Source organism: Haemaphysalis longicornis, unplaced genomic scaffold (assembly GCF_048455015.1).
Source record: "Haemaphysalis longicornis isolate Haplotype H1 unplaced genomic scaffold, Haemaphysalis longicornis Haplotype H1 scaffold_5, whole genome shotgun sequence".
Taxonomy (NCBI): Eukaryota; Metazoa; Arthropoda; class Arachnida; order Ixodida; family Ixodidae; genus Haemaphysalis; species Haemaphysalis longicornis.
In genome coordinates this window covers 19,423,866-19,495,125 of record NW_027526385.1, presented here as the reverse complement: position 1 = coordinate 19,495,125, position 71,260 = coordinate 19,423,866, and the positions used below count along the sequence as shown (strand labels likewise).

The following is a 71,260-nucleotide window of genomic DNA, read 5'->3' as shown; positions in this document are numbered from 1 at the left end:
TGTATGTATGCAGGTATGTGTATGCACGTATGTACGTATTTAAGAGGCAGCATTTCAATTGGTTCAAAAACACCCTCAACAAGAGGGCGGGAGAAGTTGGTCTGATAACGTCCGAAAATATTTCCCCACTCCCCAACAATAACACAGTAGTGAGTTGAGTTCCTCGCAAGCACCGACTCCTCTTCCCAGCTAATGGTGGTAGAGAGGGCAAATTCAGCGGGTCACCTCCACGGCATCCTGAAGTACGGGCGCCTCTCACCGGGCGGGCGCCCTAACATCGCGCTTGCTGTCTTGAATTAGGTTTATTCAATCAATCAATCAATCAATCAATCAACCAATGCTCAGCAGCACTTGCACATTGCGAGGTTACATGCACTTTTTTAAAACATACCCTACACATGGAAGTGTTCACATGTCAAGCATTCGCCTTTGTTTTTAGAGTTAAGGACATTTCGGTAACGCTGGATGATTTCTGTGAAATGAGGCGTGAAAGAGACGCCGCTTGTTCTTCGGTTGTACGCGGCAGTCAGGTACCCAGAAGAAAGTAACCGCATCCGTGACTTTCTAAAACCACCCAGCCTTCACGGCGCTTAATATCTAGGCTGTAAAACTTTGCAGAACCACCGACCACTAATACACGAGTTTGGAGCCAAGCCGTGGTAAACGGCACCCGCCTATATACACGTGGTACCTAAGGGGTTCCATTGCCCTAAATAAGAGTTATGGCGACCCCTGCTAAATCCTTTTCAAAATTAATAAACTCACCTGAAACAACGGGCACAGCGGCCACCCACGTAGCTGACTCGGAGGCTCGGACCAACTGCGCCAGCACAAAAAAGACTGCCAACACTTTTGGAGACATCTTTCTTGGTGGGTTAATGGTGCTCATGTTGGTGATGTCCTCGATGTGTTTGACACGTGCCGTTCCACGGTCAATGCTTCGTTTTCACTTACACGCGCAAGGGATTGACCGAAAATTTAAAATTAGTGAATAGCGAGCATACGCTGCTGCTAGCATTTCGTGGATAACTATGATGTTATTTATTTTAGAACGAAAGAGACCAGGACTATTGTTAACTGTTGCGATGAAATATACGCAGCATATAACGTACGCAGTTAAAATCGGATTATGTTTTCATATAATATAATCTAATTGGCCGGCAATCAGGCGTTGATGATGATGTTCACTGCGTAGCATTCAGATAAGACTTCGTATCTTGGTCCTGCGTATTAGGGTAACGGCTTTTTAGAGCGTTAGTGTGGAGTACAAAAAGTTTCGAAAAATTTGTCCTTAGTTTGTACGTTGTCCTTCAAAACTGTGCATATCAGAACATGGGGCATTGAAGCCCGCAGTATTCAGATAATTATTCATATCGCATGCCCAAGCTCAGAATCAATTACAGCGGAAATATGGCAAGTGGCCCGCCCTTGTACAAACAGAACGTGCAAAACCGTTTAAATTCGTTAGCCACGCTTTTATGTGTTTTTGTACTGGAGAACGCATACAATAGAAATATTGTAGTCAATAGAATTCGGTTATCATAAATGAACTCTACAACAAAACAAATTGTTATGAAGCTTCTGCTCCTCCCGCATCTGTTTCTTTGCGGTCATACACTGCAATTTGTACAAAGCCACGTAAAAGGCCACGTAAAAGGCCCCATACACAAAGAAACCAAGACACCAATGTCTGGGTAGATAGAAAACTAAAATATGTCATAATGACGAGTCCCTAAATTTGAGTTTGCCATACATCCTTCTGCCATAAAGGAACAGCATAAGGCTCCTGCCAGTATGTCTAGAAAATGTTGTGTAGCGGAGAACAATATGAGTTTCGCTTAATACCAAATATCGGTACTGTTCAAGGACGTGTCAAGAAATCCGACATTAAGCTGCATGTATTATAGGTAACAACCAACCTTGCGACAGACACGGCCTCGGTGTATGCATCGCAGGTCAATTCTTCGCTAGGATTTTTAAGTCCCAGGGTCTCGTCTTCTGATATTTGGGTACCGTTGTATTCGCATTTCCCTTCGACGAAAGCAAATAAAAATAACACAACACTTAGCATAATTCCTGCGCACTGCGACCTATTGGTTCGATGAAAACATTCCTTGAGGTGGTTGGTCTGCCACACTCCCCCCCCCCCCCCCCTTCCGACCCCTGGAACCGAGACCAGAATAGAAGTGTAGCGACACCATCGTCATCGTAATCACCAGCGCCACAACCATCATCAGTGGGGCTCGCACTGCAGCGTCCGCTTTGCCAGGCGGCTCGCGGCAGTTCGAACACGACCGTGTGCCTGGGCGGTCGCATTCCATCGCCGCGCTCCCAGTTCCGGTCGGCCTTACGCACCCTGAGTAAATGTCGGCCTTACGCACCCACCACCGCCAAGCGAAACCCCCTACGAGGACCTTCGCGCTTCCGTGCTCGCGCGCAACGGCCTCACGGGTGACGTGTTTCGGCCTGAAACAGAAGAGATTTACGCACGCTCTGCGCACGCTCCGCAGCCGAACATTGCACCCTCTGCGCCCTCGCCCTCCTCCACGGCCACTATTGTGGCCCCCCTAGACGTCATCTCCAGCGCGACAGCCGCACCTTAATTGACAACACTTGCAGACGACGACATCGCGGACGCCTACTAGCCACAACCCGTCTCCGCCGCTTCTACCGCCTCATGCGAGGGCTTTGATGAACGAGTTTGCGGTGTGACCCCCAAATGCTTTCCTACCTCATCACTAGAGACCGGATTTTTAGGCACTAAAAAAGCACGTTTTAGGCGCCAAAAATAGGCGGCAAAAACAACGTTTTAGGCACTAAAAAGAATAAAATAGGCGCAATAAATTTTTAGATAAATGCTAATAATTTCAAGTGAAGACATGAGCGAACTGTAAACACGACAGGAAATCCAAAAATGTCATTGCTATGAGGTCACAATGGCAGTAACAGTTCAATTCAATTCAATTCAATTCAATTCAATTCTTTATTTTTCTCTCATAACAAGTTCTATACATTGACCTTAGACGTGGAATTGCCCCGTAATACCTCTGGGCTAATGGCGATCAATTGGCTTAATTTCACAAGCGCATTGCTTACATACATGTTCAGATGCGAACGTCACTCAAGCGTCGCATATTGTGAAACAGGCAGGAGAAACAATACTTGAAGTATGGTAATACTGATTTATAAAAGCGCAAAGTTATGTCTGCCTGACGCAATTAAATTACAATAAAGCAAGAAAATAATAAATGCAAGATAGACAAGCTTTGTTAAGACATTAACATGTTGTTACGTGAGAACTTACGTACAAACTTTAGCAATTTTTTACAGGTACCTTAATTATACAGGCAAGACCTTTCAACACTGCCAAATACACATACGCTCATTCGAAATATAAATATTAAGAATTGTGTTTGGACAGAACGCGGAACCTAGCTTAAGAATCACTATCAAAATTATGGAAACAATAGGTAACTACCAGCATCTCCAGATTTCCGGGTTCAAAATTATGCCTCTTGTCGCTGAGAATGAGTTTGTACGCGGAGAACGAACGCTCGACGTCGGCAGATGTGATTGGTGCGTACTTATACTTGGGAAGATTCGATGGGTTAATTGACACTGGGATCCTACAGTGCTCACCAGCAAGGACTTCTGAAGCTTCTTTAAGGACAGAAAACCCGTTGTTTTTGTACAAGACCGATTGCAGCTTTTCACGTGCCTTTTCGGCGACGGGTCCTTCGAGAATGGTGGCGATTCTTTCCTGTGCGTGGAGAATTAGCGCAACGTTCGTAACAAGAGTTTCTCCCGCACTTTCAAGTTTTTTGATAGAATCCGCTAAGAACGTGAAGTTGGCCCAAAGGTACGCGAGGTCTCCTGGAAGGCTATTCACGGAGAAGACAGCTTGAGCCGTTGTGACTGCAACACTCTCGTCAATTGGAAGGCCGTTGATCACGGCCTTGATGTCCGAAAAGTAGCAGTTGTAGTACTCAACAGCTTCTAGCCACGTTCCCCATCGTGTGACGACGGGTTCTGGCGGAAGGGGCGCATCAGGCAGCATCTCCTTGAAGACGGGCACGCGAGAGGGTGCCTTCAGGAACACGGCGTCAGTGAAGTGCTTCCTCAGTTCCTTGCAAACACGATGAAGCGCATGCGCTAGGCAGGTGACATGGAGCATCTGCGGGTAGAAGGCCTTCAGGAGATGAGCGGCCTTGTGCATGTAGGCTGCAGCGTCTGTGTAGAGCAACAGAACCTTGGTGGCTTCGACTCCTGTAGGGTAAAAAACCTTTAGGGATTCGTTTTCAAAGAATGCTACAGACTCCCCATTTGTTCTCTCCAAAGGTTTCGAGCACACGAGGAAAGTCCTTGTCTTCTGGTGCGCCGCAAGCTTCCCAGCAAGAAAGTGATCGACAAAGCGCCCTTTGACGTCTGTTGTTTCGTCTACGGAAATCCAAATGCAGGAGTCGCCAAGCTCTTCTCTGATTCTTGCTAATGTCTGTTCATACAAAGCCCGGAGGTAGTTCTTCCTCAAAGTAGACTCAGACGGAACGTTGTGGTTGCAGTATTTCTGTGGAAATTGTTTCAGCACGGGATTTTCAATTTTGGTCCAAGGGATGTTTGCGGCCACCAGGGCCTCGCAGAAATCAACGTTGAAAGCGTTCGTCCTGTCGTCCCTGAAGGCTGTTGTCAAAAAAAAAAAAAAACTGTTTGGATGTTGAGGGCTTGTCCCGCTTAAGGTTTGCCAGGTGACCTGCCGTCTTCTCATGCTGAGCCAGGTGGTACTTCTTCTCGCAAGGAATCTGCGCAAATGCGTTAGGATTTCTTAAATACAAAGCGTATATTCAACATCACAGCGCAGATAAACATGCTAGCATACTAAGCGTCTTGACATGCTAACAGAAGACAAATAAATACGATAAGCATCAATAAACATTCTAACTTCCGTAGAGAAGCGCTTGAACACCCCTGCTGCGTCCTATTTGATGGTATAACTGCACTTGAGCGCCGCGCTGCTACGCGTGCCATACCACCAAAACGTACTTGAAAAACAAGAAGGTGAGATTCCATTGACGTTCTGTTCAACTGACTCGGCGCGCGCCATCAATACGCTAAATTTCACGGTGGCACGGCGGGGGAGTAAGATACCAGCTTCAATTGCGTGTTAACCTAGCGTGGCGTACTTCGGTAATTCTAGCTAGCGTCTGCATGTAATTAACCGAGTACCAACGAGGTGGACTTCGATTTAACGGATGTCCAGTGCATATCTTAAAAACACGCTCCGTTCATCAGCGCTAGTTTTGAAACATCATCCTTCAGTACCAACCGATCAATTGCTCGTTTGATTAAGACATTTCTGAATTTTCACTTAACGCAGCACACAGGGACGGTACATAAAAATGTGAATCTCCTTCTCAAGGTATCTAAAATATTTCATTTCAATCATCTGAATGGTATTGAAAGTTTAGAACTTTTATTATAAACAACGCTGGCAATTAAAATAACCAACGTTTCAAAAAATGCAGGCACTGAAAGGAACGCTGTCTGCCGTATTCAAAATACACAGGTGCCTCCTTTCTTTTCTCAGAAGAAGGAGCAGTATAAACAAAAAGTGCCCACGTCGCATGCCCCTGCGCGAGGGACACGAGTAAATGCAGAGCATTGGGGGTGGTCACGTGGCGTAGGTTGTGGTAGTTGGCGGTGGTAGTTGTAGTTGTTGTTGTCGTACGGGTGCGTCGACGGCGCTTGAAGGCCAAGTACGACGAAATGCACGAGGCGTTGGAGCACGGGGAGTTTGCGAGCTTGGACGAGTTCCTGCGCGCCTTCGACGTGCGGTCCGGGGAGGAGTACTCGGAGATTCTGCGGGCTGGCGCGTCGCGTCCGTGCGTGCTTCACGCGAGGACCCCCGCCGAGAAGCGCGTGAACGCGTTCAACCCGTGGATCGAAAGGGTTCTCGACTCCAAGATGGACCTGCAGATCATCTGCGACCAGTACGCGTGCGCGGCGTACGTCGTGGACTACGTCAACAAGGCCGACCGCGGCATCTCGTTCTCGTAACGCGGGGTCCGCCGCTCACCGCTGACGTTTCGAAGCCGTGTCTCGCTCTCGATTCGATGGATCCGCAGCTCGACGTTGACGACTGGCGGCGGCCTCTCGTTCTCGACGCTCGGGATCGGCCACTCGACGCTGACGCTTCGCCGCTGCCTTAGCGCGCGCAGTAGAGGGACAGGAGGTAGCACCTGCTGCTGCAACGCCTCTTTCAGCGCCGGAGCACGCGCATGCGCGCCCGCACCTGTTGTTGAGAGCGGACAACGCCGAGGGACGACGGGTGACAGTGCGAGTTAAAGAAATGCTCTGCATTTAAAAGTAATAACAGTGAATCGCGGCCGTGACGCCCGGGCGCCAACCAAGGCGGCGCAATGAACAACTTTGCATTGTTTCGAGTTCGACCACGGCCCCTGGATCAAGCGCAGTTGATCGAGGGGCCGTGGTTTCGAATAACACATGAAACACTCACGCCACGTAAAAACTCGTCGGCTCACCTTTTTTCCGCACGGTTGGCAGAACACGGTCTCTCCGTCTATTCTGTAGCATGGTGAGTTAACTGTCCACTGTCGGATCAACGCATTTCTGGGCGTCTTCCGTTTCGGCATGGCTGAAAAGGGCAGCGGAGAAAGCCAGACCGTGCGCGTTGAAAGACCGGACCAAAAGGGAAGGGCGCCTCCTATTGGTCGGGTCCAATCGCCTAGAGCCAATTTCTGCCCTGGTGGTGAACCAGGTCTTTCCTCAAAGTCACGCAATAATATTTCGCCTTTCAACTAGTAAATTACAAACAAGATAAGGGCGTGTACGTCACAGTGTTTTTACATGCAACGCATCTCTTTCTCGGGGCTATGTCACTCCTGCGTCTGTCCGGCGGCGGCGTCCGTCTCTCCTCCACTCTCCTCCTCTCCTCTCTCCGATAGCGAACGCTCTCGCCTAACAGCGGCGGCGGCGGCGGCGGCGGCGTCGGCACAGGTGCGTCTCTCCTCCACTCGCCTCCTCTCCTCTCTCCGATAGCGAACGCGGTCTCAGTAGACAGTCGCCCGTGCCCCGTTTGCACTCTCTCGCAGTACTCGACGATTGCTTGATGCGACAGTTCCGTTAGAGAATCAACCCAACGGAAACACCAATGGAACCACCCAGATGCGTTGCATCACACCAGGGTTCCCGCCAGGGGAGGTGGGCGTAATTTTTCCCCATCACTTTCTTTGCACCTGACGGTATTATAGTTCCTCTGGGGAGTAGAGTTGTGTGTCCACCGCCAAGTCCTGCGGGAAAGCCACCCGTAAAGCATGCAGAAGCCGCCGCTCCGGTTGCACCGGCGCAAAGGGAGGGGGGGACGGGAGTGTTAAAAAGAGGACCAGGTTCAAACCCACAGAATTCAGAACAGTAAATATTTCCAGGTAGAATGAATAAAGGTATCAAATTGCACTTCAAAGCGAAACTTGACGCTACATAGTGCTGATTTAGGCACCAATTTGAGAAAAAAAAGGCATTGATAGGCATTTATCGGAGTTTAGGCACCAACACCCAAAATAGGCATTTATATGCACTATAAAACCACCATAAAAGCCATCCTTGACCTCCAAGTCGTGCTCATATATCGAAATGGGGCGATAGGAACGCATGAAAAAAAATAGGCATTTGCCTAAAATCCGGTCTCTACTCATCACCCGCTACGCCACCATCGCGCGTCATATGCCCGGCCAAGTTGACAGACTGCCCTGCTCCAGTCGCAACATGACTCACGCGATGCGCACATCGTTGCACCCTACGCCAACCCCGATTAGCTCACGCCTTCCGTCCTGCTGCAGTCGACAGTGCGCCCGAATTCGCGAGGACGTAAAAATGCCAGATGTGACGACTACATCCCATCCCTCCGGCTATCAGCGCAATGCCTTGAAATCTATAGACAAGAGCACGTCGACAGCACACCCAAGGTGACGGTGCTGGCCCCAAACACCGTTACTACGCTATCGCTGGCGACAGGGATGACCAGGCCACGGCCACACAACATCCTGACCAGACAGTCTGACGCGCCAGCGGCACACGTCCACCTTGGAAACTGTTTGATTTCGCAACCCACGGCGTGCGTTTCGGCCATTCGGCACCACCTACGTTGCCACCGACGTCCTAAGCAGCACTCGAAAAAGCTACTTTCGTCGCTGGGGATCCTTGGGTGCACACCCCCAAGCCGTCAATGGCGTCGTGCCCAACGTCTTTTGTAAGTTCCCGGTCGACAGCGATTGCGTATTCGAGCAAGTACTGGTCGTTGCTCCGGTATGCGGGTGTCTTGCTGTAGTCGCGCTAAGCAGAGACGTCATACCACAAACACACTACGAACCTACGCAACTATGCTGCAGCCGAAACCGTGTTCGAAAATTCCACGTCAATGTCATCAGCCGGTGTGCTCACGCCGCAAGAGGCTGCTCGTAGAGCGCCCATTCTCGAAGCATGGCGGCCATCTCGTCTACGACGTGACCATGGCTCTAGCCTCTTTCGATTGGGGCCTTTCAAACCATCCGCAATTTCGTAGCTTCTGCCACTCACTCACAGCCAAGACCACCCGATGTCTTCTACTCACCGAACGCTTTCAAGGAACTGACCACGACCACCTAAGGACATATACTGCGGACATACCATGCTAAACACTCGTGCTGTACAAAGTTGTACATATTTTTTTTATTCAGCGCAACATACGTCCACCATTCGTCATCTTGACGCGCGGCGCGCTTGGTGGGGGGGGGGGGGGTGGCCTGTAGCGACACCATCGTCATCGTAATCATCAGCGCCACAATCATCAGTGGGGCTGGCACTGCAGCCTTAGCTTTGGTACGCGCCTCGCAGCTCTTCGAACACGGCCTTGTGCCTGGGCGGTTGCATGCCATTCGCGCTCTCCTAGTTCCCGCCGGTCTTGCGTGCTCTAAATAAGTGAACCCACGGCCCCCTACTACAACAGCGCCTTCTCTCCATATTGTAAAATAACTGTTTTAAGCAATAGCGAGCACGTTACGAGAAAGCAGTCCCGTTCATGGTCCATCTATACACCTGTTACAAACTACGGGTAGAAAGTTGGAGTGAACGTGAACAGCGACTGTGAGCGTTCACACATGGCACGTTTTCAAGTCATTTTAACTAGAAAAAAATCTCAGGGACATGTTCCATATGTTAATATGTGGGAATGGACCTGGCTAGATGACTATCCGGCCATTCTATTAAGTTTATGTTCCTTGCAACTGCAAAACGACTTCAAATGGGGCTCCATAATAGTATAGAAGAACGTATTGAAAGATACCTATCAGGTCCATGACTTCGTCTGGCGCAAACGCAATCTGGACGTACAGCACTTCCCCAAATCAAGGGGCCTTAACCAGGACAGGGTCATCTGGTCTCAATATCAGACGTGTGGCGCCAGCCCATTTCAATTTTGCCTCTTTCAAAAAACATCCTCCCGTACCTCCATCAAAGTAGACGGGAAGCCTGAAGTCAAACTCATGAATTAATCTCATCAGCCGTTCCCGTTCCAATGTGGCATATACAGACGCAGTGTGCTACGATGACAACCGGACAATGGTGGCTGTGGCAGCTTACAAAAATGCCCTTATAAACTGCGCGTCACTCCGGACGTCCTCCGCGAGGGATGCAAAAGAAATGACCATCGCCGTACCTATAACCCAACAATCTGCAAAGACTCTGATCAATACTCTCCATCGGCCTGCCGGAGTTTGCCGTCAGGACGCGTGACTTCCACGATGCTCCAGGAGCCTGGGAGACAATAGAGAAAACACCACCACTGTATTGACCAATGCCCACAATTACCTTTGACGGAGAACAATTTCGTCCATCAAAAGCCTCAAGTTCTCGCCCACTGAGCTACTCAGTTTCCCGCTGCCCCCACACCGCTCTTTACCTATAAAGAAATTATCCATAATTACATGACGAGAAGTCACACACTCCCAAGTCGTTACACCTGACTTAGCAAAAAAGAAGAAATTACGCCGAGACAAATTCAACAGGCATTGTCGTACGCCCCGGAAGAATGTATTAATGTTGCGGACGCAGTACGCAGCCGAACGAGAGAGAGAGAGAGAGAGAGAGAGAGAGAGAGAGAGAGAGAGAGAGAGAGCTTTTTAATGTGGGCTGGAGAGGTCAGCTTTGCTAGCGGCAGTGCTTGGTACGCCAGATGGGGGTGATTACAATGCAGTGAAGTGAATGTGAGAGATTGGGAAGGCAGCAATTAGAGAGAAAATCAAAAGTAAATGAAAAATGGCGCTCAATGAAATGCAAGGAAAAAGGTCTAAATAAAGTTAAGTAAAAAAATAGAGCGAGTAGCGCCCAGGAAGCGCAGAGCTCCTAACAAAAAGGAGTCAAAGCGTACATGACGACGCAGACGCGTACAGATGTAGCCATGCGCACAATGAAAAATTACAAAGTTTTGTCCAGTCAAGAATCTCTCAAGAAACGCCGAAGAATTTTTGTCCCTAAGGATGATGACCCAGGGTCCAATACAATATCTGTAGTCAATTGGGCACGCTCCACGATTTTTTTGTGGACTGCAAGGAAAACCTCGACCTACCACCCCTCCCCTCCACATACCCTTTCCCCTAACAAGTGGGAGGTACTGTTTATCAGCGGTCTCTTGGAGCGCCAAACACTCCATATAACCCGGTCTACGACGGTGCGGTCGAGAGAGAGAAAATAAACGTTTGTTTAAATCAACAGAGGGGAGTGTACTGAAGCTTCAAGGAGGCGTCCTCAGTCCAGGATGCCTTGAGTTCGGGCAGCATCGACCGTCCTTTGAGCCAGCCGAAGCTGGTCGTCCAGGCCGATGCTCGCCAAGGCGCTCTCAGGTTTCGCGTTCCGCTTAGAATTCTCGTGGAGTAGGGTAACGTGGTTCTATAAGCATTGTAGTCGGGCGCCTCGATTTACGCGCGTCTCTGCCGTACGGCAGCGCTGGCATCGAGGCACCCGACTTTGAGCAGTGGAACTCAGTAAATTTAAATTGACTTGAGTAAATCTCTAGCGTGTTATCTCGGAAGGAACGCGACTGGAGACGAACAGCGTGAGATGTGAGTGGGATAGAGAAGGGATGCATTCACTTGCCAGAGGCACCCGTCGACTATCGTCTTGCATCAGCATTTGCAACGAAAGGAGCCGATACGCGGCCAATATTTTTTACAGCGAAGCTGTTTGGACTTCTGGGTGCTCGAGCTGTGGCGCGATGCTCAGAAAGAGGAGTGACACGGCTTGATAGGACGAGGCTTTAAGGAATCTGCTAGAAATCGGGCGCGAGCCGGCGCAGCCACGAGAGTACGCGACAGCTCGTGACGAGCGTAATGAAATGATGATGACCAGCGTCGTCTGCTACAATGGTGATGAAGAAAAAGTGCTCCAATGCTTAAGCAGCAGTTATTGGCTCGTTTAGATCTAAAACCATAAGCGTGCTGATCAGGTCCTTGGGGGCCCCGGTGATGTCGTCCCACTCGGGGCTGCAGAACTGGTACTTGCCTTCCATGATGTTGCGACGCATCAACATCTGCTTCCTGTGCCAGAAGCACGGGAAGCCCACCAGCAGTGTATACACTATGACACCACATGACCACATGTCTACTTGCTTGTCGTAACTTTAGGAGCTTTCGTACATCGATGCCTTCAGCAGCTCAGGTGCCAAGTTACCGGGTGTCCCACAGAATTCGGTTAAAGTCTCGCGTTTCAGCATATCATCTCTGAAATCGAGCGAGTGCAGACCAAGTTTTTGTCGTAATATAACAATTCATAGAAAAATTGTGGTTGATTCCTCTGACATGGGAACCGGTAAATCACGTAAGTGAAATGTCCAGCGCAATCTGCAGCTCAGCATGATTTGCGTGTCGGCTGCTGTCTTGTGGGTGTGCTTGGTGAGTGAGGTCCTGCTTGCGGGTTGCTTCGGCACAGGTGTACTGGCGTCATTTCCGTGACGGATATGACGTCAGTGAAGTCGTTGAGTATCCCGGCATTAAACACTTTATTACCATATAAAACAGGAAAACGAACAACCCTATGTATAACGTACTCTTCTGTTCTAAAGGTTGCTTCCCCGCAAGCGGACCCTGCTTGCAGGGGTGCACCCTTTACAGGCTGCTTGCTTCGTTGTACAGGCGTCATTTCCGTGACGAATATGACGTCACCCAAATGTTTGTTTATCCCGGAATGAAACACTTTTATGTTATATAGATTCTATGGCCACCACATTTTGATATGAGATAGCCCTTATGCAGTGGCCCAGAAAAAATGTCCTCTCAGCAATGCGTTCGTGCTCCACGGTTAAGCCGATTTCAAGGGGACAGGGGTAAGCTTGGTCTTTCTAAGCTGGCTTTCCGACCTTGAGGTTGCGCAGTGAATCATGGCGATATACGGTGGGAGTGTGGTTGCAGCCCCACAGCCGCCGCCTCTTTCCAGCGCCAACCAGGGTTGTCGCTCTTTGCCGAGTCAGCATACTCCGTGCCAAGCCCGGTGTCTGCCTCCGTGATTGCGGAATGCCGCGCGCTCTTCTGCGGCTACCTGCGCGCGCACTATAGACTGCGCTGGCATGGGCGTGGGTGTGCTATAATGAAACTTCATTTTCCCTGCCCACTAATCGTGTGTCCTTATTCTCTGACGTAGAGATGGCGCCACTGTCCTTATATTTGAGCATAGCAAACTCCCTATATAGCTACCCCCCCATAGTAAATCACACCTCTACACCAGCTTCGCTGGACTTCAAGAGTGTGCTGCGCTCTTATTTTGTTATGATTTTTTCCCATACGCTAAAACCTTTTCATGTAGGTTTGGTCTGTGGCCGAAGACGATTTACTAGATCAGGCCCATACTCTGCTTAGCTGTAAAAACAACCGCGCAGACGCACCTAGTCATAGCCACGCACACAATATTCGCGTTCAGAACGTGCTCTTTCAGGGGGCTGCTGACTGCCAACCAAAGCGGCATTGCAAACACAGAATGCGCCCTTCATTCGCTATCGGCAAAGTCTCAAACACAATCACTTAGTGTTGCTGTTTGGATGCTTCGGTTGTAGTTTCCTCGTGCTAATCATTTCGTGCTCCAGTTATACACCTTATAAGCTTGCGGCGAGTTCTCCTTCACGTTTTGTGCCAACTTGCGAAAATTGATTTTAAAACTTGGTACATCGCTGCACTTATTTGTTGAGTTATCAAAGCGGTATATTTCGTCGCGCAACGTCGTGGGAAAGGCGCGTAGGTGCTTCAGAGTCTACTTCTGTTTTCTCACTGATTGAATGTTGCACTCTATAGGCTTTCTAAGTTAGACCCCTTACTATGACAAGTGAAGGAGCAAAAGAGGCACACACGTCCACGATTGCGAACTTCACTAGGGTAGGATAAAACCAATCTTGTGCTAAGATAAAAAATTACTGACATGGTATTTGCATGATGCGTTTTTTTCCGTCTTGTGAACACCAAGCCGACACAGCAAGAATTCGAGGATTTAATTTAGTAAACACTAAGCCGACACAGCAAAAACTCCCTGATTTAATTTATTCTTTAGGCAGCTTGCCGATTTTTCCCTTCCAGAAAAATAGCCCCCATGATGATTGAGGGGCGCCGGTAATATCACTCGAAACAGGAAGTTGGCATCGTGTGAACCACTCACCACTCCTGTTGGAGGGCTAACAGGTTTACCCATCAACAGGTCCGTAGTCTGGTACACCGAGACCCAGAAGTTCAGACAACACCCTCACCTATCCTTAAATAAAATAAACCACTAAATATTACAGTACTACAACAAAGACACACCAAAATCCACACACTTCCCTTATCGTTATCAATAGCAAAAAAACTACGCTCAGGTGAATTGAAATACTCAAAATACATCGTATAAAAGTGCGCTCATCTCTCCCGACAAGGTACTCAGCTGATTTTAAACTCTGCAGTCAATTATGCGCACTCATAAATACACATGTATCATTGTCGGCTGCAAGAAAAATTATTGCCTACCATTTTTCCAGCTCCCCTTAAATTAGCAGTGGGAGATAATGTCGGCGAGCTGTCGCCAATGAGACGAAACCCTCCAGGTATCGGTATCCCGAGTCACGATGAAGAGATGGACTCTAGAATTTCGAGAATAAAGACTCACTCCCGCATTTTAACGCCTAATTGTGTTTTCCTTTTCAGGGATTACAAACTCGCACCAAAGTTTCGGGTGATGTTTTGAGGTGGCATGAAGCAACAAACCTCCAGCATGCTACCACACACGTGTATAAATAATAATACGCATATTGATATATATTTGCATGTGTATGTGTGTGTTGGTGCGTAGATGCGTAAGTGCTTGTTATAACGGCAGGTTAAGGCTTTAGCATGTGGTACCGAACTACGCTTTCCTGCTCCTTCAAGCAAGGAGCCATACTCTTCAACTCCGACTCCTCCCTAATTCTCGTAAGGGAACCAAGAAGCAGACACCCAGGTTGTTTTCGATTATTGTTGCAGAGTAGCTGTGCATGCCTACAAGCAACTCCGTCACATACGATACGGAAAAATGTGCTGAAGTTACCAACCACTACTTATGCGTCAAAGTTAACTTCTTACGAAAAAAAACAGCACAAATTTCGCCGTACAGAAATAACTTGTGTTTAAAGGAAAACATCAATTGGGACATGTAGGTTCGAACAAACTTCTTCAGTTAGGTGCCTACGCTCTCGTAAGGTGTGTACGCGGCAGCATAGTAACATTTGTCACGCGGGTCTTATAAGGTGGGATGCAGTGCCCTAGTTTCTGTTTGCTTTATATCTTCAAACACGATAAAGCTTTCGAGCACTAATTCCGTCTCCATTATCAAAGTATGTCAAGAAGAGTGCCTGCTGAAGCTCAGAAAAAGAAGCTATCTCCTTTGAGATTTGTCTCGGTTACAGAACCGGAGACAGCTACGCTGGAGTGTAACGCAAGAAACCGCGTACTCTTCCAAACCGCTCTCAATGCCAGCGATATGAGTTCTCCTCCTCGGGTGGGGAAAACGCACTAGCAGAACCATTTTGCGTTCAGCGTGGCTAGTACGTGAAGATGCGGTTCGAGGAAGGCATGGTGAAAATAGTGGTGGCCGCAATCCTTGCGTGCCAGCTGCAACTTTCTTGTGCCTACGTGGGCCAGGCTAAAGTTCCCGTTCACGATGGTAAGAGATGTTTTCTGTACGCAATTTACCAGGTTTTATACCCGTAAGTATATCGGTCTTAAAATGCTGTCTGTTTCACCATTGTTCGTGCTTTTTCGCCACCGCATTTACCTGGCACTCGAGGAACAGTTAATAGCGGTTCACCAAAACACTAGAGCGTGCTTGTAGAGGAACCTCCCCGACGTTTTCGCGGCCTATGCCTACAAAAGTTATTGTCGTTTGCTTTGGCGCGCTGAAGCTTCCATGTATTTGTTCGTGTTAGGACACTTACAGCGTGTCTTTAACTTCTATTTTGAGTAAAACTAGGTAAAATCGTCATCGCAACCACTCTCTATCTTGAAAAGCTACTTGTCTGATAATGCGAAGCTCAGGAGAAAATGCGGGACAGGCACTTTCGCCGTCTGCAATGAGATCACGAGACATCGTGGAGAGGATTCGATAGACCGGCGATACTCATAGCTGTCTAGTGGCGTGCAACTCCCTCTTGGCTTTTACTGCTTAGTGAGTGCTCCTTCAGGGGATGTACACACATAGCTCTTCCTGGAAGATACTTCCCCTTTTCCCTGGTATTGCAAGCCTTATTGTTTTAAAAGTATAGATGTTCCTTTCATAATCAAACATCCCTGACGGATACACGGTGCGTTAAATCGGGACAGCTTAATGTAACTCGCTCATTCTATACGTCACACGCAACGACAGTCTAACTTCGCTTTTCGACTGACCATTTCGTGGGCATTTCGGAACGCTATTCCACACCACTATAGTTTATAAATTTACGTATTTTCCTGAGATATGTGCGAAAAATTTAAAATCCAGGGCCGATGCACGGTGGGCTGTGCTCAGCGCGGTGCTCCAATTTTACAAAAAATTGTAGCATTCACAAAAGCAAGCAATGGCAGCTAGGGGGAAAACAAGGTCACTATGCCGCTATTATAGCGGCTGAGCTTTTGAACTAATTTTTTCGGCACTCGCACCACCACCATTTATTCAGTAAGCATAAACTCTCTCTCGTTCTCTATCTTGCTTCCTGTCTTTCTCTCTCTCGCTCTCTCTCTCGCTCTGCACCTTTCGATTGAGGGGCTATTTTTGTTGCTCAAGCTTTGTTTTAAGTATTTAGGGTTATCACTGCGTGTGTTCTATGGCTTTGTGTGCAAGAACCCCCCCTCCCCCATCAAAGTTGTAGATTGTGTACATCGCTCCTATAGCACAACTCTTGGGACATGTGGAGCAAGCAACACATTTTAGGGCTCAGCTCTTTGGCGTCCAAAACCTAGGTTCGGCTGCAGTGGCGGCGTCCGTCGACCTCCGCGTAACCACGTCAGCGAATGCAGCAGCGAAGGTAGAAACAAAGCGGATAGTTGCGTTTCGCGAAAGTATGAGGAAGAGGATGGCACGCGCGGCTATGGCGTCATCTCTCTCACTGCCTCCCCGTCCCACTTTTGCCATGCATCGCCGCCAAAGAGCGCCCTCCCTCTTGCACTTTCCCCAGACGCTGCCCCCTTCTCCCGTCTTTCGAACCAAGTGACATTTCCGCGGAAGGTTCAAACACGACTTGCCACAACGTGCTCGCCGACAGACGCGACGCGCGGCAAGATAACGCACGGCGGTGTGATCAGCGGACGTCGCCGTGCGTTCGCTGATCACGCGACCACTTCCTGAGACGCAGCAGCTATGGGACGTGACGGAGCCTACTGCAGTTCGCGCTTCGCGCAGATTTCGCGTTAGGGAGTATAGCAATCGTCGGTGCATTTATTACAAAATCCTTTATTGCACTAGTTTCAGCACTGGTATTGCGTATACCACGTTCCCGTATTGCGAGATGATAGTAACCTTCAGCATAAACGACAACAAGCACCAGCTTCAATCTCGACGTCAATCATCGGACATGTCATGATAGCTTGATAACAGCGCTAAAATGGACTAAGACGACACAAACGCTTTCTGGTCCTGCGTCAGAGCTTCGTCTTGGCTGTTCCTTTTGTTTCGTCCACTTTCAGCGCTGTTCTTGAGGTGTCATTCGACAAAATTGTCAAGCATACCCAACTCTCCATGGTGCAACAGATCTGTGCGGCGATGGCCGTAAAAGCAGCTTTGAAAATTTTGCAAATTACACTTCATATCTTATTTAGGACCTCCTCGTTAGCACGTAGGGTTTCTAAGTAAGATTCCGAGCAGGGATCATAGGATGGTTCGATGCAAGCTAAGGCTGAATCTCATTAGCGAAAGAAAGGAACTTGTGAAAATTAAGAAGCCCGTTGTGGAGTCAGTCAGAGAAAGATGGCAGGAGTTTACAGGAGCTCTTCAAAACAAATTCGCGCTTCTGAACAAGGAGAACGAGGTCAGTGTAGACAGGTTAAATGACAGCGTAATATGGGCACTCACTGAATCAGCAGCAGCTGTGGTAGAAGCAATATGTAGGGAGCAAACTGGAAACCAAGAAAACGGAGGTACTAATTGCCAAACGTAACAACATGAAAGTGGCAAGTACGGCGGATTGGATTGAATTATCCAAGCTGTCGAAACTGATTAACAGAAGCAAAACAAACCACATTCGTGCATATAACATGGCAGTTATCGAGGGGACGCAAATAGGGGGAAGCTTGAAAGCAACTAAGAAAGCTAGCCATTGGCAAAGAGGATGACAGTGCTCACGGATTGAAACGCGACACTGCGAGCGCGTGGTCGCCGGCAATGGAGCGTCGCCCGTGGACGCCCGTGGAAGCTAGGTGTTGCATTGTGGTATACCGTGAGGATGAAACCGTGTTGACCGTAGGCTTACTGCTTCCGGTTGCCAATGAGCGGGACTGTGGTTCCCCGCAGCGACAGCGCGGGGCGCTGCGAGCTTGGAGCGCTACAACGCGTTTGTGCGCCGACGATAGTAGCCCGGCTGTGCGCGCATCCGATTTCGCAACATGGTGTGGGCGCGCTCTTGTTACGCGTGCCCTTCCAATGGGGCACAGTAATGTTCATGTAATACACAGTCACGCTCATCTGAATAAAAGAAACTTCTGTACAAAGGAGCAGCAAACTTTATTCCACGATGCAAACTAAAAAAAAAAAATCGCGCCAATCCACCCCGTGAATGTGGTTGGAAAGCAAAGCTGTAAACGGCACCCGTAACGATTACTCATGCGACGTCACTTAAAATCACTCACATCGCTCTACAAATAGTAAAACCAGAGAGAAGTGAAATGCACTTAACCACACCATTTATTACTTCAAAGAGATATTCTTGGTAAGATTAGATCAATGCATGATGCATGGATGGTGTTTGGTTGGGTTGTATTGGTGTAGCAAGAGTGGAAACTTTTTTTATAAAATCAAAGTAAGCTCCAACCCGGTGTTAGACGATGTGACTTCTCCGTCTCTGCGCCGCGGACGGAGGCGACGAGACTTGCGGCTGAGAAGGAGGAGGAAGAAATACTTCTGTTCATATTTCTGAACGGCCCAGAGTGCAGCCTTGGGGAGTGATTCCTTCTTCTGTGGGGCCCATATGCAGTCCGCGCGGCCTGTGTTCTGTCCACCCGCTGAAGCTGGGTAGGTAGAGAGGGCCTGGACAGCAGCATCTCCCATTGCTCTTGTTGGGTAGTTGATGGAAAGAGAGGAGGGCGGTCAGGGCTAAAGTCGCACACCCCGATTACGGGGCGGAGTATTCCTACTTCTGAGAAAAATTTACATTCAGCGTCGTAGCGATTCGGATGCATTACGTGAAGACGCGTAGGCTGTGGGAAGGAGCCCGGATTGTATGAGCCGTAGGGTAGTTTGTTGTTCTCTGGAAAGGTCAGGGTAAGGCGAAGGTACGGTCTGTCTCAGAAGGCGATAATGCTGGATTATCTCCCTGGACGTGACAAGCGGGTGACTGTCCTCGTGCAGCTCCATAGCACGGGAGGTAAAAGCGCAGGCTTGTTGGGTGGGCGTATTTGTTGCCCTCCATTGAAGCGTGAGGCGGTGTCCAGATGAGCTCAATGGAACCGTTTGGGGAGTGGTTTTTTAGCACGCACAGTGCAGGTCAGGACACCCAACCCGACTGGTAATTCACGTAGGCTTGCTGGGAATCGGTGACTACCCTCCGAACCCCTGGTTGAGTGAGAGCCAAGGCGATGGCTGCCTCTTCTGCTGCCGTCATTTGTTGAATCCTAAGCGAGGTACACGCAAGGAGGTTGGTTCTGGAGGTAGCCAGGATGATGGCGTGTTGCTGCCGTCGATGTTAGGAGACGTCTGTGTAGATAACTGCATGAGCCCCACCGAGGGTGGTGTTTAGCGCTTGAGCCCGTGCTTTTCGTTGACCCTCGTCATGTGCGGGGTTCATATTTCTAAGCAAATGGAGCATCTTTAGTTTTAGTCGCCAAGAGTGTGGGAGTACGTCAAGCGGAGTGACATTCTGGGCTGCCCAGCCAATCTGGTGAAGCATGCGGTTACCCACCGCAGTTCTGAGTCGGACCTTCTGGTTAGAAAGATGGCCTTCTATCAGCTCTTACACCGTGTTGTGGAGCCCGTGCTAAGCAGCCTCTGTGTGGACACACTCATGAGAAGACCAATGGCCTGCTTAACCGCCTTTCTAAGCATTATATAAAGCATCTCTATGTCTTCCTTGTCGAGAAGAAGACAAGTAACTTGACGTAAGTGACTGTCGAGTGGACAAAAGCTTCAATTAATCGAAAGGTACCGGATTCTTTTAGGCCTCGCTTCTTGGTGGCAACTCTCCTGATCTTGTGTATGATTAGATTAATGCTGTTTTTGAGGCGCTGCAAGGAGACGTCACTCTTGGTGTTGGCCTGGAAATGTAGGCCCAGGATCTTGATGCTGGGGTTTGGAGTGATGGCCTGGTCGTCAAGGAGTATTTGAATGTATTCCTTGATTTGGCGTGAGGGCGGACGACAAGGAGCTATGATTTTTTACGTGAACACTGGAGGCCACAGGCTTTAGCACATTGGCGTACTAAAAGTGAGATTCCATGGATTGGTGTGAGCTTCCTTTAATTTTTGTAACGCTTAGCACATGAGCAAAGTGCGCACGGGGCCGCTAGATGGGCGTGAGTGGTCGTGTGACGCTTTCACGTGGCATTCAGCGAGAAGGCAGGGGGTAAACCCGTAGATGTGCTTGGTCAGTACACCATTTGTCTTCCCGTGTTCGCGTGGGCTCGTAGCTGAATCGGTAAGACAACGGGCTCTCGCTTTGTTAGTGTGTTAGTTCCAGGTTCGATTCCCGGGGGTGCCAGTGAATTCTTTTATTTGTTCGCTGGAGTTTTCTGGTGACACCAACGGTCGCGAAAGAACCCTTGGGGGGTAGAGGTAGAAAGCTTTGCTTTAAAAAGACGCCTTTGCAGGCACGTTCGCGTGTGGTGCGGTGCATTAGTACTTTGTCGGCTCTCCTCTTTTTTTAGTTTATATCATGGAATAAAGTTGGCTGTTCCTTCGCGCACACGCTGGTTTTACTTAGATAAGTGTGACCGTGCCTTACACGCGCATTATCTGTGTCGCATCGAAAGGGCACGCCTAAGAAGAGCGCGCGAGCAGTCGATGTCGCGAAATTGGCTGCTCGGACCGCCGGGCGGTTACCACTGGCGCGCAAACGCGCTCCTGCGCTCCAGGATCGCAGCCCACCGCTGTCGCTGCGGGGAAACACAGCCCCGCTTATTTACAACCGGAAGCAGCAAGCCTATGGTTTTAACCCTCTCATCCTCGTGGTATACCACAATGCAACACCTAGCTTCCACGGGCGTCCACGGGCGGCGCTGCATGTACCGCAGGCCACGCGCTCACAGTGTCGCGTTTCAATCCGTCAGCACTGTACGCACTCAGAGACGAGCAGGGTAGCATTACGTACAACTTGGACGAGATAATAAAAGTAGCAGTACGATTATACACCGGCCTGTACGCCAGCGACGTTAGACCACGGGAAACTACTGAGAGTACAAGTTCAACTTGCGATGTCGCCCTAATAACTAAAGAGGAAGCTGGAGAGGCTCTCGAAAGCAGGAAATTAGGAAACGGTGCAGGTGACGATGGCATAAGCATCGTCACTTGCACCTTTTGACAGAGGTAGGAGATATTGTAGTGGATAATCTTACTGCACTATTTTCAGATTTCTTGAAGACTCAAAAAGGGCCTCAGATTGGCCTGGAAAAACGGCAATATTATTCTGAGTCATAAGAAGGGCGATCCCAAGGACCTCGGGAATTATAGACTCATCAGCCTACTTTCAGTTGTTCAAAAGCTGTTTACCAAAGTTATAGGTAGCCGCATAGGTGATATCATAGATTCCCAACAACGTTGAGAGCAGGCTAGGTTTAGGAAAGGGTACTGAACCATGGATCACATCGGTATCGTCAATCAAGTGAACGAAAAATCCGCAGAGTACACTAAACCCCACTACAAGGCTTTTATAGATTCTGAAAAAGCGTTGGATTCCGTACTCACCGGAGCCGTGCTAGAGGCACTAAAAGGCCAGGGAATACAGGATACCTACATAAGACTTCTAGAAGACAGATATAAAAAATGAAGGGGTAGGATAACCCCCTTACAAGTATAGCGATAAATTTAAGATTCAAAAGGGAATAAGACAGGGAGATACGATGTCGCCAAAACTATGCAAGGCATCTCTGGATGGGGTATTTAGAAAGCGTGACAGGGAAAATATATGATCAAGGAAGAACTGAGCTTACTTGAGCTATTTGACGTGTTCGGACGATATTGTCGTGCTGAGTTGGACTGGAGACCCCATGCAAACAATGCTTGAGGCACCAAAATCAGAAAGCACGGCCGTGGCTTTAAAAATAAGTAGGAATACATATAAAGTAATGAGGAATAAGCATTCCGTAAACACCCTCTTCAGCTTAGGAAACGAAACGCTAGAACTAAAAGAATATAACTTCCTCGGACAGATGTTTAGTGCTGACCCCAACCATGAGAGAGAAATTTGGCGTAGAATAGGTATTGGTTAGTTAGCATTCGGAAAGCACTAGCAAACAAGGAAAAGTAGTTTACCTTTGTCACTGAAAAGAAAACTCTACCACCACTTCATACTGCCGGTGGTAACGCACAGAGCTGAGACGTGGCGCCTTCCTAAACAGTTAGAAAGCAAACGTGGATTGGCTCAACGAGCCATAGAACGAATAATGTTAGGAATAACGCTCACGGAGAGGAAACGAGCAGTGTGGATCAGAGAACAAACTATAGTTCAAGTAAACAAAGAAAATGGACTTGGGCTGGCCATGTAGTGAGACAAACCGACAAGGGGTGGGCAATTAGGGTAACTGAGTGGATACCAAGAGCTGCGTCTAAAAGGGGAAGACCAATAACACTATGGAGGGATGAAATCAGGAAATTCGGGGGTAAACTGTGGACTCCAGCAGCACAGGACAGGAACGGCTGCAGGTCATTGAGAGAGGTCTTCGCCCTGCAGTGAACATGAGTAGGTTGATGATGATGATAAACACATTATATCATATGTAAAAACTCAGAAAATCCGTGTTTTGGCCGAAAAAGAAACCCGTAGCATCTGTAATGGCCTATTATTCAATCAATGTCACTTTATTGGCTATTGTTCAGGCTCACTTGCTGATGTTCGCAGTTTTGCTAGCTTCTCCCATCATTTGCAAGCTTTCGCTTTGAGTAATTCGAACATTCATTTAGTTTCACGAACAAACAGTGACAAGGCTGTTCACAGCGTTCGCGAATGTACAATTGAGCGGTCTTTCATCGCGGTTTTGCATCGCTGAAGCCATGTGTCGTACATCGAGTGAAAGCCAGCCGTTCTGTTTTTTTTTTGCAGGAAAATGCCAATATAACGGGACGGAAATAACAGACACGGAGCCTTTGAAACTGGAGTCGCCTTGTGAGGAATGGAGCTGTGACGCAGGCGACGAAATTCTGACCATAACTGGGTTTGACGCTTATATTCTCGTATTTGTTTTAATTTTTGGAAAGCTCTCGTTTAGTGGCTTTTGCCCATCTCTTTGTTCTGATCACCCACTTCACTGCGGGATGCAGGACTTGCCTCCTTCAGCTTTTAAAGCACGTAAGCATAAGGCAGGACATTGTTCAAAATAAGTTTAAGATACTTAGTGAGACTAATGTAAAAGAACAAGTTAACGTGTATGATAACCGCGAAATTAAGCAAACTATTTTAGTGTTACTGAAGGGTGAGGTGAAATCTTGTGCAATGTGTTCTTGTGGCATTCTCAAAATACTCTGCGTCCTGAGCCCCTTTTTTGTCTTTCAAAGGATCACCCGAGCCTCCATAGAGAGAGAAAAGTTTACAGCAGGCGACAGAAGATTGCCCTTGCGCCTTTTTGTATAGTTTAAATTCTGTATATGCATTTTGTCCTACCGCTGAGTGTCATTGATTCTTCAGCTTGGGACCACTGGCTCAGGACTCAGAAATAGGTGTAACAAAGTTGTGTTCACTGACGTCGTATAATATGCCCGTCATACACAGACGCTCTTACATCGAGCCTGCAGTTTATGTTATTTATATATTCAGGTTCCCCTAAATGCTCTTCGTAAGAGGGTATTACATAGGGGGAACATTCACATACATCAAACAAAACTTTTAATGGGTCCTAGGAAGATCACAAATTACAAATGTAGAAAAACACAAGCAATAAGAACGTTTCAAACACACAACTACAAGGCAAACGCATAACTACAAAGAGGTAAACAAGCATATATACTCAACCAAAACAAAATTAGGCAGCTACATTCCTTAACAAGTCCTGAAATTTTGTTATTGCAGCTTCTGCGGCAATGTGCGTGGTAGGTTATTCCATTCTATTATTGTACGTTCTATTATTTCGCTATTCCATTCTATGAGTTCTATTATTTTTCCATTCCAATCTATTATTTCTCAGAACTCCTACAACTGTAGTCGCAGGAGTTGTAGGAGGGAAGAGCAGTTTTATTTTATAATACCATCCAAATAAAATAAAAATGATTTCTAGTTAACAACTACAGGCAAAAATAGCTAGTGAGTTAATGAATATGATTCGTTTCATTCCGCTAAAGGATCATGTGTTTCTTTCAGGAAGAAACACATCTGATCTCGTTTGCGTTTCTCATATTCTTTTTTTCTGGCATTAGGTGATCGACAGAAGCGGTGCAGAAAGAAGTGAACATTGTTATCTACATGAGAAAATTTGTTTAAAAGACTAAGATACAAACCTTGGCAACCCGTCGTGTTTATGGTCTTTAACCTAAACTTCAAACCAGCTGCGAATATATCTCTTCCCTATACAAAAGAAAGTAAACTGTTGCGGGGTGCCTGTTTTAAAACTTCGATGAAGTTGTAGCTTGTCGAAAATATTTTCCCTCCAACTATCATTCATTTGTAATCACTTACGTTTCTTAAATAACTTGAACAGAATTCTACATGATCTAAGAGTCAAATCGAAGTGTTACAAGCCCTTGCACATGGCTTCACCCGTGTTTAAAAAAATACGCAACACCATTTGCCATACACATTAGTAGTTAGCTGAGTGTTAAACAACATAGCAAGAATAGGTAACAACAGCACAAAAACCACGTTATGTCGTATCTTTTTGTGGGTTATGAAAGGAGGCACAATTCATTGCACCTCGGTATTCCTGAAAGATTGAAATAGTAGCGAAATTGTTTTTAGGGTTCTGTACGAAGCACGTTGTGGCAGAGCAAACATATTGGGTATTCTTAAAAGTCTAATCAGAGTCCTTGGGCCAATTGCAACATCGCCCCGTTTAATGCGGGTGTTACCCATTCAACATAGTTGCGTGATTTCTTAAAAGTTCTGAAGTTTCTGTTTAAACAGTTGCATTTGTAAAGTTAAGCCGTAAAAACCAAGCGATCACTTTATCTCTAAGGAGTTGTGAGAACATGTCGAAGCAAGATAGCCCAATTTCAGTTCGTACGAGTAAAATATCCGAATGCATGACATTTTCTTATGTTCATCTGTACAAATGGCTTCGGGAAGTAGCGAAGACACGTATAAGGGAGACGCAATTCACTCGACCTGTTACTTTTGGAGACTGATGTATTATAAATAAAACGCGATCATGATGCGAACATCACTCACAGCAATTTCAAATTCAGCTTAGGGCCATAATTGTTTTTGCATTTGCGTTGCGCAAACTGAACTTAAACCGCAGTGTAATGTGAAAATCAAAGTAAAGTTGTATTCCCAGATAGGATTGCGGGTTTTGTGGCAGGCGTTTCTGCTTTGGCAGGTGTCCCGGCTTTCTACTGTGGAGAGCGTTGCCACAGATGGTCCGTACTGTAACATCATTTGGTGCATATGTTTCAGGTGCGGACACCTAGGCACAGTAGACGGATGCCAAAGAGTTGAAGGCAGCGGCTTGCACCCTCACTGTTGCCCGAAAATTGTGTGCCCTTCTTCGTAGAAGCCTGGCCCTCTGCGTGAATCATCCAACCTCACGAAATAAAATCTAATTTCCACTAAACGATTCCTTGCCTTTAGGGTGCTTCTGCACTGATTCAGCTTTGATTCAGACAAAGCGTATCAAGCTGCCTTTCAGGTACGTATAATCAATTTGATTCAAAATATTTTTATAGCCAGCATACTTTTTATCACTGTGATAAATGCAACATTGGTGCTCACTGAGTTTGCAGAAAAATCAGCTCCCTTTCAAAATGTGAAGAGTTGCAGTGAAGCATGCGCTCCGGCTGTGTTTGCTGTGTTGGGGTATAGCTATATTTGGGACTTGCCATGTTGAATTATAAGCCCAGTGGCGCCATCTCTACGTCCCAGGCTGAAGACAACACAATTGGTTGGCAGAGACAATGTATTTATTTTATAGCGCGGCCACGCCAATCACAGCGCAAGCTCAGGGCCGCCGCACTGTTGGCCGGGGCCGAGCGCGAGGCATTGCGCAATATTGAGGCTAGTTGGGCAAGTTCGCAATGTCGGGAGGGAGCCAGATAACGCGCGTTATGAGGAGCGTACACTACTCGGGTGGGAAGCGGCAGCGGTAAAGAGGAGTTTAAAGTGGGGCAGTAACAACACTCCCTCTGTATATGCTTCATACGGGCAACTTAGAATTTGGGAAAATCAGATTACCAAGTCAAAGCTTACATCGATGCTCTAAAAGCGGGCTTCAGTTCTAAACATAAATGTATTCCTTAGAAGCCATGTTTTGGTGGCATTATGAGCCATCTTATGAGCCATCTTATGAAATATGGAGGCCATAGGAGCTTCTTTTTCTTTTTACATCGAAACTGTATATGGTTAGCAGATCGTCTCCGACGACGTAGTGAGGGTAGACCACAAAGAATGCTGACGTCGCACACCGCGCGTCTACGCGGTGTCCGACGTCAACATTCTTATTATCAACGGAAAAGTTAAATGTAGCTGCGTGTACACAGCGATAACATACCTAAGTTAGCTCCAAGTAAAAGAAATTGTCCTTAAAAATTCTCAAAAGCCTGCCTAGGTAAAATTCACGCAAATTTCGATACTTGTACGTCTGTAAAGCACAGAATATTCAAGCTGTCGCTGCAAATATTTTCCTTTCCTGAGTTCGCATACTTTTATGTGAATTATGGTGTTTAGGTTTGGTTTTCAGAAAGCACTTTCTCATGAAAATTGCAACACTGACTCATTTTTTAATTACTAAAACGCAGGGCGTGTTGCGCTGTATATAAACAGGTCAGGGAAGTCAATGTCTTTTTTTTGGCATTTTTTCCTGCATCAGTCTTTTTTGGTGCCGATGTTAGCTTACATAAAAAAACTTCAACTTCAAAATTTCATTGTATTGCAGGTAAGTCGGCAGTTTCACTCAAATTTGATAACCAATATATAAAAGCCATCTTCAATTTTTTTCAAGCCTTCACATATCGAAGCGAAGGTGGTTCTTTAGTACAATTTTTAAAAACATGCTGCATAATTTTGCGTAGTTTTAAAGATACAAAGCACAAAATATGACACTGCTAGCTGCATTGTGGTGACATGCTAGAGTGGTTTGTCACAAACTTCCAACGTGAAGGCAAGACGAGAAACGGGCGGTACAAACTTGTCCCTTCTGTGCCTCCTTAAAGACTAACGATTATATCAGGCATGACGGCTTCACGTGCCTTCGTAAAATTTAAAGTTTGGATAAGTCAAATATCACACATAGCAAGATATTTATAAGAAAACAAAAGTAGCTCAGCTTGCACTTGTTGCGCAAGGCTGGAAAAACAGCAGATCTGGTGCACCCTCTCCCTTAGACGGAGACCGGACTGTTGCAGCTCGCATATATTTCCCAGAATTGCACTGAAAGTTCTCTGTGACTGGTACGCCCGTGTCGTTTCGTCCGTAGGCTTTCACATCTCTCCCAAAGTGGACCGCGTTAGCACGCGCTTGAACCCGCGGTCAAGTCCAAAACGAACGCCCGAGCTACGATCCCAAAGGAAATGCTGTGCGCCGGGAATGCGATGGTAGCTCAATTCGACAGACACCGGTTTCCTAACGCAAGGGACCCAGATTCGATTCCAACCACGGGAAGCGTATTTTAAGGTCAGCGCACTTGAGGGACTCGCTTTGTTGTTGTAGCTCGCTGTAACGCCCGATGTGAAGCGACTGCCTGAATCAGGAAGCGCAGCGAGATAACGGTCCCAAGTAAAGCCCGGCGGGCCGTCGTAGGGCGTCCCGCAGAGGCTTCGGAAATTAAAAGGTTTAAGTAGTCATAACCGTTCGAAACCCCAGCAACGGCTGGCGCTATCTCCCCGACGTTTAGCGTAAAAAACCTACAGGCACATTTGAGGCTAAATATATGTAATTAACCGACAGCACCCGCGCTTATTTAGTTCAACACGTGCGTTGGGTTCGTTTTTACGATAATCAGCGAAAAAACGGCAGTGGAACGAGGTCACGCGCGGGAGGCTGGCGAATAGGGCTCCTGGACATCCGTTAAGCTCTATCTCCGCCACAGAGGCACAAGTCAGTCTACCACCCTTGTGTCAATATGCCCTGCGCCGCTTCATCTCCTACCCTCGATGTGCCCGCTTTGGCGAATTGTCACCACAATACGGGTAATCAGGAGTAAGTCCAAATTGCCGACTCCAGCTCAAGGTACCTTACCCTAGAGCACATTTTGAACTGCTGCCTTAGCCACTAGTATATTTACACCGATGCATCGGTGACGGCCAGATGATGTGGGTTTCATCAACGCGGCCATGATTGCCGTCACGTTAGGCCACAAAACAACGTCGTCGACCTCATAACTTGCTTATTTGCGCTTTGGTGTGAAGTACACCCTTTGTCAAAATTTTGTGGGTCAATACTATGCCTTCTGGACCACAAAGAATTGAAAGAATGGGCTTCACCTTTAAATGTGACAAACATATTTTAATACAGTAAGTAAGAAATGTGTTTTCTCTAGCTTTCCTCGATAAAATGTTACAGCCTCGCTCGGGACGTAAGCCTGCACATAGAAATTTTTGCATCCTGCGCGTTTCCGGCTTGGCCCACAAAATTTTGACAAAGACGGTACGTACATTCTGGGGCAAGAAGCTTCTGTTTGAATCATTTTCACTGATTCAAGTGCGTTGCTTCAACAACTGGCCCCATTTCCGCAGGAACAACGGGCCCACGAAATACACACTCGGCATACAAAGGCTACCAGCTTGTTGCACGACGTAGTACTACAGTAGCTCGATGGGCATTGTGGCGTCAATATGGACGGACAGATGTAAAACGTATCATCCTTTGTATTGAATTGACCCCACCTGCACCTTCCGAATGTCGTGTAGTCTGGGTAAGCAAGACGAAGCAATTCGTTACCGCATTCGCCTGAAAATTGCTTTTACCAACCACTACATACACAAGACGGACCGAGTTGCCTCCCCTCACTGACTAGCTTGCAGTGTTCCGGAGGACATAGAACATGTACTGTGCGTGTGTCCTAGTTTTGACACTCCACAGCAAACTATGAAGACAACTTCGTGGCCACGGGCTGATGCACCTCTGAACCTTGAAGACGTCGTAGGTCCATGGCACTCAACAGCCGTGGCAACACAGAATATAAGATGCTCGGTGTCATTTCTCCGTGACTCCGGCCTGAAGGGAACAAACTCTGTGAAGTTTTGCGTCAACTCTACTACCGTGCGTGTGCTGTGTGCGTGTTCCAGCGTTCGTCAGTTTCTGTGCCTTTATCCGCCTTTCTTAATGTTTGTATGAGTCTTTGTGTCTTGCGTCTTTGTGCCTTTCTTAATGTTTGTATGAGTCTCGGGCCTTGTTTCTTTGTACCTAGTCTGAATGTTTCCCTGTGGTACGGCTTTAGTGTGGTATTCAAACAAATGAGAAGGGAAAATTGGGTGTTGATGCGAGTAACTCGAAGGAATAGGGGAGGGGAGGTGGGAGGGGATTGGTTTAGCGGTCATCAGCATAAATGGCTCGACACCGAAATATGGCCAATAGAACCAATGACAATGACTGGCGACAGACAGGAGTTCTGCCGGGCGCGTTTTATCTTGTAGTTTCGGTACCGCCGATGAGGCATGTCCTCTGGGAATAATTTAAATTGCCCAGCAGCCTGCCCCAGTTTTGAGTCGGAAAAGAGGGCGCTAAGTAAAAAAACATGATGAAACTTGGACTGGTTGGTATACGATCGTAGAAATGAAAATGAGGGACACCCGAAAGAAGAGACCCACCCTTTCACTGACTAACAAATTTTGAGGCGTTAATTTTCAAAATGAGCCTAATCCAAAAACCGAAACTAAGTCGGATGAAATTGCAGTGACAGAAAAACTCGGCAACTTTCCTAAAAAAAGGTGGCAAAAAAGCATGTAAGATAACGCCCTGCAAACGTGTACGCAGGTAGTAGTTCGTATTGAAGATCAGCCAGATCTGGCTGTTAAAGCTTTAAAATGAGACAAATCTCTTTGCCCAAGGGGAATTTGCTTTTGGGTTGGCTGTTCGGACTATTTCGTGGGTGTTTTCAGAACATTTTGTTTCGGTGCTGGCTTGTCGTGAATTCAGACGGCAATTGGGAGATTGGGGAAAGAACTGCCGCCAGGTGTCTACGACAAGTTGAACGGAAGAAGGAGTTAATAAAATCACACTGAGACAGGTGAAGCAATCATTTTATCTCGTCTTTCGTGGCTCTGCGGAGTAACTGTGGTAATATTATTTTTTCATTGCTGTATTTGCCATTTTAGTACTTAAAGAAAATGCTGCGCTTACAAGCCCCGCACATCTACCCCATCTCCATCTGTGGGTACGAAGTCATTAAGGGGAAGAAGATATGAGCAGCCATCTTGTGAACCATTTTGGAAATTCATGCCACGGAAATGAAACGCTTGCTTGCAGTGGGAGCGATTACACAAACATTTATATGTTAAGTAAGCGCACCAAGCTATATAATTTCTTACAAATGCGTCCGCGCGTGCGGGCCTTACTCAACTAAGTAGGAACGATACATAAGAGAATGAAAATTAAAAGACGTGTTCGCGGAGGATATCTTTTCTTTTAGTTTTTTTCGCCGGCGGTGTATATAACCCTCGAAAAATATTTCTGGCTAGGCCACTGTAAGCGCGTCAGAAAAAAAATATGGTGTCCTACATTGGCTAGCCGGCACCCTACCACCACAGTGGAGGCACGCCGACATAACGCTAATTCCGAAACCTCACAAACGAATCAGCATTGAAAACCCTCGACCAATCTCGCTTACATCATGCCTTGGAAAGCTCTTCGAACACCTGGTGAACCGTAGACTGACAGAACATCTTGACGATAATAACCTCTACCCTCACACAATGTTCGGATTCCGCGCCCATCTGTCTACCCAGGACGTATTGCTGCAGCTGAAAGAACAAATTATAGACAACCGCAGCAAAACTACCCCCAGTACCATCCTGGCTTTAGACGGTCAAGGCGCCTGCGACAACGTCACCCACGAAGCGATCCTCCAAGGACTACGAGACACCAACTGCGGAGAAGCGACGTACAACTTTGTACGAGCGTTCCTGTCAGGCCGTACCGCAAAAATTCGACTGGGTCCAATACAAACGGGCACATTCTCAACACCGTCGAAAGGCACGCCTCAAGGCTCCGTTATTTCTCCCTTACTATTTAATATTGCCCTGCTTCAACTGCCTTCCCAGCTTTCAGGGATCCCCGAACTACATCACGCCTTTTACGACGATGATCTTACAATCTGGACGAACACGGGATCAGCTGGAGAACAGCAGGACAGACTTCAACAGGCTATAGACTGCGTGACGGAGTATACTGGTCCTTCGGGCACGCACACGAGGTAGACCACTCAACCCAACGCCCGACCCAACCGTCAGCATCGCGTCTAGACCGGTACCTCAAGTCACATCACTTCGCATTTTAGGAGTACCATCTCATGCAGAGGGCTCCGGTACCGACTTACTACCACAACTTAACACCATGGTCATGCAGTTGATGCACTTAATCCGACGGATCTGCACCCAGCAGAGCAGTCTTAAAGAACAGGACACCTGCTGCATCGTTCAGGCACTTCTGACCAGCCGCATCGCCTATGGCACCCCATACGTCCACCTACGCCCCAAGGAACACTCTAAAATAGATGCCCTAATTCGGAAATCGTATAAGCTGGCCCTGGGACTTCCCGCTTTTACACCTACAGACAACCTTCTCAAGCTTGGACTCCATAACACCTTGAGCGAAATTCTGGAAGCGCAACGAGCAAGCCAACTAAATCGACTAGCTCTAACTCCAACGGGCCGCGTGGTTCTGGACAAACTGGGCTACCCCATCCCTGCACCATCTAACGCGCCTACCCGGATCCCATTAAACATACGAACCAACATCAAAGTAGCCCACATTCCAAGACACATGCACCCGGAATACAACAAAGGGAGAAGACAGGCGAGAATAAGATACCTAAGCAATAAATTCACCGACAACCCGGATGTATATTATACAGACGTCGCAAGAAATCCCGACCACCAGGCCCAAGTTGCAGTGGTCGTAGGTTCCGAAGGGACATCAATCTCAGCTGCAACAGTCCGAACAACCGACACCGATGTCGCAGAAGAGACAGCCATCGCCCTAGCGGCCACCTCCAGCAAAAAGCAAATTATTACAGTCATTACTGACTCTCAACAGGCGTGCCGGCATTACCTATCAGGACGAATATCTCTGCATGCGCTCACACTTCTAAAACACGCCAAAACTCTCCCGACCATTCACATTGTTTGGACGCCTGGTCATTCCTCCTTCCCGGGGAATGAGGCGGCTCACGCCGCTGCCCGCGACATTTTACACCGGGCATTCCCAAGGGAGGCCGACGACACACCTCCAATCGCCTCGCCCAGCCAGTCAGTCCCACAAACATACACGGACATCTTATATCATTATCGCCGGGAGCGCCTCCTTTACCCTCCTCCTCACCCATCACTCAATACACAAGACTCTCGAATCTGCCGCAGAATCCAAACACAGACTTACTACAACATGGCAATTTTGCATCATATTTCACCAACTGTTTTTCCCTACAACTACTGCACAACATGCAATACACCAAACACCACCTATCGCCTCGTATGGGAGTGCGCGAAACATCCCAACCCAATTCCATCACCTACATTGGAGCAGTGGGAGCACAGGCTGACCAGCTTCCAGCTCGACGATCAGGAGTACCTGATCTCCCGGGCGAGGGCTGCTGGGGAGCCTGAAGGCGGCCTGGACTGAGGCCACCACCCGCTCTCCTTTCCCCCTCCTCTTGCCCTTAAAAAATAAATGTTATTCCTCCTCCTCCTGTCCTATATTATAAAACACGCAATTGTAATTGTTGACTGCGTCGGTTGCCGCAACTTTCGTTAGCAAACCAAGCAGTAAGCACTTACATATTGGGCGGGTATTGCAAAAAATTTGTAAATTTATTCTAATGTAAAACCTACATAGAATACACAAAAATGTACTAAAGCCACCAAGTACTATTTTCGCGACCAACGTTTAAGCACTGATGAGCAAAACGACACATACATAGCAATACAAAATGTCAAGAAATAAAAAAAAAACACTATTACGGACATGTAGGCCTGGACGACTAAGTTATAAGGTTGGTACCCGCGCACTTTGTGCTATTCGCGAGAATATCGTAGCATTTGCCACACAGGTTGCTTCAGTGGGATTCATGCCAGCCAACAGTCCGCTCATTACCCGAACCACTCTATCCCGACTGGCGAGTGGGGTTGGCGTCGACGGCCCTCGTCGACCAGCTGACCATGGATCTTCTGGAGGAAGAACACCAATACGTCTTAGTCTGACCGCAAATAGTCTTTCTTTCTGCCTCTCTCTCTCCCTCTCTCTCTATCCGGTATTATGTTTTTGTTTGTTTGATATCTTTGAAAGACGATGATGGCAGAGCTGTTTAAAAAGAATTCATAGTGTCTTATCAAGAGGCCAAGAAGATAGCCTAAAGAACTTCGCAAAAAAGAACCCGACGTATCACTCGGGAGATTACGTGGGATTCAGAGGAGTGTGGACAACAAGCGGCGGGGGTCAGCGGACGAAATCACCCGTTCTCTCACACGGCTCTCGATGTCAGCGATATGAAGTAGACTCGGTGGGTATAAACTCCGCGTTGGCAGAAGTCATTGCACTTTCAGGGTAGCTAGTGCGCCAAGATGAGCTTCGCGGGATCCTTGGTCGTATTCGTAGGGGCAACAATTCTCGCTTGCCAGTGCCACCTTTCTGCCGCAGCCGTTGCTGGTTCTCGTGTTCCCGTCATCAATGGTAAGCTATGCTCCTCAATGCAATTTGAGGTGTTACACGTCGTCGCAGTTGTACATACATATTGATGTCACAACTGTTGAACAGGCTTGTGATGAAATCATCGCGACTTTGTAAACACGCACGTTTTAAAAAGTGTTAGTGTTTGGCTTTCTGGCGGTGAAAGTTCGGGTGTTTACTTATGCAAGCAAAACTCCAGTGTTCATTTTCAATTTTCTCCAGTAATATTTGAATAAATTATAATTGTAGCCACTAAAATAGGCGATCAGCAAAACACCTTGTCTGGGAATGCACTGCCCAGGACGAAGCGAGCAAACGACACCTTCGCCGTAAACAGGAGAAGCTACCTATGAATTCGACCGGGAAGCAGTTCTAACGATTGTCGTGTGACCTGAGACTTCCTCTTAGTTTCTGTCACCGAGGAAGTATGGTTGGAGCAGGTGTAGCTAGCCCCTTTTGAATGACGTATTTACCCGTTCTCTTAACTCCTAACACCCTTCGCCTAAGCAGGCCAAACAATACCTTTGCTACAGAAAAGGCCAAACAATACTTTTGCTACAGAAAATATTTCTTTGCTACATAATATTTTTCTGGAGGTTGTACGCTACATTAAGAGAAATTTCAAACAGCATCAACAACGCACTAATTCGCAACATCACACTTAAATTAGGGCTAAGCGTCAGAATGGACACGTCGCCGGTGCTCTTTTCTCAACATTTACCATCCTTTAGCACAGTGCATCAGTAGGTGATGTATGATTGGTTGTGCTTTAGCCCAGGAGTTTTTGTTTCACTCAAATTCATCTACTCTTTACATAAGTAGAGAATAGTATCTAAAATAGAAAAAAAAGGAACACTACCGTGTTCAGTGGCGTCGAGCTTTCGAACTAGTTTTTTTTTTCTGCAGGATTGGCTCTAGTTTTTCTAGTTTTGTAGTTTTTTGTTCTCACAGTTGTTTTGGCGGTCTGTCGTTTTGGCTAAGCCTTCTTTTGTCCGCAAGTTTGCTGATGAACCTTTTTGTTCGACGGCCTTTGGTGAACACCCCCTCCCTATAAGTTCGGTTTCAAGCGGGCTGCACTATTCTGGGTATGTGTGCTTCAAACAACAGTCGCACTCGTTAACGGTATTTTTTTACAGGATATCGCTTGCTGCAGACAATAAGTTAATCAGTTTTTGCCTAAAAACGTCCTTAAATCGAATATGCAAGATGTGGAGAAAAAACATTAGGTTTTGTGCAGATATACATACAACGTGTTGTCCTAAGGCAGGATATGAGTTTTAGTAGAAATCCAATGAAGTCTGTGCTTCAAGATCTACGCCAGCCTTGAAATATGCCACAAGAGCTTGATAAGTGCAGGGAAAATAGTCGAGGACGAGACAAGTGCGCGAGATGAGCGCGGTATCGCCTCGGGTGCTGCTCTTGTCCATTTCTGACGCCGTTGTCCAGACGTTACTCTAAAGATTTGCCATGTTTGCCACACTTCATGTTATAACATCTACTGTGGCAGAGAAAACAGTATGTAACGACACTGGAGATTTTTGTTAAGGCACCGAAAAAACCTAATTCGCTGACAGGCCTAGTTTTTTCATCAAATTTGCTTCGGTGGATATCATTCGATCTAACTTGTGGATGCACAAAATTTTTCAGCTTTATTTCACCGTAGCGCGGTTTCATTAGTTGTGTTTTCAACTTGCATTGTGAACTCGGGAATAAGTAAGGAAAATGGTGTTCACAGAGTGGCACACCCTACCAGTGAACCCACGTTTATCTTTCTGTGCATTCTTAAGACTTGTACTTGGCAGACGTGTTGAAAATTGGCTGCTTTTATGCTGCAGGAAAATGCCAATACAACGGGACCGAAATACCTGACTCTGAGCCTTTGAAACTAGAGTTTCCTTGCGAGGAATGGACCTGTGACTCAAGCCAAAAAATTCTGTTCAAAGCAAGGTTTGGCGTACTATTTCTTGCCTGTGTATTAGTTTTCCAAATGCCTAGCTTAGGTAATTGTACTCCTCTTTAACCTCTTTTATCGACTGGTTTTTAATCGTGTGACGAACTGCGAGATGCCCTTTTAGCACCTCCCTTTAGAATTTAAAGCAGCATGTTAAACATCCCCAGGAGTTCAAAATTTATTGATTGATTGATTGATTGTGGGGTTTAACGCGCCGACGGAACGCAGGCGATGAGGCGCGCCGTAGTGGAGGGCTCCGGAATAATTTTGACCACCTGGGGATCTTTATCGTGCGCCGAAATCTCGTACACGCGGGCGTTTTTGCTTTTCGCCTCCATCAGAAAAGCGGCGCGGCGGCCGGGAATCGAACCCGCGACCTTGTGCTCAGCATCGCAACGCCTTAGCCACTGAGCCACCGCGGCGGGTAGGGGTTCAAAATTAATCCGGAGCCACCCACTACGGCGCGCCTGATCACCTGCGTTGCGTCGGCACGTTAAACACTACAATCAATCAATCAATCAATCAATCAATCAATCAATCAATCAATCAATCAATCAATCAATCAATCAATCAATCAATCAATCAATCAATCAATCATATTTTAAAGCTTATAGTGGCCAGGCAGAAATCTGAAAAATATTATTGATAAATCTAGGTTACCAATCATGCAACAAAAATGAATCCACAGTCTACACACGAACACAAGGGGAAAGTCAGGAAAAAATGTGCGGTTGCTCAGAACGGGAAGAATTCTGCATGATATGGTTGTATGGTATTGTTAAAATCTACGGCTTTTCTCCTCAAAGTCTGTTTGCTGGTTATGTGACCAAGACAAGAAAAGATTGCCCTTAAAGGTTTTTCGTTATTGCCACTACCTGCGGAGGTATTTTGCCTTTCCAAATAGGTATTTTGTCATAGCTTCTTAAAGGGCTACTGAAGTGCTTCTGAAATAAGGAAAAAAATGATTTTTCACAATTAATACATTGGTCACTTTAATCCGGTAGACTTTTTTCTGCACTTTTAGCTTGTGGGCAGTGATATTCGTCGATAAAGTTGACCGTACGCCCCGGCTGCTCACACCCGCACCACTCACTCCCGTACCAACGGAAGAGGGAGAAACCGACCAACAGCAAACCGCAAGTGACGTCATATTGGGAAAACGGCCAGCGACGTGCGCCGGCACTTCGCTGTTTCCCAGTTTTCTAGGCGAAGTTCCGAACTAAGCAGGCCTGTAATCTGGAGTTTTTTAACCATTCTTGCCTTAAGATGCCTCCGCGCCAATTTTTAGTCATAATACTACTGTGTTTTTATTGCTTCCGTAAAAGGACTGCTAGATACTAGAGATTTCCTACCCGAAAGCTATTAGCTGCAATTTCCTTCACAAGCTGTCCGGGCAGGCCGTGTCGTCGCGATCTCTGTGCTTTATACGAGGAGCAGTGGGTTGAAACAAACACGAAGGTTCCCCAAGTTCTCCATTCATTATTATGAAAGGATCAGAAAATTTAGGCGACCGCAAAAGTCTTTCTCGTTTTGGCGGTAAATATTGTAGGTTTTGACGAGAGCTTAGCTATGTGTGTAGATTTCGTGCATCATTAACAAGAAATCAAGCACACTGGAAAGCATGAAGCGTTTTCTGTGCGTGGAAACGCTCCACACACACGCCGGTCATGCATGCCCGTACGGCCAACAAAGCGATTCGAACTGCAAAGGCCACGGCAGCAACCGCTGGTCGCTGCTGTGCAGAATCAAAGCAATTGCGAAAAAGAAGGTAAACATGCAAGTAATAGTGGATGATAGGGCAGTGAAAAAATGTGCTAGAGATTGTTATCCGATGTCATTTTCAAAGCGGTGATCAAAATTGTGCCCCGATGCGAACCCTACACTTCACTACGCCGACAGGCCGCGGAGGCTTGTCTACGGTGACAACTGCACCTGCCCGAACACGCATACGGTGAGGGACCGAAGGATGGCACTACCTGTGCGCAAAAAAGATCAGAGCACCAATCGCTGAAATGAAAATTAATGTTAAAATAAGTTCCACATGCGAGGAATGCGGTGATAGTGGGGATAAAAACTCCGTTAAGGATTGTAATTCGCAAATGGAGTGATAGCAGTGACCAAAAATCTCTCTCGTTGCTACGCTAAAGTTTCCAACATCCGAGCTGTCGGGGAAGACGCCCTTCTAAAACTCGTCTCGCACGAGCGTGTTGCGTTTGGGTGCCCCTAACTTTCTGGGGGGCCCCCATCGCTCGGTTCGTTCCCGTATTCTAAATCTGCGTATGTGCAGCAATGCCACTCCTAACGTTCCGTTGGCGGGTCACGGAGCGACACGGCACCAGCCCCTCCGCGCGACGCGGCGACCACCGGAGGCCGCATCGCTGCTGCCTGCGCACATAAATCGAAGCAGGCCACTGCACAGCGACTGTTACCGCCTTCCCAACTGGAGAAAAATGGCTCCAATCCACGCTGTGAAGGTGGTTGGAAAGCAAATCTGTAAGCGACACCCACAACAATTGTCCATGCGACGTCACTTGAATTCACACATGGGCTCTACAAAGAGTGAAACCAGAAGTTCTGCCAGCCCTTACCTGGAATTCTCCGGGGCGACGTACCGAACACAGGAGTAGCGTCGGACACGGCCGGGCTAGAGCGGCGCACGCCACCGCTGTTGCCCGGCCGTGAGGCGGGAGAAAGAAAAAGGAGAGGAGCGGCTTTCGAAGGTTGAGAGAGCGAAAACCTAGCCATCCTGATGTGCTAGCTTGGGGCAACACCACCGCGCGACACAAGCGCAGACACCGAAACAATTTGGAATGTGAGCTTAGCCGATGTGAGCTCAGCCGATGGTATGTGAGCTTATACCGATTTAAACTAGTTAGTTTAGTAAGTTTGAGAATTGCTAGAAAGCTGAGGAAACTTTTATAATCGGTATTTATCAGAACCAGTTGCTACTTTCGCCTTTTGTAATACGTCTTAAAACACAGCCGAATTGGTAATCAACAATTAAAAAAATGGAGTCCCATTCGTGGCAAGCAGTTCGCAAAAGGTAGCGTTTCTCTAGCTCCCGGATGTCTGTATGTGGTTTGTACGTTTTGTTTTCTCGCCCTGCAAACCAATCCTTAATGTATGTTCGCCGTACGACCACTTAATTCCGTCGAGTGCGGGTTACCGTGGAGGTGCTGTCGAGCAAGTTAATCAAGCGTTGCGAAGGCACCGTGCAATGGACGCGAAGCTGCACCAAAACAGGCCCAAAACCGCCGTCGCTAAAGCAGACGACAAAGCTGTACCGCCGACGCCGCCGCCGGCGAGATGGCACCTCCGCGCGGAAAATGCTGGGTAAATTTGCTGCGCCATCTCTAGTGTGTTCCGTAAGTGAAACCCTTCCGCACCCCCCCCCCCCCCCCGCCCCCTCCCCCCCGCCCTCCCTCCCGCCGCTGCCGCCTCTGACGCGTTGGGAGTTTGCTGTCCTGCACGCAACGAAAGAACCTTTGGCTGGTAGAGCAAGAAAGCATTGCTTTAAAACAAAGTTACACATCCGAGAAATGGGATGATGGTGGGTTCAAAATTGTGTTAGGAACTGTGATTAGCGCTGGTAGTGAAACCGATGATCCAATATCTGCATGAGTTTCCTGCGTCAGAGAAACTGACGTCGTGCATGAGTCATTGGGCGAAAAGCCCTTTCTGAAGATTGCCGCGAGGAAACTTGCTGCGCTTATGCTTCCCTCAGGATATCCTATTTTAATGAATGATGGTGCACGTCTTCCATTCCCAAGAGGACTTTCTGGCCCGTATCTGAACGGGAATAGAACGAGTTCTTCAGGCTGAGTGGTCACCGCACCACCGGCACTACCGAATATGACGTCATCTACCGCTGGCCAATCGCGAAAGGCAGCCAGGACCCTGACGCGCCACCCTTCCGGGTCGTTTGTTTTGACGAAAAAAGTTGGTTTAGGTGCGTTTACACATGAAATAAACCTGTTTGTCGAATTCAGCGTCAAGAAAACGATAAACAAACGATAAACAAACGATAAACAAACGATAAACAAACTGTTTATGTTGTCCCAACAAACTGTTTTTGAAAAACTGTTCAGCAGCCCTTTAAGCCAATGTTCTTGCTTGAGAGGCCAAGATGTTTATATTGTTTGTGACTCTATTTTTCAGCTGCGGCGCAGATGACTATGGAGAAGGTTGTCGAAGAGTTGAAGGCAGCGGAAAACATCCTGACTGCTGCCCGTCTATTATATGCGAATAGTGGCCATAGTTGTCGGAAACCAAGTACCCTGTCATGAATCCCTAGATTTCGCAGAATAAAACAAATTTGCCTACTATTGTAAACAATCCGTTGCTTTTTGGCCCCTAACAAGGGTAATGGCTCTGCTTTATAGACGGAAACGTTCTCTCAAAGTGGTTGTTTAGGTAGCCTGATTGGGCAATATTTATCCTAAGTAGTCTCATCCACAATTTATACAGTATATGTATGAATTATGCGGCAACAAGAAATTTAAAATGTCCAAATTAATATGCATCAAACCGAAGCATCTGATGCTGCCGTTATGTCCATGAATAAAACAATGCATACCATCGCGTCATCTGGCAAAGTTGTGTTATCGATACGGTGAATGGGTCATGCGAAACGTTTGTCATTTTTGATTTCCAAATATTTGGTCCGAGGGCCTGAGCCTGAAGCTGATTTGGTTAAACATGCTTATAACTGCCAAAAAACGTGATATTGTTACGGTGACGTGAAGGAAGACGTGAAGCCCATAGGTACAAGAGGTATCAACACAGTGTATTTACAATCCTGAGAGCACCGCGCAGGCAAGGCGCGAGATCCTCTTCTACTTCTACGTCTAGCTCGTCTTCCGAGTCCCAGCATGCTGCCGTGATCTTCTTTCGGCTAGTACCTAGCACATGTCCCACTGTGGTACATAGGTTATGCACGAACACTTGCTCTGCTTAGCCTCTTCGGCTAAGACACCGTAGCATAACCCTCGTTGCGGAAAGCGCCGTGTCCGTGATAATTATAGCGACGCCGGGCGTGGACCGTGGTACGCTTCAAGCGGGCTACGTGAACAACGTCCGTAGTTGAGCGGTGGGGAGTTGGCGATGGCATTGGCGACGATATTTCGTACGTGACAATGTTGTTTGATAACAAATGCATATGGGGAGCATCGAGACATCCGTAACTGCGAAATACTACGATGTTACGCATCGACACATTCCTCAAGCAATGTTTTGAATGCCCACAAATAAAGGCCTCATTTACTACGCAACAGGCGTAAAAGATGATAAAATGGGCCTGCTTTTGGCTATTTTTGCCCGCTCCCGGGAAACACCATGCGCGTGCAAGTTGTAGTGGGGTGATTGCATCAAACTGTGGAGTAAGACGCCATGCGTTCGGGGTGTCTCTCTATCTTTTTCGTCGGTTGGTGTCATCTTGATTTAATTATGCCCCACCAAGTCTCTAAAGCTTTCACAATGAAATGTATACATCAGCCCTTGGTCGTGTCTTTGTGGAAAACTTGAAAACTGTAACTGCACCTACATGCACGAGTGTCACTGCTCATAACAAATTGATGGTTTGCAGTGCTTATGCATCAATATGAGGTGTACAATATATCTGTTGAGTATATGGTCTGTGTCACGCGTCTCACGCAGCAAAGAAATGAGGCTCGGGTGAGGCATTCGATGTTCACACAATATATTTACAAAACCAAGCCTCAAACAAACGGGATCATAGAAAATGAACAAGCATATCACACCACACAAAAAAACAAGCACAACCTCACTCTATCAAAAATCTGGTCAAAAGGTCACTATAATACATTAACTGTGTAATCCAAACTGCCTTTCCCCAGAACAGCACGGGTTTCGTTAAAAGCATTCCACTTCATCTGCTATAATTGAGCTCAATCAAATTGTCAACACGGCACTAAATGGCAACAAACTTGCTACAGTCGTATTTGTTGACTTGAAGGCCTTTGATACCGTCGATCATCAAATCTTGCTGAAGAAAAAAGAACGCTATGGATTCAGAGATAAAATGTACTACTTCCTTTCTAGCTACCTTGAAAATCGTCAGCAAGTGGTTGTGATCGACGATATCAGCTCAACCCCACCGATAGTAGGCATGGCCGTTCCGCAGGGCTCGGTTCTGGGCCTATGCTATTTTCATTATTTGTAAATTACCTTCCCAAAGCATTATTGCACGCAGATTTAGTAATGTACGCCGATGACATGGCGCTTATCGTAAGCTGATAACGAGCAGGAAATACAAGAAAGAATTATAACGGAATTAGAAAACATTGCTTGGGGGTTTTCGCTTAAAGGGACACTGAAGTGATATGTAAGCATTGCGGGATTACTAGCGCAAATTGTAGCCCGGAGTCCCCGGGCCATGTTTCGACCACTCTGGGCGCGTTTACGCGATTTTATTTAGTAGAAAAATTAATTCGAAAATGCTGTCCTCCTCTCTTTACGCTCGCCCATTTTCTGTGGCGTTTTCGTGTGACGTCAGGAGGTGCCGAGCTCGCAATTGGCTGCGGTACTGCATGGCTCCCCGGCCTTCAGACAGAGTCAGTCGGCCCAGCGTTTCGTCCGCCGGCCGCCGACGGCTCGTCGCAGTTCGTTCGCTCAGTTGAAACGAAGCCAGGACACGTTTGTGAAGGGAAGAATGTGCCTTTCTTTACTTGGTTAGTTTGTACACTGTATCTAGCTCCAAGTCAAGGTCGCTTCACACAAGCGCTCCACAAGCGCACATGCGACGCTTCGCTGACTGGTACGTACGCCAGTAGGAAAATATAAGGCCTCTTGAAGGCGGGAGAAGAGTCAGCGAAGTCAATATAGATACTAAGGAAATAAAATCAACTGATATTTTTACCGTACAGCGTAAAACTAGGGTGCGGGAAGCACTTTTTTGCGCTGGGCGAACAACCACAGCGGTCAGCAGCACGACTACGCATCTGCGAACGCTTTTCCGTCTACGAAATGCAATTGCTACACTTGAGCTATTGTGGAAACTCGGGGTACGCTGACGGCACGAGCGCAATACAACAAATAGTCACCTAAGCTGCTTGAAATGCCAAAACTAAATAAAAGTGTAAACGTGTTGTACAATATATACCTTATATTACCAAGGTCGGCTGAGCCGGTCTCGTGGCCTGGGATTCTGCTTCCGGCCACCGCAGTGAACGGACGCAGGGTGCAGGGCTCCTCAGGAGCGGTTAATGCGGCCCATGTTGGCCGCGGAAACAGGATGTTTGCTCAGGACGATAGTTATCAAGTTTCGTTGCCGACATCGCCTACAGGACGTATCGTTTTTAACACAGTTTTTTTGCACGGTGACATGCGCGCCCGCCCGTATCGCGTTGAAGATTTCCGCGATACTTTGGCTCGGCTGGAATTGCTCCCTGAGGTGCTTGCCTTGGGGGCGTTCCAAATGAGTCACGTATGGGCGGTGACGTTCAAATCGGAGCAAGGCGTCAAAAAGATCTTGGAAGCAAAGGAGCTTCAAGTCAAAGGTCGACACTGCCTCGTCATCGACCCTGCCAACCAGGACCTGCGGCTGAAGCTCCACTGGCTGCTTTACAACGTGACCGAGGACGACGTTCGAGTTGCGCTGGCTCCCTACGGGAGGGTCAGCGACGTTTCACGGGAGCGCTGGCGTGTACAGGGCGTCCACGACAAGGGCTCGACGACACGGTCCGTGACCCTCAAGCTCAACGCGGGCGTGAGGGCTGAGGACCTGCCCCACCAGCTCCGTGTCGCAGGCGAGCAGGCGCTCGTGGTCGTGCCCGGCAGGGCCCCGCAGTGCCTTCGCTGCTCTGGCACGGGGCACATGAGGCGCGACTGCAAGGTGCCGCGATGCACTCTCTGCCGCCGCTTCGGTCATGAAGCGAACGAGTGCGTGCGGACGTACGCGAAGGTGGCCGGACCGGTGGGGGATGTAGACCGAACGGAGAACATCATGGACGAGGAGGAGGCGGAGGCGGCTGCAGCAGGGGGCGGCGGAGACCCGGTGACGGGGGACGCGCCGCCTGAAAAGAGCGCTGAGGTGAAGGAGTCGGTCGCTGTCGTAGTGCTACCTGCGCAAAGTGCCAGCGAAGGAGACCAGCTGACGTACGATGGCGACGGTGAGAGCCCGGTGAGCATGGCGGGTCAGTTTCCGGCGTTAGAAACTCCCGCCCCCCAACAGGGCGTCGACTTGAAAACTGGCGACCAGGACCAGTCTGTGGCCAAGCGGCCGCGTCAAGACAACCTCCTTGGTCAAGACAGTGTCGGGCAACGAGGAGGGGGGGATGGTTCCGTAGCGGTGGGGTCGGTGAGTGTGGGACCTACGTCGCGGCGCTCGAGCTTCAAGCCGAAGCTTAACACGCCCTACGACAGAGGACCCACGGCAACAAAGAATGCGTAAGAACGCCATCCTTGCCTCCGCTTTCGGACTGCTAAAAGTATTTTTAAATTGTCTTTGTGTGTCGTTGAAAAGCAAGGAAGGTGCAGGACGTGTTCTAGTGATGGGCTTAAGGTCGTTGGTTGTATTACGTGGGTTTTTGGTTCTGTGTCGGGTGTCGAAGGGTTTTCCTTGCGGTCATTGCGCGTTTTTTTGGGGGGTGTGTTGGGTGTCGAAGAGTTCTGCCTTCGTGCCAGGGCGAGGGTTTGGGGTGTTTTTGTATGTACGCGCGTCAAGTGAAGCTCTCTCAACGGGCTCAAATTGGATCCGTTTTTTTTTTTGGGGGGGGGGGGGTTGTTTTCGTCGTTTTACGGTATTTTTTGTTTTTTTTTCTTTTTCAAATGTACCAGTGTAAATGTTTTGGGATCTGTTTGTTTTCTCTCTTAAACTGGTGTATTTAAACACGCCAATCCGTATTACCACGCTTAACGTCAGGGGGCTTGCTGACAGGAGACGGGAGAATCAGTTGTATCGTTTAGTGACCGAACAGGACCTGGATATAGTGGCGGTACAAGAAACGAAGGTTGAGAGAGAGGAGCAGACAGATCGTATGGTGCGCCCGTTTGCGTCGAGGTATGACGTGTGCGTTGCTCACGCGGTCGGGATGTCTGCGGGTGTTGCCCTGTTGGTACGAAGGAGTTTGGGGGCAACCCTAGAGACCGTCACCGCGTCCGAGTGTGGGCGTTTTGTTGTGTGCGATTTTGTTTTATCGTCAAGCGAATGGCGCTTGATCTGTGTGTACGCGCCCACAAAGGCAGCGGAAAGGAAAGGTTTTTTTGAGGATGTTCGCGGGCTTTGCGATACGGAGAGGCTTGTTATTTTACTTGGCGACTTTAATTGCGTATGTTCCGCGCAAGACAAAAGTAGCTCGACAAGGTTCCGCGATGCGAGTACGATAGTTTTAACTGATATCGTCGCTGACTTTGCGCTGGAAGATGTGGGTGATAGCCTTGGCAGTAGCGGTTCCGTTCGCTATACACACTTCCAGGGCAGCAGTCATGCGCGTCTCGACAGAGTGTATGTTTCGTCAGAGATTCTGCCGGAGTGTGATAGCTACCGAGTCTCCCCTGTTTCCTTCAGCGATCACTGCCTTGTGACCGTAATCGTTGGTAGAATTGCAAAACCAGGCAACGCGTTCTGTTGGGGGCTTTGGAAGCTTAATAACAAGCTGCTGCAGGATGAACTTTTCACTGAGGCCGTTAACGCATGCGCACGGACGTTTTTCTGTGGTGAAGAGAACCTTAACTTTACGCTCAATTGGGAGCTCTTCAAACAAGAAGTTAAGTTAAAGGCCATTGAAAGATCATCCGCAATCAAATACGACGAGAAGCAAAGAGAAGTCTGGTTACGAAGTACCCTGGACGTTTACGTTAAGGAAGAGTGTGAATCGCCTGGGGCGTTGAAGGATGACATTAGAGGACTAAAAGTGCAGCTCGAAGTAATAGATAAAGAGAAGTATGAGGGTGCGCTTGTGCGCGCAAGAGCTGAACGATTTTTGCACGGGGAAGCGCCGACTAAAAGAGCGTTCAGCGCGGAAAAAAAGTATGCTCGCAGAAATGCGATAGTGGAAATTGAAGCCGAAGGTGTGGTTTATAGTGACCAGGCTAATATAGAGCGTTGTTTTTGTGACTTTTATAAAAATTTGTTTTCTTGTCATCCTGTCAATGCCGTCAAGTTTAGAGAAGAGTTTACGTCTTTGTTACCGTGCTTAGACGAGGAAGTTAAGGCGCATCTCGAAAGAGATATTACAGTAGAAGAGATACGCGGCGCTATCGACGAGTTGAGCCCAGGGAAGACGCCGGGCCCTGATGGCCTGAGCGCCGCTTTCTACAAGGCGTTTAAGGGTGACATCAGCCCGGTTTTATGTAAAGTTTACTCTGAGGCGTACCACAAAGGTGTGCTGCCACCTTCTTTTCTTGTGTCTCACACTGTGTTTATACCGAAATCGGAGGAGGTTGCGAAACTCAGACAGATCCCTGGGTATCGTCCTATTAGTCTGACAAATGTCGACTATAAGGTTTTAATTAAAATATTGGCTAGCCGCTTACAGACTGTCATAAAGGACGTGGTAGGGCCGCATCAAACGTGCGGGATCAAAGGGCGGTCGATAGTTACAAATATTCATACTGCCCGAAGTGTTCTCGAGTGTTGTGACGCCATGCAAGGGACTTTGGCAATGCTCCAGGTAGACATGGCTAAAGCCTTCGATCAGGTGTCTCACGAACTTTTGTTAAATATGTTGGAACACGTGAATGTTGGTTTTGTTATTCTTAATGGTGTGCGCATGGCGTACACTGGGTGTTCTACGAGGCTTGTTATTAACAAAACGATCGGCACACCCGTTCCTGTTCAACGTGCCGTTCGTCAGGGTTGCCCATTGTCTCCGTTGCTTTTTTGTTTGTACATTGAAGCCTTTTGTTTAAGTGTAATCAGGAGCGAAGACGTCAAAGGTTTTAAACTTCAGTCGTGCGAAGTGCGGGTGTTAGCTTACGCCGACGACATTGCTCTCTTTTTTGTTGATAGGAGAAGCATAAGTATTGCTGTAAACACCTTGAAAATGTTTTGTAAGTACAGTGCCAGTGGTGTTAATTGGCAGAAATGTCTAGGCTTCTGGCATGGCCAGTGGGACAGTACGCCTAGTGTTTTCGAGTGTATCAGCTGGCAGACGACGCCGGTGAAGTACTTGGGAGTGCCCCTCGAGAACTATGTAGACAGCGACCCTTATTGGCGCAGTCAAACAGTCGAATTGCGTGAAAAGGCCGAGAAATGGAAGGGTAGCGGACTTTCAATATTTGCGAGGGCCTCAGTGTGTAATGTGTTTTTAATTAGCAAACTGTGGTATGTTCTACAGGTGTTGCATTGTTCGCGGGCACATGTACAGGCCTTGCACCGAGTTTTTGCTGTGTTGATTTGGGAGTCGTCATGGGAGAGAACCAGCCGTACGAACCTGTTTCGGCGCGTGCGTCTTGGTGGCCTGTCATTATCGCATCTGTTTTTGCGTCAAGTGGTAAATCGTTTTTTGTTTCTTCGGGATGTGAAGGACCCCTTTTTGCGCACTGTGTGTCAGGTGAAGTTGGCCAGAGCGCTTCCTGATTTTGTTGTAACGTCAGCTTCTTTTTCGTTTGGCGCAACGAAAGGCTACTTCCGTGAGGTGGTACAAGCCACCATGTTTTTGCGTGCACGCTTCACGCTAGAGTACTTATCTAGTGTGACGCGTAAAAGATTGTATAATGACCTCGTTGATTCCGTACTTCCCGTTCCATTGTATAGATCGCTCTACCGTGTAGGGCCAGGACAGGATGTGCTTAAGCGTGTGAAACGTATGGCGATTGGCCCATGGGTTAAGACTTTTTTCTTTAAACTTCACTCGGGCGTCCTTGATGTGAAAACGTGGCAGAAGGAAAAGGGAATGTTTTTGCCGGGTGGGGTGGACTGCTACCCGTGCAGAAAACCCGAGACTGTAGAACACGTGTTTTTGGACTGCTGGGACGGGGTCTTCTTTTGGGACGTGCTTCAGCGGACCCTCAAAAAAGATTTCCCTCTGGACGCTCACGGCATTAGGTTTTTACCGATTGCGAGTGACGAAGTACCTTACGACCTCGTGATGGTCCTGGCCCTACATGCAATTTGGAAATCCCGCATGGCCATACGCCATAGGGACGTTGACGCTAAATGGTCAAGGGAATATTTCGTTGATTCAATGCGCATGATTATTGAAGTGTGGAGGGCTCAGCCTGAGCCTCCAGAGTGGTTGCCTGTGATGGAAACACTGACCAACCTCAAACAATTTTAATCGTTTTTCTGCTGGCAAGGTGATGACTAGCAGTTTTATCGTTGCAGTTTTTTGTTTGATGGTGCTTGTTTTGTGCTGAAATATTGCAATAAAAAAAAAAAAAAAAAAGGTCTCGTGGCCTGGTGGTCTGGGGCGTTAGGTGTGTTGTCTCAAGTGTTTTGCAAGCCACGAGTTCGAGTCCCCGCGAGTATATGCTTTTTTTTTTGTAAGTTAACTTTTTCGTTTTCTGCCGATGTTTTCTACATTGACTTCACCTTTTTTTAGGGCCGCAACGTTCATGGCTCCACGAACTAGTTCACAGAACGCGCGCAGGCTGGCACTGGCGCGCTAGCGAGTTCTCGTTGGCGTGCTGTTGCCATAAGCACCGACTGCTTGCGGGCAGTGGGCACAGGCCAGAATGAACAGACCCTTGGCCTGGTGCGAACACGCTTTTTACGGTACAGGCATGGGTGAGGCAAGCTCCAAATATGGGGGAAAAGAGCATGACATTTGGGCGTCCATGCACTGCGTAGGCCTCGGCTAGTGAATGCTACGATTCCAAGCCGTCCTGGGAGGCTTATCTTTATGCATTTTCACAGCTGACAACATGGCAGAAGCGTGGTACGATGATTACTGAGTTATTGAGAATGCCCATCCAACAACGCCACCAGTTGTGTTTTACAGAACCGAAACCGAAACCGAAACTTGTTTGGTTGCTCACCTTGGGCATCGTCCAATCACGGTGCCCGCTCCTCCTAACGTCACAGCTTTAGTTGGTGCGGCCGCCGCAAACCGCGCATTGTAGTTTTTCTTCTTTCGCGCTTTGTAAAATAATTATCGCTTTGTCAACCGGATAAACCATGAAAAGTGTGCTAATTTAAGCCAGTCTACGCAGTCCAAGCAAAAACGGGAGCTTGACAAATTCACTTCAGTGTCCCTTTAACAGACACACTATCAAGGCGAAAAAAACAAAATATATGATATTTCATTCTCGAAAAAGGAACGTTCGAAAAGAACTGGTCGAAATATCAGTGCGAAACTGCATACGTGAACAGGTGGACTCAATAAATACCTAGGAGTTGCTATGGATTCTCAGTTGCATTAGCAGAACCATTTCGATGCTGTCTGTGCAAAGCTAGCACCTGCTTGCTACGCATTGCAGCAAGCCCGTGAGTTATTTGATATAAAAATACTAAAAACGCTTTATTACGCTTTATTCAATAGTCACCTGTCGTACTGCATGGTTTCTTGGGGTTGGACGCACAACACCTATCTTAATCCTATACGTCGACTACAAAAACGGGATTTCAGAACAATCACACGCTCAAGACGAGGCGCAGCTAGCAAACCTGTTTTTGACGCTCTTCAAGTTTTGATATTTGATCAATTACGACTAAACAATACAGCGTAATTGGTATACAGTATATTAAATTATAGTCATCCTTTAGACAGCTCGATATTTTATTCGTCATTGCGCCAAACAAAAAGTTCTGCTGTAGGGTAGTGTTCCGTAGCCTAACACGGCTAGTGTAGAGTCTGGTATGGGATTGTTCAGCTCCTCATATTATCGCATCCATGCGGTGTGTAATGTTACCACGTTCGTGCCTCAGTGCGTACACTGTAACTTTGCGAACAGGGAGTTGTTCTTTGTTAATTTTAAGCTTGGAGTTCTCTCGGCAGCAGTTCCTCAATCACTGCCATGTCGTAGCTACAATTCTCTTTAGGACTTCGTTCTGATAAGCAATTTCGACAGCGCTGCCGATTGACTTTGACCCTCCGCACTCGACAATTTGAGGTTTCTATAATGGGAAACAAGTTATTAAATTTTGGCACTTGCTTCTTCGTTTTTTCGTGTATCGTCTGTTTACTATTGCTGCTTCTGGCTCCTTATGCATTGCCCTATTGTTTTAGATTTGTGGTAATGGTAATCGTTTTCTCCCAACAAGAAATCCGAACACCGCATGTACTCTGCGGTTTGTTTATCTGTGTCCTTACAGCTGCGAGTTCAGAGTTGTCGAAGACGGAAGAGAGAGGCAAGCCCTTCTGAGCATGTTTACCGCGAACCATGCTTTGTTATTCGTTTTCTTACGAACGAGTGACTGCTGAAGGCTACCTTATCCTGTGGTCCCAGCTGAACGCATTTACCCCTTCTGTTGTGTGCCGAGCCCGTCAACATTCTTTGTGAGCTTGTGGATGCTTAGAAGACATCTGGCCGGAGCCGTTGTGCGGGATTTTCTCGTAAAAATGAAAAGTGTATGGATTAGGTGCATCCTGATAGCCGTTATACCATAACAACGCCTTCCCTTGCGCTTCAAAGGAATGGGCCGACCGATACATGGCGTGTGGGTAACTTGTGCCGTGTTTCGGTACGTCATTTAGACTTAACAGCGTGTACTTAGTGAAGGACCCGGAAAACGTTTTTGCAGTCGGCGATTATTGAGCGTGCCTTGGAAGAGAAGGCTTTGATGATAAGAGAGTTTTTATGTATAAATAAAGCAGAGTAACATGTACATTGCGTTGCGTATCCCCTGTCCCTTTGTCCTTCTTCGCCCTGTTTTTGATGTAAAAGCCTTGGATTTGTACTGAAAACAGGAGAAGTGAAAAGTCCATGCAAGGTACACAGAATCGTACAAAAACTCAGAGCACGATGCGTGAGCTTGTGATCACGCGCCAAGGTACAGCTGTGGCGGAAGATATTCGAAGGAGGTCTCTGCGGCAGGTCTTTCAGAAGAGGTTTCTGAGCCCGCGCCGGATCAGGACCGGCCGCTGCCAAACGTGTGGAACCAGCCCCCTTGAGAGAGGTAAAGGTTGCAACGAGAGAGAACGGGTAACTCCTGGCGATGGCGATCTAGCGGAATGCGCTTCGGAGGGTACTGTGCAGGTATTCGCCAGAGTGGTTAGGGGCGCATTTGCAATGCACACCGAAAGTTCAACAGCAGTTCAACCGATAGTGCAAGTAGGCTTTTGTGTTTCCATTCTTAGAGAGTTCTAAGCATAGTCTTATTTTTCTTCGCCTGTAGCATCCGAAAAGGTTCAGTGTTATGTAAGGATTTCTCATTTAAGCTAACCATGCCATGTCACAGGGGCTCAAACGCAAACAACCAACTGCTCCAACCCCATATTTGACTGTAAACAAAATGTTTATTTTAAAACAGTTCCTTATTATATCAACAGCCCTTTAAGGGCAGATGGTCCTAGGGCAGCAATCCGGGTAAGCGCCGGAACCGGTGACTGATGAGCAACCAGGCCCGGGCCTTATAGGGTCACACCTGAAATGTTTAAAAGCAAATTTAAAATATTTTTTTCTAACTAATTGCTCGCCTTATTTTGTTTTATTATGAGACGGTCAACATAGACAAAACAAGTGTGCCCAATACCATTATCGATGTTGTCCAAATAGTTCATTCGTTTAGACTAAAAAAACGCGTATGCTGAATAGAAACGTTTTGCGAATTCACAAATGATTTTTACTGAAAAAGAGTATTCAAAGAAGCCGTCATACTCTTACTACACTTCGGGATGATTTGTTCCCATCCCAGAAAGGTGCATTGGCGTCTAATTGGGGTGGAATCGAAACTGTTGCGAGTGCGTTCTGTCTCTTTAGACTTCTCACGCGCAGGCAATAATCATGGTCTATGGAACAATCGAAACGTACAAGACATGAAAGCCCCTAACCGGCCATCGTGCAACATTGTCCTTTTTAATGAGGCGACCTTGTCTGCGGCTTTGAGGTCGTTCTCGAGGGCCATATATACGGCGGCGCACAAGGTTACACACAAGGCCACATACACGGCTACATACGGAAGGCCCCATACACAAAGAATCCAAGACAGCAATGTCTGGAAAAAGACAGAGCTAAAGGGTCGCTTAAGAATCCAGGCCTGACGGCTAGTTTGACATACGCATTCTTCTGTAAGAACCGTCAATTTAACATTCCATAAACACATGCCGCCGGCCACATAAAACTATGTTTACAAAATTATGTGTAGCGAAGAACGATGACCGTTTAGCTGGATAACAATGAAGGTTATTTTAATCATTAAATGGACTCTACACCACTTCTGGTAAACGCTTTCACTTTTTCCTTCGCCTCTGGAGGCACTGCGAAGGCTATAGTTATTACGAACACGGAGAGGCACTGCGTGTAATGCTCGTAGCAGTGCATAGGCCTGCCGTTTCTCCATTGCTTTTGTGGCTTTTTTAAGTGGCTATCAAATACGTGTGGTGCATCAACTTAAAGGAAGGCAGCCAATAGCCGGTACACCATTGTAATGGCGTTATTACAGTGCTCGTAAAACGCCAAGACCAGAAAAGAGAGAAGAGACTTTTTAGCAAGTTTCTAAGTTATACGACTGGCATATAGCAGTAACTTTTGGTTGACAGCTTCACGACACCCTAATCTAAGTACTAAATGTGTTGGTCGACACCGTTCTACAAGCACTTAATATTTTGAAAAACACTTGAAAAAAGTGCGCAGACTCCCTTTAAGCTGCATATGTTTTTGGTGACAACTGACCTTCTGGGAGACACGGCTCCGGTGGATGCATCGCAGGTCAATTCTTCGCAAGGATTTTTAAGTCTCAGAGGTTCGTCTTCTGATATCTCGGTCCCGTTGTATTCGCATTTCCCTTCGGTGAAAAAAAGAAGTGTACTACGACACTTAGAACAACTCACGCGCACTGTTGACTTTGTATTAAAGGTTAAGCCCACTAGAGGCAATTTGCCGTGCGCTCCCTCCAGGAAAAAACACATAAAAGCACGGAAGCATTTTTTATATAGTAATAAAATTACAATTTGAAGCAATATTGTCCTCGTTAGCTAAATCGAACAGCCCCGTACACACCTCTTACCGACCACGAGTACAAAGCCGAGAAATTTCAAGGGCCAACCGCTGCGAACCTTGACATAAGATAGGTTTTCAAGACCTGGTTTTATTACGAAAAACTAGCACATCTTGCACTAAACCTAGTAAGGCTTCTGCCATAACAAATCTGCATGCAGGATTTCTTATTACGTGAGTACTGAGGGACACATCATTACGCATTTGTATGTTTTAAATTGTTTATTTACATGTTTAGTCTTCGCTTTGCGCTATGCTTGGAATAGCCATCGTAAAATGCATCGGTATCGTCGCGTTCCTCATGCACAGCATTGCATGCGCGGTAGCGCTTGGCGACAGCTGGGGTGCAGCGGCGGCGCGTACGTGCATGACGTCTGCGCGGAACTCTTGGAGTCGTGTCGAGATTCCGTGGGGCAGGTGTGGCGCCAGCTGTGGCATACTTGGTTGCTAGGCAACGCGAGGCGCTCCTGGAGGTTTTCGCCAATTTTGTTTTTGCTAGAGCTGCTGCACGTGCCGGGGACGCTCGGTGGTCCCCGCAAGGCACGCGCTTTAGAGCGCTCCACATTTTCTCGCTCCTAGGTGTTTTTTTTTTCAGATGTTTTGGGCTGAAGCCACTGCGCGAGCCGGGGATGCTTGGCTCGACATTTTCTCGCTCCTAGGTGTTTTTTCCAGGTGTTTTGGTGTAAAGCCACTGTGGGAGCCGGGGATGCTTGGCAGTCATCGCGAGGCATGCGCTCACGAGCGCGAAGAATTTTTCTGGTATTTTTAACGTGTTACGTGCCACAGGTTATTTCCAGATAATCCGCTGTTGAAAAATCATGAGAGGTACATTCCCCTCGGACAAAGGTGGGCTTGGACTTGGTAAAACAACTATCCAGGCAGCCTTGCAAGCTATCGGCCTTGCCGTGATTGCTGAGTGTCTCCTGCACATACACAAATTTGCACGATTCTAGCACGCACCTTTCTTTATTTGATTGATTGTAGGGTTTAACGTGCCTCATCCCTCACTCTGGAGGAGGAACGCCTCTGGTGTTAACTCCAAACAGAAATCTCTACCCTGCAGACCCATCCTTCATCATGTCCGCCACTCCCTCTACCCATGCTCACTCTGCCTCTGCTGCGGTGAAAAAGCCACGGTCTAACACCAAACGTGGACTTGTGCAGAGGACCCATTCCCTCCAATTAATTCTCCTTACCAGTGGATGGAGGCGTTGGGCCGCTCGGACCCCCAACTCCAGAAGGAGCTTCTGACTCGAGCGGCTGAAGTCGTCGCGAACCTCTGGGTCGTGCCCACTGCGCCCTAACGGTTAATGCAAATAAAAGTTATTTCTCTCTCTCTCTCTCTCTGAACTCGCCAACACAAAGCAGGCAATAAAGCGTGCCGTAAGGCTCCGGGTTATATTTTACCACCTCGGGATCTTTAACGTGCGCCGAAATCTCGTACGCACGGGCGTTTTTGCTTTGCGCCTCCATCAGAAAAGCGGCCGCGGCGGCCAGAAATCGAACCCGCGTCCTGGTGCTCAGCATCACAACGCCTAAGCCACTTAACAACCACGGCGGGTCGCGCACCTTTTTTTTTTTGTAAAAAGAGCCTTCAAGTTTGTGTGCGCCTCACAATCGGCCTCAAAACCGAAATCGGCTTCAAACGGGCGAACAGCGTTGCTAGAGACACAAGCTCCTCGCAAAATACACCTAAATTCAACCTATTGTCAACATCACGTGGGTAAATTTCGTGCACCCATTTCTGAATGGCCATGCCTTAGGCAGCTGTCGCACAGAATTCTGCTGCTGCCGTTAGCTCCCCGTATCAGTCGTTAGGGTTTCGGAGAGGTAGCACTATGAGGAGTTCCTCAAGTGCGAGAAAATTTTACATCCCGATAGTTATGGAAAGCGGGCAGCGCGATAAAAACTGGGCTCCTTGGAGACATGAGTTCACGATTGACGTAAACAAAGCGCAGACATATTTTTATGCAACGCCTTACCCCCGAGCACGGCAGCTGAGGATTACTTGAAGACTCTGAGGTGGAATGCATAAACTAGGAGCGAACGAACCTACGGAGCGTCATGTCTAAAATGATGGTCAAGGCACTTGAAATCGAAAACACTGTCAGGGTCAAAAAGAGTTTTTTGCAAGATACCTGGTGTCATGTATTTTGCATGCCGCGGTAGAGTCGGCGTCGAATTAATATTTTGCAAATTCCCTACGTAAACGTACCGAGGGGTTACAATCAGGGGCAACGTACAAACAAGGTCGGCGTCATGTCAGTGTATGTGGGTACTAATGCTTAGTTGTCCTGTCTACAATTGCAGTGAAATGATGACAGTTTCTTTTGCCTCCTACTCGTGCGGGAAACGCTTGAATACAAGTCTTGAACCAAAACGTATTGCGGACGGAAACTCATGGCAGAGGGTTACGATTCCTGTTACAGAAGCAGATGACCCCCCTCGATCCCCTTCATTTCGTCCGGTTGCCATTCGTACACACAAACGTTTGCTGAAGGCCGATGTTCTGGTATTGGTCGCTTTAGAGGATAAACGTGGAGGGTCACAGCAATCTTAGTCAATGTGGATGTTTACATGTGCCACGCTCATGATTGACCAGAACCTCTCGGTTCTCAAGCGAATCCCCATTGAAATACCCCAATTTGTTTAATTTATTTGGAAGTGCCCACCAACAGCCCTTGGCCTTCTTCTTCTTGGGTGGTGCACTAGCAGTACAGGGCGACACACACACGAAAGAAGGAATGAAATATGAATGCTGATTTCGAAGTGCAGTGAATCACGAGGTACAGTTTAGCTCCACACATCCCTGCACCGCATGCGCACGCGCGCACACACACACATGCACATGCACACGCACACGCAAGCACACATTACGCACAGAAACACACAAATTATACATGTACGATATGAACATTACGGTGGAGTACACTAGCATGCGTGAAGAGCGGGTTCCCGAAAAAGTACGGGCATCTGCAAACATCGCGCATACATGAAAAGTATGCGCGACACCTACGCGCGGATGAACACCCGCACAGACACACTCACACATTTTGCTTGGTCACCCTGCGACTCTCCCTTGAGAATTTTATATTGGTTACTACGAATATGTCAGATCACTTCTATGAAAGAGGTAGCTTGGACAGAACAGTCGCTCCTGTAGGGAATGACGTCGCTTTTAGGAAAGAAGAAACAAATACGATGTACTTACCTGCACCTCCTCCTGTTATCAACTGCCATTCAGCAGAAAATGCTGCCGCAGCGGCCACCAAAAGTAGCGTTGTTTTAGGAGACATGAGTATTCGATACTGTCGGGATCACAGGAAAGCAAAATGCGCAGCTGGGCTTGCCGCCTTATCGGTGTTTTCTAGTAAAGACAAAAAAGATGCATCGCTTCCGCTGGTTGTATGTCTGGTAGCCACGTGTCGTTCGCAACCGGACTCTCTTTTTAGCCTTCATATCGCTTTAGAAAGGATAGTGACATACGAGGCCGCAGTAGCACGCTAGCTTTCGAAATGAGTCTATCCTCGGAGTGGTACCAACCCCGGTGGTTGAGCAGTTAAGCCGCGGCAGTGCAGCGTAACAAGGTCGCCGTGGTCGATTTTCTGATGAAAGCGTAAACAACAAACGTCCGTTGATTAACATTTGGGCCCTCCATAAAGACACCAGAGCGGTTAAATATTACAAGCTGTCGTTCCACAACACAACGCATTATAGCCCAAGTGCCAGGTCCTACCCCCGTGTGGCAGGTCCGGGAAACAATCCAACATTTTTTTCTCCCTTCTCGGGTGCCGCTTAAGGAAACACATGGTCAGGCCCGCTCTATACTGCTTTGTAGAGATCACTCTCTTACCTCCCACCCACCCAAAGGGCTTCGTGCTTATTTTAAATAAAGCACATTAATTCATTCATTTTCCCTTCACAGCAGAGAGGTGCTTTTGAAGGAGCCAATTTAGAGTATGGAGCCAACCCTGCCCATACCAGTTATGTTTTCTTCTGGGCAAGAAATTTTAGTTTCGCAAAAATTAAGTACTTTTCTTTTAAAGGAGCACTGACACCAATTTTCGTCGTTAATAATATTGCACAGTTCACTTCCTTCACTCAACAGTATACCCTGGGTGAAATATGAGCGGCCTGCGACACGAAGAACATAGTTTAATTGGATCTCATTTATTGCACCGACGGAGCACCGCGCGGAGCGGCACTCAGCAAATGGACATCAGCGTGACATCATCCAGGGAGAGCCAAAAGAAGTGACGCGGCAGCGCTCGTCAAAAGCTCGTGACGTCACTGTATGCGCGCGGCCCCACGAGCGGCGAGCGGGCGCAACACCCCCTCAAGCGGGCGCCGGTGACGTACGGAGAAAGCGGTGAGGTCAGGCAGGGACTCTGTCATATGCGCCGTTCGGGATGAAAGCGCGGGAATTTGAAAAAAAAAACGATTTTTAGGCCGTTCAATGTAACTAACTATCGCGCGCTGAAGTATTTGAAGTGCTGTTTCAGGTTCGCCAGGCCATTAAGCATCGATAAAAGCAATAAAAGCGTAACATAAATTTTTTGTGTCAGTGCTCCTTGAAGCGAAGTGTGGTTGAAACGCGGAGCTTTCTCCCATGCGATGGGACACAAAGCCAGAGTTCAAAATTCCAACTGGTTCGCCAATGTCGGAATGGCGCGGTCAGATTGACGGCATCATCTATCACCATCATCGTTAGAGAAAGTTGGCTTTCCTGGAGTGAGTTTTGGGGCAACGTCGCTATCAGGGAGGCACAGAAGGCCTCGCATTAAAAACGTATATTTGCAATTGTATTCAACCATATGTCCCTTCTACGGCAGCTTGAATTGCTAAGTAACCCATTATTATTTGGTGTTTCGGGTTTTTATCATATTGGAGGGGGAGTCCAAGCTGACAAGCTCCGCACCAGAGCGCCAAGTCACCCTTTTGCGGCGTGCCCTGGAGGCTGCCCGGGCAAGACGCCTCCTAGACTTCGGAGGCTAACCACACTCTTCTGTCTTTTCCTTTTAAGCTAAACAAACGTTTACCAACCAATCTTTGGAAAATAAATTAATCCTCTAACCTCGAATCAGAACACCGGCAAATATAAATCCCGGTGCTATCCCCTCATTGTGGGTACGAGCCGAAACCCTACGGCATCATCATCATGTTTTATAGGGTGCTCATTATAAAATCCGGAGTAGTACCATGGTCCAGGTAGTTATTCCTGCCGTGCTGTAGCACGTGGACCAGCCGCAATCGTTGCTTTGCCGCGGCCCCGACTGGAACTTTCGTCCTCATCCGCAAGGGGTTATATGCGAGAGATTGTCCTATGACATAAAGGAAGTATTTAAAGGTACAACATTACACCCGCTTCACGCAAAAATGGAAGAGACCGGTGCTGGGGCCCCTATATCCAACGCTTAGGATCTGGGGGTCTCCCAGGACGGAGCCGTGTGCCTCGGAGATGTTGCATTCGTGCGAAGTCCGAACAACGAACGAAACCCATATAGGCTATAGGCCTCGTGCGCTGGTATGGTGGCGCCACTGAATTTGAACCAGCGGCGCCCCTTGTCGATCCGCGTCGCATCTTTGCTTGTACCGTGCTTCGCCGGTCCGCGTATCCCGTGCGCAGGGCCAGCGTGATTACGCGAAGCGAGCCGTGGGTGAACTGTTCTGCGGCTTCTAATAAATGGGAAGCCCTGAGAAATACTAAAAAATAAAGGCTACTTCACCTGCGGAAAAAAAAAAAGAAACCAGATGCCAGCAACCATGTCTTCGGCATCAACGCAGAAATTCAGGCCGAAACAGGGCCCTCTATAAAGCCCGGGAACATGGTGCGATTCAAATGAATTGTTTCAAATGCAAGTGCGTCTGGGAGTAAGCAAAAAATATGGAATGTAAATTTTAATCCGTCAGCATTTCTTTGGTAATACCCCAGAGCCCAATCTTGGTAATGCCTAGCATTTGCACAGTAACGCACAATGGGAGATCGAAGTTAACGCGTCGTAATAGTGTAACTCTCGACCATTTGTCGAGTGAAGTTAAAAATACATACAGGAAAAAAGAATAAAAATGAACTTGCTATATCGAGAAGTCTGCCTATTCACAACAATCACACGATTAATAAAACGAAATTATAAACAACTGGGAAATGCAACCCGAACAACACAAGAAATTATTAATACGCACCAAATCCCAAACGCCTTGCATTCGCACAAAAGAGCATAATTATTAAAACATTTGTCCTATAATAACGTAAATGTAGGTTATTTGTAGAAGAAAAACTAAAAATAGCAAGAGAGCTAGAAATGAACTAATGGAACAAAAAGAAAACCAATCCGCCGCACACGCCTGTTTATTGATTCCAAAATAACACAAACCAGAAAAGCAAACAAAATTACGAAAAAATCGGACAAGCACCAATCTGGCCGCAATTAAAAGCCTCAAGTCGAACAGAAGCGGCATAGAAATCCATACACACGTGCAATTCCCTAAATTTCTCGAATTCTGTTGATATTTCGAGTACATAATCCCTTGCTTCGTTTCTGTGCTCGTCGGCAAACCCAAAGCGTTTTTGTTTTCGAGGAAGCTGCTGGAAGGCTGTCTGCCGCGGCTGGGGCTAACACGGTGACGGCGATTTAACATCAGTAGCATGACAGCCGAGCAGAAATTGTCCACGAAGTTGCCGTGTGCGTGGGATAAGTCATCTGTGCGTCCAACACAGGACACACAGCAGCAAATAAAACGCTTATTTAAATGTTAGCATGACGAGCGCCATTGAAACTTTCGAGCATCGAAATTAGTGTACACGTCACCCGAAAAAGGTGTCCGCACAAATTCGTGATGTGAAAGTCGGTTTTGCTGACGTTCCTGTGTGCGAGGGCAGCCTCAAAACTGTCGAGCCAACATATGCTCCGACAGACGCTATTGACGAAGAAATGCTGGAACCAAGCGTTGAGGGGATCAAATGGCTTCTCGGAGCGCGGCCTGCGCTCTCCATAATAACATTCGCATAAAAACCAACATAATATAGTCTTCGGCGATGTTCCAGACTTGCTTTTGTAACTGTTGAGCAATCGGCAAACATAAAAGTAGGCATAATTGCTTATTTTTCGCCTGTAAAGGCGCTGTTCTGTGATACCACCGCCGCTGGGGGCGGCTGACCGCGCCAGCCCTTTACGAGCAAAATATGCCGCCGCGGCTGCCAGGAGGCGCTGCCTCTGCCGCTCAAGTAGCAGCGCACTAGCACTATAGGCTGAAAGGTAGCACTAGACATAGAAGACATCAACAATTAAATCGCAATACGCAGGTTGCTTCCTGTTAATATCCCGATAATGTTACTAGCATACGTACTTCATTCCATGTTTTAGGAGCAGTCGCCGGAAAGTAGTTCCCTTCAAAGCAAGGACAGGTGTACAGAAAACGCCGGTGCCTGCAAACATCGCAAAAAAAAAAAGATACGCATGGATGACCCAGCTGCAATGACGCAGTGCTCGGCCTGAGGAAGTCACGCAAGATTTGCGTTCAGAAAGCACATCTGGAGAGCGCCTCTTACTGCCGACCAACCGCCTCTCGCAAACAGAGAACGGCGCCCTTGACTGGCTATCTGCGCTGTTACAAAAACCAGTGCTGAGTGTTGCGATTTTACCGCCTCAGTCGTCGCTTGCTAGAGCTTATTTTTGCCCTCTTGTTTACGACCTTCGAAGCTAGCGGCGCATCCTCCCTTCCCGCTATGAAATCATTTTTGTGATATGCTGGCTGACCGCCAGGCCGAGCCAAAAATTGATATACAGTCCGGGGTGAAGGTCGCGCTGCTGCGTTAAGTGATCCACGCCCTATCTCCTCTGTCTTGTGGAAGGCGCGCAGACTACTCATCGCCTAGTTCGGTTTTGTCACGTGTTAAACGCTGACTGTTCCTTTTTTTCTGAGCGGAAACGTACTTATCCTTTGTAGAAAAGAAAATGTACGTGAATGTTCACAATGTAATACTTCACAAAGATATCTGGTTCTCAGATGAATCATAAACCCGCCGCGGTGGCTCAGGGTCTAAGGCGTGTGCAGCTGAGCACGAGGACGCGGGTTCGCTTCTAGGATGCGGTAACTGCTTTTCTGATGAAGGCGAAAAGCAAAAACGCCCATGTGTACGAAATTTCAGCGCACGTTAAAGATGGTCAAAATTAATCCGGAGCCCTCCACAACGGCGCACCTCATCGCCTGCCTTGTGTCGGCGCGTTAAAACCGCACAATCAATCAATCAATCAATCAATCAATCAATCAATCAATCAATCAATCAATCAATCAATCAATCAATCAATCAATCAATCAATCGGATTATCATGATATGTGTTATTGTTCTTACATTGTTAGCCTCTTCAGTAAGTGGTTTGGTCTGTAATTCTTTTGTTGTGTAATTGTATTCTTCTGTCGGCGTCTGTAAAGCGCTTTTGTTTTTTCGCTAACCGTTCCCGCTTACTGTAATATCTATTTTATTTTCAAAATGGTGTGGAAAGAGTAAACCGGGAACCAGAAGGGGAGGGGAGGATGGAAGACAAGACGCTGCTCGCCCAATACATCCGACAACCGGAACAATGCTAATAGCACCACATCGAATGTCGTCAGCGATGGTTTTTGTCTTGTTCTTTTTTTCATTTAGGGAACACCAAGCCGATACACCAAGACATCCAGGTGTTACCTTACTCTCCCAAGCAGCTTTCCGAAGTTTCTATTCAAAAAGAATAGGCCCCAGGACGTCGCAGGAGCGTTGGTAATACCAGCGAAAGCATGAAGTTTACATTGTATGTACCGCTCACCACTCCTCTTGGAGGTCTAACAATTTTGCACATCAACTGGCCCGCAACCGGACCCACCGAGCCCCTGAAGTTCGAACAGTTTGTACAATTTTGGTTCAGTATCAATAAACCACCAAATGTTACAGGACTACACAAGAGACACCCCCACAGTCTTCATACATCACTCACCGTCCGAAAAAGTCGAGCAACTGCCTTCAGGCCGACTCAAACACTGAATACAGACCCTTTAAAATAGGTTTAATGTTCCCGACAAGATATTCAACCACCGATTCTCAATTCGGAAATCAGTTATGGACACTCAGGCAAGAAGAAACCCACCCTCCCCCTTATCTCACGCATTCCCTCTCCGCCACCCTCGATCTGAGCAATGGGAGATACCGTTTACCAGGTGTCACCAGGGGGACCAAAAACTCCTGGTATCGCCTGCTAAGATACTTAAATCGACTCATGGATTCGGGAAACAAAAAGGGACTCCTGCATTTTGAAGATTAATAAATGTTTTTTTTTTCGTGTGCGCAAAAAACACCTTTCACAGAAGTCCAAACCACGGTGTACAGCAGGATGAGTTTTTTTGTGGCATTAAGCAATGCATCCCCGCACGCAACCTCAGAAATCTATAAATAAGAATACATATATCGGTACGTATTTAAGTGTGTGTGTGTGTGTGTGTGTGTGTGTGTGTGTGTGTGTGTGTGTGTGTGTGTGTGTGTGTGTGTGTGTGTGTGTGTGTGTGTGTGTGTGTGTGCGTGTGTGCGTGTGTGTGTGCGTGTGTGTGTGCGTGTGTGCGTGTAACCGTGCGTGCGTGAGTGGTTATGTAAGCTGGCGCTGCTAAGCACGAGGTCACGGATTCGATTCCCGGCCGCGGCGGCCGCTTTTATGATGGAGATGAAAAGCAAAAAAAGGCCGTGTGTACGAAATTTCGGCGCACGTTAAAGATCCCCAGGTGGTCAAAATTAATACGGAGCCCTCTACCATGGCGCACCTCATCGCCTGCGTTGCGTCGGCACGTTAAACCTGTAGCAAGCAGAAGGTTATGTAAGCTGTACGTTAAAGCGCCAGCATGTGATAGCAAATTATGCCGTTAAACTCATCCAAACAGATCGTCACACTCTTTGGCTTCAAGGGTCCACAGTGATTCTTGTTAGCAAACCAAGAAGTGGACAGCCATGTGGTTGGCAGTCATTGTTTAATATGTTTATACGTGAACGAATAAAAATTCTAGGTAAAACATTCAAAATATACTGAAGCTACCAATTACTGATTCTGTGTCAAAGTTCTACTTTCCACAAAGAAAATGACAAAATCTTTGCCACAAGGAAAAAACTTCTGTTAAAAAACATCAATGCAAACACGTAGTATAGAATACATGTCATCATTTAGATGCCTCCGCTCGTGGTTGTGTGCGTGGCAACATCGAACCATTTGACATGTGGGTGTACAACAGTTGTATTCATGGCCCTACTTTATTCATGGCCCTACTTTCTGCATGATTCATATCTTGGGAATGGATAAAGCTTTTCAGGGCTAATTTCGCTGCCCTTGTCAAAAGAGCCAAGAAGAGTGCCTGCTGAAGCTTGGAAAAAACAGGCTATCGCCTTCGAGATTTGTGCGGGTTAGAGGAGCGGAAAGGGCGGACGCCTGAGTGTGGTGCAAGAAATCGCCCACCCTTTCAACCGGCTCTCGATGTCAGCGATAGGAGTTTCCTCCTTGGGTAGAAAATACGCGTTCGTAGTCGCCACTTGACTTTTGCTGCGGCTCGTACATCGACATGCGGTTTGAGGGATGCCTGTTTCAGTTGGTGCTGGCAGCAATTCTTGCGTGCCATTGCCAACTTTCCACTGCCTACGTGGGTCTAGGTAGAGTCCCCGTTGTCGATGGTAAGTTGGATCTACTGTATGCATTTTATTATGTCTTATACTCGCAATGGTATCGGTCTTAAAATGCTGTTTTTTTGCTCACTGGTCATTCTCTCTCGCTCCATTTACGCGGCACTCGAGGGGCGTTTTATAGCGGTTAAGAAAAAAAAAAACAAAATCGTGTTTGTAGGGAACCACCCCGACGTTGTTGAGACACACGTGTTCAGAAGTTATTATCGTTTCTTCTTGCGCGCACAAATGTCCCTATATTTCGTTACCTGAAGAAATGCCGTTGTACTTTTCAGTTATATCCCGTGCAGAATTCCATGAAATTATCCTTGAAACCATTCACCATCTAAAAAAGTGTCTTGACTGAGAAGGCGAGGCACGTGAGAAAACACGCGGAAGGCACCTTCAGCGTCCATGAAGAGATCACGAGCTATAGAGGCATGTAATCGATAGACGGGGAATTCCAATAACTGCCGGGTGGCCTACAACTCATTCTTGGATTTGCTACAGAGTGAGGGTTCGTTCAGTGGCAATACCCAGCTCCTCTTTGAAGACGTACTTACCCGTGGCTGTACACGTCCCCTTTTCCCTAAAATAGGTACCACCGTGGTTTAAAGAGTTCCCATTTTTCCTTCATAATCAATCGTTGTCAACAGCTACGCAATTTATGTAGGAGGGTTTGTTCCGAACAGTTTTAAGTAAAGTGGTTTTCCACCACGTCGCACCTAATCTCGGGCTTACCTTCCTTGCGACCGTTTCGTTAGCGTTTTATAACAATTTTTGCTCCAAGGTATAGGTTATAATCATTAGCCATTTTTTCCCAAATTAAGCGTACGTGAAAAAGTCGATTTCAAGAGGTGCAACACGTTTGTATGTCTAACAACGCAGTAGTGTACTTTAGCCCAATGTTTTAAACCAGGCAGCAGTAGTATCTAGTGTATGAAAACAAGGTTACCTTCTAGCTCCTCGTTTTCTAGTTTTTTTACACCATTCAGTTGGAGTTCTTTTTGATTGCACTGGGCCCCGTTTTATCTACACGGCTTTGGAATATACCTTTGTTCGATAGCTTTTAAGTCCACCCCCGTCCCACTTGACACTCACGCACCCCGTGCCTGCGGACTGTTCTGGGGATATATGACGCAAACAACACCCGCTTTCACTAAGCCCTTACAAATACAAGAGCCTCAATACAGTGGACCTGTGTATATTTTAGATATGGGTATAATCAAAGCAAACCGTGGTCCCACTTTTACATTCATAGTCTTCTGTGTACTTTTTCCATATAAATATAGTAACGATGGTTATAGTGAGGAAGCGAAATTTGAAAAGAAAAGCTACCGTAATATAAGAATGAGTCACTGTACTGAAAAAAAAATAATAACGGGCGTTCCCGGTAAATGAGCGGCGGGGATTACAGGATACGGAGCCTAGTCTGGCAACGCGCAGCAGGCATTTTCCGGTTCCGTAGCAACAAGAACTTCCCTATTGCTGCAGGAAAGCCCGATCACATTCAGTGTTCGTTTCTGTGAAGTGAGGCTGTGCAGGGGCAAGCGAAAAGTACGCACAAATACTGCACTCGTTGTGCGACATAAAGCACGTTTGCAGTTTCTAAGAGCTCGTGCAATGGGACAGTGAAGCCTCAACCTCCGATGTTTTGACAGACAACTAAATATGCGATGCCATCCCACGCGAAATATGCGATGCCATCCCATCTCACACCAAGTAGCCCCCTTAACAAAGCGTGCGACGATGAAGTGATGATGCCCCCAACCAGAGCCCCGGTCATATTGACCCGTGCCACCATCAGAACAGCACTCACACTCGAGAGACACCACGGGCGGCCTACCAAGCCCTCGCACTCATTGAGACGCTTTTAGTAGCTCCTAATCCAGCATCTGTGCAAACAACGATCCTGCAGCACCTCCGACGACTTCACTACTTATGCCACCCTTAATAAAATGGCTCTATGATGCGATTCGAGTCAAATAATGGCTCCGGATTAGCTCGGCTAAACTTGGATGTGCAAAGCAAAAGGTTTGCTTAGTCTGGTTGAGTCCTGGTTTCGCTTGGTTGGTTAACCTTTGATTTGGCTGTATTGCCAACCACGCCTCAAAGCCGTCGGTTCCGTGCAACGCTCACAGAAGAAAGCCGGGCGAACGGGGCGTTCATTCATGGCGAACGCAGCGTTCCTCTTCGCCGGGCGCAAGACGAGTCACGTTGCCCGAAACAACCCAGCGCTGCATGCATGGGAGGCTAAGGGGGCGGTTGGCTGCCTGGGCCGCAGTGGTGGTGGCGACCGCTGTCGGCGCCCGCAGACGCCAAACGCGGGCCCGGTGAATCACGCGATGAACTTAGAGGGATGTGTCGCTGGAGGTGTGTCTCCGGTCAAAAGGTCATTTGCGCATCTTCCATGAAAAACGCCGGACAAGTATTCGTAACTAAAGGCATTTTGAAAAGAGTAGCCTTGGGAAAAGAGCCCATATTGATATAGCAAAGGCACCGATATAGTGAGCGTTTACCGTCCTAGCCACTTCATTAAATCTAGGTTCTTCTGTATGACTCTACTGGTATTTTGTGTGGATTCTTTTTTAAGGACTGGATGGCAAAAAGCTTCCGCATAAGCGTTAATGGGCGCCGGCTTTAATCTCGACGTCAGTTTTGGGACAGGAGGGAGGGGGAAGAAACTTTCGTCAAACGCAACATCAAGCGTGGAGAATGTTCCGGGCCAGGTTGACCCACGTCAATTCATCTGTCAGCTTGGACATATCACAACACGTTGGTAATAGCGCTAAAAATGAACTAGGATGACGCAATCTGCCTCGTCTAGTGTGTGTGTTCGTCTTGGCTGTTTCTTTAGTTTTTGTACCCTTTCATCGCAGTTGTCAAGATGTAATTCTATCGATATGCCAAGGTTACCGTCCTTTTGCACGTACAAACAGCTCTTCGTGGGAATGAGAAAATGAGGGCTGAAAGTTGCATAAATTATAATCCTGTCAGGGTCAGCGAACATTGATAATCTGTGTTTGGGAAGAGAATGAAGGTCAGTAGAGACCATCCCCAGTTATTAAGTTAAATGTGCTTTACTGCCTGTGTTTCATGCTCCCTTGCTGATGTTTAGAGTTTTGTCTACTTGACCCTTATAGTTTTAGGCTTTTGCATTCATTTTTTTTCAGGAATAAGCAGGGGCAACTCCGTTTGCAAAGCGGCCGTATGTGAAATAAAACCACCGTTCTTCTTTCCCTGCATTCTGCAAATTTTGCATTTGGTACATCCACTGTAACGCAGTTGTTTGTTTCTCTCTATGCAGGAAAATGCCAATACAATGGGACCGAAATACCAGACTCTGAGACTTTAAAGGTGGAGGTGCCTTGTGAAGAATGGAGTTGTGACGCAGGCGAAGGAATTATCAGCATAACTGGGTTTGTCGATATATTATTGGCTTTGTTTTAATTTTTGGAAATGGCTAAGTTAGTTCCTCATGCCTATTTTCCCCAGCTTGATCGATAATTTTCTTATCGTCCGCGTCACTGCGAGATGCCTATCTCGCCCCCTTCAGTATTTAAAGCATGTAAGCGAAAGGCAGAAAAATCTTCCGAATAATTGTGATATAATGTATAATGCGACGAAAGTAAAGCGACACCTTAAACGTGTAAGTTAAGCGAGAAACCAGGAAAACTATTCCACTGATTTAGAAGAAGAAGTGCTAAATCTCGTGCGATGTGTTCTCGTGTTATTGTCAAAATTTTCCGAGACTGTTCTGAACCGTTTTTTATTTGTCGTTTGCTTGTTCGAGCCAGCCAACAAAAACAAGGGAATTGATTCAGCACCCAATAGAAGCATGTCCCGGAGCCTTTTGGTATAGTTTAGTTCCGTGTTTGCATTTTGTTCCACTAGCTGAGCGCGTAGTCATTGCTTCTTCAGCTAATGCGGTTGTGACTCCTAACTCATGACTCGCATATATTTGTAACCGGAACTGTGTTCCCTCGCTTTCTATATTATGGCCGTCAGACACCAACGTTGTTACATTGAGCCTAGAGGTGTAGACGTTCTGAGAGAAAGAAAAAAGCAATTTTATATCTTTAATACTACACATAAAAGGTAAGAGCGATTCAGTGTCAACTATGGTAGGCACATATAGCAAGAAAATTTGTTCTTTTCCTCAATACTGTAGCCTCTTGCATGAATTTCTGCGTTTATTCGCTCACGAGGAACAACTTTTCTTTAGTTCAGGAAGCAACAAATAAATAGTTATCTGCCTCTTTAGCTTTTCTCACATTTTTCCTCTGTCATTAGTGATCGGCAAAATCAGTGCGAACGGCACTGCAGATTGGTATCTGGATTTGAAAAAAAAATTATTCAATGCCTGAGGTACTAACATTGGCAACCCGTCATGTTTATGTTCACTACATGAGCTTCCAAGAAGCCGTGAAAACGTGTCTTTGCTACCGACGGCACCTAAAACTTGAACATGTGAATGTGAATGGTTGCCGGGAAGCATCTTTTTAAATGACAGCAAGGTTCTAGCTCGTGAAAAGTAATTTCCCTCTGAAATGTCTTATTTGTAAACAACACACGTTTTACTGCGGAACCGTATACCTCTATCATCCAAGCAAATTTTTGTTGCGATGCCAGCAGAAATCTATCATCATTAGGAAGGCAGGCACCGGTTTGGCCAGGGGGACTGGCCAAACCGGTAAAGATTGCGGTTGCGTAAGCTACTCCGAGTGCAAAAGTACCCAAGAGCATTGAAATCTCGAAGTGATATCAATACGCTTTCATATAGAAAACGAGAGACTGGTAGAGCACCTTCTTCAGTTTATTCCAGAATACAAGTCAAGTCAAATTTTTTATTTACCAGATACACACAAGTGTAGCTCTGGATGGTCTCCTGGGCTAAAAGCTGCAATGAGCAGCTTGACAGGGGCCCAGGAGCCTTGGTACATAATGGCAACAATCCAACATTGACAATTTACAAGAAGAAAATAAATTACGGTACGCTTACATCTCGCTCGAAGTAACGAAACAGACACAAAAAATACCGATACATTCTCACTGACCTAAGTAATGTTCATACAATCAATGTACACTCATACAATGAGAATTATATACAGGGACATAAAACATACATGCGTCATAAGTACGCAACGTCACAAGCAATAAAATTTTATAACACAAACACAACCTTGGGTTTACCACAAAAGTAAAGACACCAGAAGAACTGCGAAAAAAGGAAGATCGTAAAGCAGTCGTGAATGTCGTTGCGCAGAAATACAAAGTGTGGTTGAGTACATTTCCTCGTCTCTGGTTTCACTCTTTGTAGATCCACGTGTGAAAATTCAAGTGACGTCGCATGGAAAATCGTTGTGGGGGCCGCTTAAAGCTTCGGAGTCCAAACACCTTCACAGTGTGGACTGAAGCCACATTTGTTTTCTATTAACATTAATAGAAGCTACAGGCTCTAAGAGTCAGTTTCAAGTCTTACAAGAACTTGCACACGGCTTCGCCGGAATGTCTTAAAAGAATACACATTACAATTTTCTATAGACACTATTCGTTAGTTGAGTGTGCGGGCAAATTCAAGAATACGTAAAGCAGCCCGAACGTCAGGTTATGTCTGCTATTTTACTGTGATTTACGAAATTAGGCACATTAACCTCTCTATCCTAAAAATTTAAAATAGTACCAAAATTTTATGTAGGCTTTTTGCCGAGGCATATTCTTGCAGAAAATTCTGAGTGGATATTTTAAAGGACTAAGCGCTGTTGGGTCAAGAGTAATGTCACGTTCAAGGCAGGTGTAACCAATTCAACATAGACGTGTAATTTTATAAAAATCAAAAGGTTTTTATACAGTTGGATGATTAACGTCAAGCCGGAAAAAAAACATATGCGATAACTTTTATGTCTAACAGATATTGTGTGAGTTGTGTATACACGTCGAAGCATGATGTTACCCGAGTGAAATATCCTAACCCATCAAATCTGTTTATACCATCGAAACGGCCTCGGGCAGTTGTGGTGACACGAGTAAAACAGTCGCGTTTCATCCAACCTCCTATTCTAGGGGTGATTAAGGGTAATTAAAATGCACCTTGTTACAACCATTGGTCACAGCAATTTCAAATTAACCTTACGCCTATTATTGTTTCAGCGGTTCCGTTTCGACAAAGGTTTTTTTGCAACATGGACGCAGCTTTTTCCTTTGAAAGGGAAAATTATTCATTCCCCTTTCCGTTTGACAGGAAAAAATCTTTCGTAGTGCAATGAGAAAGTTGTCAAGTCAAATCAATTTTATTTTCAGAGGAGAGCTAGGGGGTGATTCTCTACAGGTGTTCTTGTTTTGACAGAGGTTTCTGCTGTTTTCTGTAGAGAGAGATTTGCCATAAAAGTTCAACATTGTTACATCATTTGCGGAATATCTTTCAGCTGTGGGACCGTGGAAGCAGGACCAGGATGTTACAGAGTTGAAGGCCATGGCCTGCACCCTGACTGCTGCCCGAGAATCGCCTGTCACACTTCTCCGAAGCCTGCCACTTTGCCGTGAATCCTTTCACTTTATGAAATGGAATACATGTGCCAATTAAACGATTCCTCACTATCCGAAAATGTCTGCAATGGTACATCTTTTCCTTTAGGACAACAATTTACCAAGCTCCATTTAAGATAGCTAGATGCGACATTATTTTCAAGCTATTTCTGTTCTTAGCATGCACTGTAAGACTCTGGCATCAACGACTGTTACGGAACAATTTCCAGACAAACACACAGCGCCAAGACGATTTTCGTCGCTGGCTTTAATTCTAAACGGAATAATACCTGCGACGACGTTATTCGGCTTACGTAACGTCTTCAGGCCACGACTCGGTGGAATGGGTAATTTTTAACGCGAAAGCCTTACATCTCAAGACGCTTGCGACAATCATGTAAAGGGGTGCAACTTCCTTCTGCCTCTTTTTGTTGATAATTGTTATCAATCCACGCGACGCATTGTTTCATTCACTTTGATGTGTTTTTTTTCTGTACTAACACAAACGCGCACTGCCAGATGAATTCTATCCTTAACTCTGCAACCACCTTTTTCTGTCATAGTTTTAACCTTATCGTCCATGTCATTGCTGGCGTCTGTGTGAAAATCACACCGCAGGCATATCATGATTCATGAACTGGCGGAAAACGCACTAAACCGGGGGTAGGCGACATTCGCCCATTTGTCTTTATGAGAGCCGCTTCCGGTTGTTGCAGTTAACCGGTGCACACAAGCGACGTTCCTAGTATCATCAGTCCCCAGAGCATGGCGAACATCCCAGTCGAAGCCAACAGCGTGTACAGTGACAATGGGCGGGAAGATCAAAACAATGAATGACGAAGTTTTTTCCACCTTGATGAAAATTATGAGCTGGGTGGAAAAGTTGCTCCGGAAAAGCATCATGGTTTCGTGTCCTATTTTCTGCCATCGCATAGGCCGCGACGAGGCCGCTGCCTAGACCAGCACGGTGGCTCTCGTCCGGGGGAGAGTGACTGTCACTGGATGAAAAATTCAACAGTTCAACAATCCACAATACTGTAGAAAATTCGCCGACACCACTGGGTAGTGTTGCTTAAAAACAAGAACGACCCCAAAATTTTCAAAACAAAAACACAGTAATAACACTAATAGGTTTTGTGCAAACCGGAACTGCTGAGAAATAAGGT

At 47.0% G+C, this 71,260-nt stretch overlaps 3 protein-coding genes and 3 long non-coding RNA genes across 6 annotated transcripts in view; 4 read left to right on the top strand and 2 right to left on the bottom strand.

Moving 5' to 3' along the window:
- The window catches only part of LOC144139602 (U-scoloptoxin(16)-Sm4a-like), a 6,918-nt gene extending 6,029 nt beyond the window's left edge, over positions 1 to 889 (bottom strand). Inside the window, exon 1 of the mRNA XM_077671896.1 lies at positions 766 to 889. Coding sequence (XP_077528022.1) covers positions 766 to 889 — 124 coding nt within the window. The remainder of the gene's footprint in view (positions 1 to 765) is intronic.
- A 14,123-nt stretch (positions 890 to 15,012) lies between these two features.
- LOC144139098 (uncharacterized) lies at positions 15,013 to 25,630 on the top strand. The gene is made up of 3 exons (XR_013316045.1): positions 15,013 to 15,195; positions 22,969 to 23,080; positions 25,471 to 25,630. It is a non-coding gene; the product is annotated as an uncharacterized LOC144139098 (long non-coding RNA).
- An 8,102-nt stretch (positions 25,631 to 33,732) lies between these two features.
- Positions 33,733 to 40,177, top strand: LOC144139097 (uncharacterized). Its single transcript, XR_013316044.1, has 3 exons — positions 33,733 to 33,894; positions 35,727 to 35,838; positions 40,001 to 40,177. It is a non-coding gene; the product is annotated as an uncharacterized LOC144139097 (long non-coding RNA).
- A 2,971-nt stretch (positions 40,178 to 43,148) lies between these two features.
- Positions 43,149 to 44,438, top strand: LOC144139096 (uncharacterized). The gene has a single exon (XM_077671570.1). The coding sequence runs from the start codon at positions 43,185 to 43,187 to the stop codon at positions 44,250 to 44,252; it is 1,068 nt and encodes a 355-aa protein (XP_077527696.1). The 5' UTR covers positions 43,149 to 43,184; the 3' UTR covers positions 44,253 to 44,438.
- A 6,743-nt stretch (positions 44,439 to 51,181) lies between these two features.
- On the bottom strand, positions 51,182 to 56,269 carry LOC144139095 (uncharacterized). The gene is made up of 3 exons (XR_013316043.1): positions 56,112 to 56,269; positions 52,577 to 52,688; positions 51,182 to 51,329 (listed from the first exon to the last, which is right to left on the bottom strand). It is a non-coding gene; the product is annotated as an uncharacterized LOC144139095 (long non-coding RNA).
- A 7,154-nt stretch (positions 56,270 to 63,423) lies between these two features.
- On the top strand, positions 63,424 to 70,166 carry LOC144137937 (complement inhibitor CirpT2-like). Its single transcript, XM_077669969.1, has 3 exons — positions 63,424 to 63,581; positions 66,877 to 66,988; positions 69,995 to 70,166. Exons 1-3 carry the CDS (start codon positions 63,473 to 63,475, stop codon positions 70,110 to 70,112), a joined length of 339 nt encoding a protein of 112 aa, XP_077526095.1. The 5' UTR covers positions 63,424 to 63,472; the 3' UTR covers positions 70,113 to 70,166.
- Positions 70,167 to 71,260: the final 1,094 nt, after the last annotated feature.

Bases quoted from the DNA above. Each gene is read 5' to 3' on its own strand.
- LOC144139096 (XM_077671570.1), top strand. From the start codon at position 43,185: ATGCGCGCCCGCCCGTATCGCGTTGAAGATTTCCGCGATACTTTGGCT.
- LOC144137937 (XM_077669969.1), top strand. From the start codon at position 63,473: ATGCGGTTTGAGGGATGCCTGTTTCAGTTGGTGCTGGCAGCAATTCTT. The intron at 63,582-66,876 runs GTAAGTTGGATC...CTCTCTATGCAG, and splicing joins TAGAGTCCCCGTTGTCGATG to GAAAATGCCAATACAATGGG. The intron at 66,989-69,994 runs GTTTGTCGATAT...AATATCTTTCAG, and splicing joins GGAATTATCAGCATAACTGG to CTGTGGGACCGTGGAAGCAG.